Source organism: Juglans microcarpa x Juglans regia, chromosome 2S (genome assembly GCF_004785595.1).
Source record: "Juglans microcarpa x Juglans regia isolate MS1-56 chromosome 2S, Jm3101_v1.0, whole genome shotgun sequence".
Classification (NCBI taxonomy): Eukaryota; Viridiplantae; Streptophyta; class Magnoliopsida; order Fagales; family Juglandaceae; genus Juglans; species Juglans microcarpa x Juglans regia.
In genome coordinates, this window is record NC_054597.1 from 22689222 (window position 1) to 22761310 (window position 72089).

Below are 72089 nucleotides of genomic sequence, written 5' to 3' on the forward strand. Positions count from 1 at the left end.
AAGCATTTTCTATTTCAACCTTTCGTCTTATAATTTGCTTAGATTTTAGTGAAAATATAAAACAAAAGTATTAAAACAACTTTTATAAAAGATGAAAAAGAATATAACCTAAAAAATTATTTAAAAATAATTTTTCACATCTATTTAAATATAACTTATTCAAAATCCCCAATCTACTTTTATAAAATCCAAAAAAAATACATTTCAAATAAAAATTAAAAACTCTCAACATTCTAAAAAATTATTTTAACCAAATGTATTCTTGCATGTTTGGAATGAAGTTGAGGAAAATCATTCACTGTAGGTCAAAATCTACTTAATAGTAGATGAAAAAGTATTGGATGTGCTAAATGCTATAGAGTCCTTCTATATGACATCCATTGTAGTGGTGCACACAATGCACACACTACGTGGATGCATGTGATTTTTTGTTTTTTTTTTAAAAAAAAAAATCAAAACGTGTGTTTGATTCAATTTGAAAATGTGTATTTTCATCTGAGAAATGCTAAACCTCCCGAATTCGGGACTCAAAAAGTGTCCTGAATGATGTTTTTTTTTTTTTTGACTTAGTGATTAAGGAAGTGTTTTTTAATGATGTTGTGAATTTTTTTATTTTTTTAAAAATGTTTATGATAATTAAAAAAATATATGAAAAAAAAAGAGAATAAAATAAAAAAAATATGCTGATCGGGAAGTGAATTCGGGATGTTTTTTCGGTAACTGTAGTATTACTCTTTTCATCCCATTCGAATTCATGCCGTGAAAGCCCTACTCCATTGCAACTCGCGTCTGCTTCCACAACCCAGCACCTCCCGGCGACGTTGTCTCTCTCGTCAGTGCCACCGAGCAGCGCTCCTCCGTCTGCCCAGCGCCTCCACTGTCCCACGAGCTCGTTGAACGGAGCAAACAAGATTTGAATCCCGCGAACCCTCCTTCCTCTCCACGAACCCGCGTCCGTCGGCTTCCTCTTGCCAGCGCCACCTCACGACGACATCTCTATGTTCAGGGCGAACTCGCGAAGCTCGTACGTCTGCCCAGCGCCGCCGCTACCCGCAAGCTGATTGAACGGATGAAACCAGCGACGGGACCGAGTGCTCTGTTTCACCAAATGGTTTGCTAGGTAACTATTGTACTACCATTTTCCCGTACATACATGCTATGTTCTTCATGTGTACATCGAGATGTGATTTTTGTATTTTCTGAGATGGGTATGCTTAATGATTGTGTCGTCTGTGATTTAGGGCATGGAGAAATTTCCAGATCCTAGAAGACACCCAGGTGATTTAATGATTGTGTCGTAAAAGTGTGAGACCCAGATCCTGCAATTTTTATCATGTCAACTCTAGTGTTTTGAGGTTGGTGTTGGTTTTGGTGGGGGTGAGTTTGGTTGGCTTCACAGTTGGGCCATCCATGTTACGGCGCTTGACAGGGAATTCAACTGCTCAAGTTTCATGTCCTTCATGTGTTTGTGATTGTTCTTCAGAGGATTTCCTCTCCATACCCTTAGGTGAGGTTCAGCTTTCATTCCTTATTTTTCTAAATAAAGAAACATTGGTCAATCTGCATATTTAGGTCTGACTCCTCTGTCTGACTCTGGGAATTTAGTATACAATTGTTTTGGATCACGTTCTCTTGTTGGCATAATAACTAATGCTCCTTGGTAGTAATGCCTAAGATGATTCAGTTTGCCGAGTGATTGATGAATTCGGTCTTAGAATTTTATTATTTTTAATTCTTGATTCCAATTAGTCATAGATAGTTTTTTTTTTTTTTTTTTTTTAATCTTGTGTAATAATATTGTTAATTTATTCTCTTGTTAAAATCTGGAGAATGTAGCTATGTTAAAATGATTTCCTATTTAGATAAAAGATGTAATGAAGTCCAGATTAAGATTTACAACTTTTGAGGAACAGATTATTGAGGGGACTGCTTACAGGTTGGTCTGCTAATTGATTTTTAGGAGCTAGTCATCCTTCTTCTTTTAGCCAGCCCTTACTAGGGTCTTTGCTTTGATTAAGCTAGGGGCTGCTTGGGAGAGTGAGATTTCTACCGATCTATCCTGTTTAACTTCTGTGTGACTGTAAGGCAGGAAATGGGGATTGTAATACTAAGATCTCATTTACTTATGGTCTCAGTGGATGATGGTGCAGATTCTACTTGAACTGAAGTTGGTTTTCTATCCTGGGTTTTCTTGAATGAATGAGGGGACATAAACATTTTACAAGTTCAGGAAAAAATATATAGGTGACCACTTGACTTTTAAGTCAGTAAATAACTTGTTAAACTTCATCCCATTTTTTTTTTCTGAGTCTATCTTTTAATTTTATCATATTAGTGGTATCTTATTTTTATTTATTTTAATATGTTAGTTTTTTTCTTTGTCATTCTTGCAGGAATCTTCAACAGCTCATTTACAGGTGAGTTCATGTGTCTTATTTATGTTTTTTGTTGTTAATTGTTATTGTGAGCTCTCCATTGGGATGAGATCAAGTGGCTCTGGCGGTTAGGACCTCTAAAACTTGTTAACAGTTCACTCTTGCATCTAGTGGGATCTTACTTAGTGCTTCCTGGAATAGGGTCTAATGAACCTTTATCCAAAAGGATGATGAAAGTTTTCTTTGATTTGTTTCACGAACATCTGCAGGTGTAGAAAGAGGGGGATTTACACTATACCTAAGTGGAGACAGTAATTTAGAGCTGCTATTGCTTTATTTTTTGGTAGTTTGAAGCATACTATGACTTTAATATTTCCCCTAAACAGAAATGTTTTAGGACAAACTTTACTAAAAATATGGTCATGTAGGTATTTGAATCGATAATAATGTTTTTAAAGTACTGTAATACATACTCGTGATCGTTATCTTCAGAATTTTAGCATGCTAAAGTTCCTATTGTCCAAGTTATCTACGAGGCCCGTAAATATTCAGCTGGTCCAAGTTCCTATTGCACGGGGTAAAGCTGATCTTAACACTTACCCCATCGCATGTTCAGAGGTCTGTATATTCAAAAGCCATTACCGATAGATTTTCGTTGTTCATTAATACTCATTGACACTTACCTACTGCTGTTGCCCGTAAATTTGGACGAGCAAAGGGGTTGAAAACTCTTGGTAAAATATACTAAATGGTGCAGTACATAAATTGAATGGAAATGAGTCAAACAATGATGCTTCTTCTCCTAGTACTTCACCAAAATCTTCAAATCCTGAAGAGCCATCTTTATCCACATTTCCTCCATAGGTACCTTTCTATCTTTCTAATTAGATCATGAATTTTTTAAATCACCTCAGCATTTCACAGGTTCAATCCCAAACGTGACAGAGTTGTAGTACCTTTCTCAAATAAGTGGATTTTTTTGTCGAATTTCATGAATAACCATGTCAACTCTTTAATACCAGTAGATGATTTCTTTTGTGACACAAAATGGGAATGGTGGAAGCATAGGAAACTGTTGTGCCCCTATCATCTGTCAAAGGATTACTCGATTCCTTGCCAATCAAGAGAAGATGTGAGTTGTTGTTTCAATTTGGTGACTGGATTATACAAAAAGGATAGGAAGCATAGGAACATGTTGTGTCCCTATACATTAGCTGACTGTCATTTTGCTACTTAGCTACAAAAAGGAAAGTTGGAGTGAAAATATGTTTTTTATATTTTTTTGTATTCTTCTCTCTGTCCAAAATTGTGCTGCTGGTAAGTTCTTGTGAACTGCAGTGCTTACTGCCAAAGAAAACATGGTGTTCAGGAAACAGCTTGGAGGAAAGCTTGAGAGTTCTTTACAAAGTGATCTGGGGGTGAACGCTGTTGGAGAGCTGTTGCAGTTTTCGGAGGAGAAGCTACAAGAGAATTAAGGGGTGAATGTAAAAGAGTTATGACAATGTTATTACAATTTTACCCCAATGTATTACAATGTTAAGATAGCGTCAAAATTTACTGTATTCACAAAATGTATGTGGCCTTATTGATTCACAATTTGTTCCTTGAAAGCGTGGAATAATGTATTTGGTTTGCATTATTACGAAGGTGACAATCCAGTACAAATACAATAACTTTTGTTTTTCCGTTTTCAGATTCTTTGCTATCTCTCTCACTTTATCTTCCATTTTTTGAAGGGCATACTCGCATTGTAATACATCATCCCACGTCTTTCAGGCCTTATTCTCTTTTAATAACATGTTCTCCTCTATTAACTGAAATATATCCACCCATACGAAGAATTCACACCTTGCATCTCCCTACACACAGTACGAACTCCCAAATTAATAATCTAAAAAGTAAACCCCGCAGCAGCAAATCGATTAGTTTAATATGACAAATATAAATTTGTTTTTATTGTATTATACTAGGCAGGCAAAAAATCTCATTTCAGGATTTTTCTTAGTGTAGGACGTCTTTAGTGGCATTTTCAAACCACACCAACAAGTTAGTGACTCCATCACAAAATCATTAACTAAAGATGATGATTGATTAAAAAAATACTACAATCACCCAAAAATTAACACTTACCCAAGATTAAAAAAAAAAAATAACACAATCATACTCCAATCATTGTCACCAACTAATATCTGTCTACCTTTTTAAAAAGTTTCATATGCCAACCACATAAATAGACATACATTTAAAATGTGCAACTTACTAAATTTGGTTAAAGAGACAAAATTTAAGAAGAAGAAAACATTTATGTTTTGAGTTTTACTCATATCTCATTTCTAGGCTGCTTTCACTGCAATAACAGAAAATTTGGCATTACTAGTCAAACCAGGGGGTTTAACTGATAATAGAAAGCCATACAGTCTAAATCTATGTATTAACTAATGTGAATAAAGTACAACCACATGCATGGTCTATTTCAAAGTAATCAAACCCAACCTAGGTAAGTGAAGAGAACGTGCATTCTATTCTAATGAGCGTTGGAAATATTGGGTGCATTCTATCCTGGCTAGTTTTAGTTTATTATTGAAAGTGGAAATAACTGATTTTGGTTGCTAATTTTACTCTAAAATCAGCCAACACAGTGGGAAAGACCCACCATCAACTTTTGTAATAGCCTAGGTTTACTTTTCTGATTTTGCTTTGAATGGTTGTAATAGTCTAGATTATTTTTCTGTAACTTTCTCTCAATTTACAATTTTTGAAAGAAAAAAATATATATAGAAGAAGAAGAAGAAGAAGGTGAAAAGGAAGGATGTATAGGTTAGGTTAGGTCCACCTTGAATGTTTCAAGAAGGTTTCAAGTTTTGTACGCACTGTTTTCTTCCTCACCGCCACAAGTGAGAAATAAAAACAAGGATGGGGGGATCCATCGTTTTTGCCATTACAAGGGAGAACAAAAGTAATGCCATCCACACACAATTTTGAATAAACCAGACTAGAGTTTCATTGGTGACAATGATTGGAGTAATGCCATCCACACACAGTCATGTATATATCTATATACATGACCAAAACCAAGATATACAACATACCCAAGAAGTTACATTGCACCACCCTCCACTAAAATCTGATTCCTTTTAGCTTTATCTATTCCACCTTCAATAATAAACTAAAACTAGCAAAATATCATTAATTTATAGATCATATAACTAAACCCTAGAGGAAAAAAGAGATGCTGTAAACACAGAGAAAAAAAAGAAATGTATGACTAAACTCTAGAATCACAGAGAAAAAAGGAGTAATATATGGAAAAATTTGAAGAAGATTATTTACAAGAAACGTTACATTATCCCTCCTGCAGATCTGAGGTGTTCACGTCGGTGGATTGAGGGCTTCAATCTGAGTGTGTCGAACTCGCAGAGAAGAAGAAGAAACCTTAGAGAAGAAGAAAAAATCTTAGAGAATAAGAAGAAATCTCAGAGAAGAAATCGTTAGGATCACATGTGAACTCAAAATCACAGAGCATAGGCAGGGGCTTCGGGGGAGGAACTCAAAATCGCAGTGCAGCGTTCCTTCAGAGGAGGAACTCGAAATCGCAGTGCAGAGGCAGGGCTTCAGGGCAGAGGTGGGGATTCGGGGGAGGAACTCGAAATCTCAGTGGAATGGAGCTCTGTGGGGGGAGAAGAAGAAAGAAATGGGAAGAGAGAAGAGGAAGAAAGAAACAGGGAGAAGGAAGAAAGGTCAACGCGGGGGGTTGGGGGAGAGGAACAAAAGAGATGAAATGAAAATTCAAAATACGTGTGCAAAATCTTGGTCGCCCCCATTTCGACACGTAAGGTGTGCAATTTGGATGCATCCAACAGTGACTTCTATTAAGAATTTTTCATTTTTTAAACATTTAAGGGAAAGATGATAAATAATTTTTTTAAAATAATTTTTGTCCTTTCAAAAGATTATTTACTTAGAATAATATTAATGTCTTCTTATTTTGCCTCCTTATTTTTATCTCTAATATATTTATTTATTTTTTTTAATTTTTTTTAATGATTAAGAAAATAATTATTAATGTATTGATATTTTTTTATTTTTTAAAAATATTTAAATATATTTAAAAAATATTTGAAATAAAAAATATAAAAATAATATAAATTATACTAGACAGCACGGCATGTTGAAGGGACAGAATAGCACGACTCTTACTGGTATTAGTCAGGAGAGGAGGCTGGCTGTCAGGACTTTTAACTCAACAACGACTGTTGGAGGGGATCCACTGACAATAGCACTGCTTCTGACTAATGCAGACTGCAGAGTTGGTGTGCCAAAACTGTGTCTGGCTGCACATCGACATCCTCAAGGAGCAAAGCTAGGCGCGCGCACGCACGGATTTTGTTCGTGGTAAAAATATAATCATCAGCTTGTAGCCAGCACACCGTGTGTTGCGGTTAAAAAAAAAAAACAAATATCATTTAGGTGTGCTGTGACTGTAAGTTGATGTATAGAATAGTTCTTTGTTCGTGAGTCTCTTGCCGCTGCGCTTAGCAATTTTGATCCTGAAGACCCCAGTTTATCGGCCTCAACAAACCATGGCCTTCAACAGTAACCTGGGTATTGGGATTTGGAACATTTTCACATAGATCACAGTTGTCAGATATCCAATTGATCATTCATTAGGCTAATCTTTGTATGGAGCAGAACAGAAGCTGCTGGGATATTGAAATCATAATGGGGCAAGTGATCTCACCACTATCCACTCCTTTCTTCTTTTTTTTTTTTTTTTTTTTTTTTAGCATTTTCATTGGTCGGTCCAGACTCGAGTCTAAACAGAGATTGAGCAGGAGAAATCTATGTTGATTCCTACTTAATGCCTTAAAAGTTATTCAGCTCACTGATCCCTAGTATGTTTTGTAAAAGAATAATACTAGATACAATCTCGAAGTATGCAAACATCGCTCACTCTTAATTGTATTATTGTTGTCGTTAAAAGTAAAACGTAGAATCCACCCCCAATCAAACTGCTTATCTCCTCATAATGGGTTGGTAACCTCATGTCAATGCCCAGAAGATAAAACAAGTTCAGACCACTGAGAATTGGCATTTGAAGTAGAAGGAATTGGATATCATACCTAAAGTCTCAATACAACTATTAATACCAGTAATCCCATGAATGTACACAGTACAAGCATGTGAAAATTTTTTATATATACAGATTCCATGATTAGAAAAGCCTTAAGCAAGGACAGCCCCTCTTTGGTTCCATCTGTCCATGTTCTTCTCGCCCTGCCTTTCTCCTTCATAAAAATGGAGTGAGAAAGAGATACGAATAAAAACATAGGAACAACATGAGCTGCCTCACCCCCAACCTTATCCACCTAAACCATTTCATACAGGGAATAAATTGGAGAAATTGCACCTTAAAAATCATAATCTATGTCAGTTACATTCTGGGAAGATGAGCTTTTAACAAGCTGTTCCTGCTCATCGTACCGATCAAGATTCTCACAAGGAGCAGGAAAGATGGTCCCTATCACACGACCCTCGACAAAGGCACACTGGAATATATGCTTCTTCTTGTATGTTAACCCTACTGACATATCTCGGAATGTCACGTTTCTAACTGGAATTTTATCACTCCCGTGGATGCGAACAGGGACACGAACTCCCTGGCCATGAACACTAGTGAAACTTATGTCCTCAAGGACTGGGAAAGCCGTTGGGTCAAACCCCTCATCAGGGTGTTCATTGTAATCTGTTTTGATGACAATTCCAACACGGACGTTGTCAAATGTAAGATTCTTGTACGTTATGTGTCGCACATATCCACCTCTACCAGGGGCAGTCTTGATTCGAACAGCACGCCTTGAGTTCCAGACAAGGAGATTTTCCACAGTGACATTGGATACACCACCGGACATTTCACTGCCAATTGATACGCCAGCACTGTTGCATTTCAGACCAAGGGGGTTCTCAGTTACTATCTGAATCTCAACATGTCAAACTATCACATTCATATTATCAATCAACCAACTACAATAGAATCAAAGATCCAACAACAGTAAAAGCAAAGCAGGAGTTGGTTTAGCAGCTAAAGTTTATTGAAGTTGTATGAACGGCTTCAAATTAAATCAAACCCCAATTTTCACCACGGCAATTTTCAAAATATGAGCTAAATCCTGCTGTATGGCACATGGGTCCAACAGGCTTTAACAGACACCCCCACCCAACAGGCTTCAACAGGCTGCAAGTGTAAAATGCTAATACCGTCTTTGCTCAAACTTGTGGAACTAGTAGCAGATTTATTTCCGTTAGACAATATTCCATGACTTGATGTGATTCTTTGCTTCCTACTTGGAAGCTTGTAAGGCTCACAAAACATATTGCACCAAATTGGCTTACCATTGTAATAAAACCTCAAATGGTTTACGTCAAGATTCTGCAAATTATCATAAAAACTAAACTTCACTCATTTTAGAAAGTATCAATAACTATAGGAGACAAATTGCAGTCGCACCGTGACTCATTGGAAAGTATATTAAGAGAAGAAATCATTTTAATTATTGCATAGCTTTCAATATAATTTGAGAACGAGCTATCATCCAATTACTCGTCTAATAAGAGAAGGAAAAATATAATAAAAGGAGAATATCCTTCTATATCAATGGTTTTATGAAACAGTTTCTCAGTGGAATTCTACTGCAAATTTGATCCGGCTGTGGCAGTAAAAACTTCAAACCACATAGATGAACCATTACAAAAACACAAACAAATTGATTATTGCCAGCTATACTCAAATCATTCTACAAAACTAAGATATATATTTTTTTATGACGAGGAACTCTGGGGACCGTGCAAACTCAGCACATCTTTCCAAAAGATATCAGGAAGTAAAACCATAGCATAAGTTTTAGGGAGAATGTATAAGACAACTATACATGACAGATCAAATTCATTCCTGAATACAATCAAATTTGCAACAGCAGCTTGAAGGCAAACATGAAGAGACACATACATCTAGAAATTTAATCTATTGATATCGCATATATGCAGATGCACAATACCAGTATTTGGATGAAATAAAGTATTATATCATGGTGAAAACATGCAAGTATCACAGTGTAAAAGAGTTTTACCTGACCATAGAGCGAACAACAAGGTTTCGAATGAGTATATTCATTGAAGGCCGTCCATAAGCAATTCCATACTGATCCCAGCCACTTTTTATCGCAATTCCATCATCCCCAACACTTATGTAACAGTCCTCAATCACCATATCCACACATGAATCTGTTTATGCCACAAAGAACTGGAGTGTTAAGCACTACCGTATAACAGGGAAACAGTTGATATATTCATATGCTCGAATCATTAGAGAAAACTAATCGGCTTTACTTTAGATTATATTTGGAGGGGACTTCAAGTGACCTTATGTAACAAGGTAATAAGAATTAAGTTTAAAATATATATATGTACATCTCATGCATACACTATGTTGGGGATTGGAGTGATAGTGAAGAACTAAAGATTGAGGGAAAACATGAAAATAACAATAAGAGTGCAACTTATTGGCATAGTCCTGGCACATTTTGAATTCAATCATTCCCAACTTACATGATTCCTTGATTTCAACCAAATATTCAATACAAGTCCGAAGAAAACACATAACATAATCCCACCACATCAATCATAACCTTGAACCCCAGAGCAATGTCTTCCTTGTCATCGACTTAGCCTCTTCAGAAAATTGAACTAAAATATGAAGGAGCATTTGCCAACATCTAGTCTGATCAGAATTAAATTATATTTTGCACCTTGTGTCTACTTAATATTAATATTGCTCAAGTATCAAATGGCTAATGTTTAGAACTTGAACTGATATGAGAGCCTTCTACAAAAAATGTTAATCCAAAGAATCAATGGTTCTTGAAGATGCCCCACGAGTTCAACAGACATGTCACACATTAATACATTAATATATGCATGTGTGTGTATTCACACATGCATACATATAGTCATAACCTAGCATAAAACACTCACCTGGATCTATTCCATCGGTGTTTGGAGCATCGACTATGGGAGCCAAGATTGTAACGTTTCTGATGGTTACATTCTTGCAGTCATATGGATGAAGCGTCCAGAAAGGAGAATCACGAAAAGTTACATTAGTGATTAGAATGTCACTTGACCACATTATCTGAACAAGCGGACCCCTAGTATGGTTAAGGAGCTTCCGGCGATACTTCTTCCACCATGTTTGACCCTGTCCATTTATGGTTCCATTATGCCCTGCGGTCAGCGACACAATAAATTAGACCAAGTCAGAAACTAAAAATTTCCTCAGCTAGCTACACAGCTTTAATTCCAACCATAATTATGTCGCTGCCAGTCATCCACAAAATTCTCTCAAAACTCATACAAGAGTTTAAAACCAACCAAATCATGGAACTCGTATGGCTAGCAGGCAAAAAGGTATCTATGGTCTGATTGTTTGATGACATTTTAAGCCTCGTGGTAAATGTAACCCATGTTAAACAGTAATCAACCGTTTAATCAATGTTTATAGAGAGGAATGAAAAGAATATTCTTAATGTATGTTTCAGATACAAATAACTTTTTTTTTTATTGGTAAATAGGAATTTTATTGATGATAAAAAGTAGGTACAGCGCAAGTACACAGGAATATACAAATTAACTGGACACATTAAGGGCAGAGCAAAGGGACAAGGGTCCTTATTTGCAGAAAACGTTTAGTGTGTTAAATAACAAAATAATTCGACAATACTTGCATTTGGTATACAGGGCAGTGGACTGACACTTGTATTATATTTTTTCCCCACTCCCTACTTTTTTTGACCAGTTATGCCTTTGTAACAATTATTAGATGATAATTTTACAAAGAAATGTTGCTCCAGTAGGTAAGTAACAAACAGAAGGAATTATTTTTTGTAAACAATTTTGCATGCCACAAGACATACGATGACAAATGACCCATGGAATCATTGATCATGGACAAAGGCAGTTTAGGAACTAGCCATCTCATACTCTATCCTATTACTCTCTTACGAATTCCGCCATAGGACACATTATGTATTAGATAACATTTTGGAATCACCCCTCTGATCACCAGTTTGATTTGAATATATGTTCTAAAAACTACCTTCTGGGATCAACACGTTAGAGGAAAAAGGAAGGGGGGGGTTGTAAGTTGTGATACCCCATATGATAAGGAAAAGGGTAGGTGGTGTATGGGATCCCATATTGCATGGGAAGGAGAAGTTCTCGCTCTTTATAAGGTTCAAATGAGGCTCCAACTGCATCATTGACCAGTCATTTTGAAGTATAGGACATGTGGTTTGGGCCTTCCATCGGGGCGTTACATAAGCCAACTTCGTGACAGATTAATTTTTTTTTGTTACTCCACCAATTAGCTTCTGTTATGAGTAGTTAAGAAGTAAATCCTATCTGTGAAAATTGGGCCATTATAAGTTCCATTTATGATCAATGAGATCTGTAGCCTCCTAGCATTACGTCTATGGTGTCTTCATAATTTAGTGACAAGCAGGTACATAAAAAGTGCTCTCTAACTATAAATTGCAAATTTTAAAATAGGACTCCAGCAAATATGGATACTTGTACGCGTTTTCACTAGAGAACTTGCTCTAGAGGGAATGTAATATTTTAACTTGACTAAAATTAATTTAAATATCAGTACAATCTTGATTTGGAGGAGGTCTTGAACTATATATCTTCCGAAAATCAAGACAGATTTGCATTTACTTTAATTCACCTCTCAAGTCAAAGATCTTTCCCATGAATAGAAAATATAATTTACCTTCAGCTTAGAAAAGAGGGGATAAAAAATCTAACCAGTAATAACAACATCTTTGAGGTGTTGACCATGAATCAAACTCCCATATCGAGGTCCAGGATGCTCTCTCCCATATCCATATGAAGGCAAAGGAGGCATCAGTGGCCAATACTTCTCATCCTATTATACATCACATAAGAGGGCATAAAGTGAAGTATGAAATAATTTGCAAAAGCTAGAGAGAGAGAGAGAGTTCAGTAGTCACAGTAAAAAATATTTTTTTTATTGGTAAACAAAATTTTATTGATCATAAGAATAAGCATGCGCATACAAGCCTGAGTGTGTTAGTTCAGTGATAGTCACAATAAAAAATATAAAGAATTAGATCCCTTCGTGACAGCTAGGATATCATCAAAATCAATGATGGTCTGCAGTTCAGCCATTATGCTTAGCCCTACTCAAAACCCACACAAGGCATATAATCTAAGCCATGTAAAATGCAATCTCTGACATAGGAATTTTTATAAATCCATTGCATATGATGCAAACAAATATTACAAATACATCATCTATGGATACAAAGGGACTTCTAGAAGTCAATGTATTCAACCAACATTATATAAGATCAAATTTTGTTACCAAATGAATGGGATGTCAATTGTGGAAATTCACATAAGTCTAAGCAATTGAGGGAGTAATTTGGATGAATAGTCACAGCTCTCAAGAAGGCTATGTAAGACATCCAAAAAAAGACTTGAAACTTTGAGAAGTAAAAAGAATGACTTAAACCCTATGTGCCACAGTACCCCTCGCTGTAGCAACTGGAGACTGAGATCAGTAAAGAGTAAAAGAAATTCAACGCAATCCGTCTCACAAGCCCTATTTTTGTTAGTAAAGTTGCTTTCTCCCATTTATAAGAGAAAATATAGGAAAGGATAATAAAGACCTTATCAGCTATTGTATGCCAACATGAGGGTGCCAAGGGTAATTGTTTAGAACTATGAAGGAAGTAATTACCCCAGAGCCTAGAGAAAGTCCTGATTGTAAATTAATCAAATTATTGACTTTTCATAAAAACCTTTATGTACATGTTCCAAACGCGCGCCCCTTCCCCTGGGACTATGTGCTTCTTCTACAGGACATACTGGTATGACAAGAAAACTGAATGAGTAACCTAAATCATACCTGTGTGCCCAGGCACTAACACGTCACACCATATTGATCATCTAATGCTTGGTATTGAGGGTTGTTAGTCATGAGCCTCTTTACTAAAATGTACTCCAACACACCATGACACACAATAGCCATCCTTATTCTTCAGGTCGTGGTTGTTAAAAGCCATTATCAATTATTTGCTATAACATAACGTTTTCTGTGGTGATTAGTAAGTATTCCATCTCTCGAGTCTCAAAACTCCAATTATAAGTTTGGCTTCATCACAGACCTACAGAAACAAGGTTTTTCTTAAGGGTCTTAACCCTATTTGAATTGACCGGGTCCATATTAACACTCCTTATTCCAAGGACTTCTCGTTGTTGCTTCATAAGCAGGCAGGTATTCCATCAAAATCTTGTGTATAACCTCAAATAGAAACTCCCACTCAATAGCCATTGGATATATAAATAGAAGAAGGTTTATTTTATCGAACGTTTTTGGACTTCATATCGATTTGTAAGGAATATGAACTCCCGTGATTTATGATAAGTAACCCTTCCATACTCCAATACAATATCCTAGTCCACGGAGGATCCCTAAGGAATTATGCATGGTTTCATACTCTAGGGATTCTAGCAGATCCTTGTCTACAAAATTGTATCCCAGCAGATCTTGTTGAAGCAGGAAATCACTCGGAGTCGCAACTTAACAAAAACCGAATCAACCCAAATCCAATATACAGTTATTGAAGAGCGACCAGGAAAAAAGATTACCTGAATTCCTAGTATTTCAGCATCCTCAGCAAGGAACAAAGTCATATGACTAGTGAGATTAAACGGAGCCGTAAGCCACCGGCCGGGAGGTACATTGAGCTGGGCACCACCTCTCTTTCCCAACTTGGAGATTGCTGAGACCGCCCTCTCGAAGGCCTCGGTGTTCACAGTGACCCCATCTCCGACCCCTCCGAAGTCCGTGAGGTTAAACGCCACCGGCCTCAGCCTCGGCATGGGCCTCACAGGGGACTGCCGGAACACCAAGAACCCGCCCACGAGGTTCCTCTGCCACACGAAAACAGAGGCAAAAGCCGCGATCCAAATCACCATGAAAAGGGTCCTGTGGGAGGACAAGAACGCCGGGAACCACCGCTTCCATTCAAGCCTATGGTAGTTGAACCGCCCTAGTGATAAGGTCTCCATCATCACTCCGTCGAACAAAACAAGGAGTACAAAAAAGAACCGAATCCTGAGAAAGTGAAGCCGAGCCAGTCACGAGCAGGAAAACGGGTGATCCGAAAGGTGGGTGTGGCTGAATTTCATCATATAGAGTTGCGGGTTTTGTTGGTTTTTGATTTATGTGAGGAAGATAAAATGTCAGAATCAGGTTTGTTTAGTCTAATAAATTTCAAATTGATAATGGAGTGCATTTGAAGGTAAGGCTTCTCTGTTCTGTTCGGAGAGGTGTTGATTCGTTGATTTTCTTGGACACTGGATTTCACTGAATGCCGTTTCGGAGAATCCCAAATTTTTATTGCACCCGCGAATCTGATATTGTTTCGGGTTAAATCCGCCTGAATTTCTTTTTTTTTTTTTTTTATTTAGCGCAGAGGAAATCCGTGATGGATGGAAATACATCTTCTTTTTTAGGCGCAGAGGGAATTCCGTGATGGATGGAAATACGGGAACTTTTTAAGAGACCATAAACCCCATGGTCTCTAGCTCGGTTTTTTTTTTTGTAGGCCTCTAGCTCGGTTTGATTGATAAAACTATTTCCTAACTTATTATTATAATTTTTTTAAATTCTCACATAAAATATATAAATAATTTAATTTTTTTAAAATTTTAAAATAAAAATTATATTAAAAAAATATATTTTAATATTATTTTATTTAAATTTTAATAAAACATCTCATTTCATCTTATCTGAATTATATAATCAAACGAGATCTAAAGATCAGAGATAGTCAAACAATAGTGCCATTCCGCCCAAGGCCCATCTACAAATCTGTTAAAATTCACTAACAAATTGATTCAATTCTAAAAAGTAAAATTTCCAGATTATGTTAATAATGATATAAATAACGATGATTAATTATGGCTTTTCTCCTATTATAATATTATTTGTTTTTAATTGGCATCGAGTACGATTAATCTAGTGTTTCAGAGTAAGGGTGGGCAGCGGGAGCTCGCCTCCCACTACCTCGCCCCCGTCCGTCCCGCCCTGCGTGAAGGACCCCTAGTGGGGGCAGGGGATGCGCTAACCAGGGACCCGTCCCTCCACCCTTCCATATTTATAATAAAAAATATTATTTTTTATATTTATATAAATATATTGTATATAAATATATACAATTTGTTAAAAACTTGAATTCAAGTTAATGGATTGCCTTGGCCTTTTAGACTAAATTTTATATAGGAGACCAAGACAATACTGTGGAGGGAGAAAATCCTTTATATTGGGCCTGAGTTGCAGTAAGGGTATGTGGCAGGAGTTGAGCCGAAAATAAGGCCCAGCCATATCAGCTAGTCTGGGCTAGAAAGGTAAATGCCCAGATCAAGGTGCGGGTAGGAGGCTCGGGTCGGGCTATGCTGATCGGACAGAAGATACGAGTAAAGACTAGGAAGGAAGGGACGCGACGTATATTACCAGATGGAAGGGACATGGGACAAAAAGCATGCCGCATTTAATGCGGCCCAGAATAGAGGCCACGTTGCATTCAATGCGGTCTAGAATAGAGACCATGCTGCATTCAATGCGGCCCAGAGCAGAGGGTGTGCAACATTCAATGTGACCCAAGATCTAAGCAATGTACAGTAAGCCTGGGACCTTCGTAGCTCGGCAAGATGACGACATAGGGGCTGCTCGGTAAATTAATCACGTAGAGCATATTATCCCCTGCTATGCAACACCTCACTGTGGTGGGAGCCTTGTCGGTAACTATAAATAAGGGCCAACTAGCAGCGTCTTAGGTAATCAGAAAAATCTATCACCATCATTACACGTTATCATTTGCTTTCATTCTCATCATCCTCTTTACCATACTAAATTAATCATCGGAGGATCAACAGATCCCGAGTCCCCCCCCCCCCCCAGTTGTAGTTACTGTGTAGGTGATCACTCATATACTGGGGATATGAAGTTGCTCAGGCTTGCGAAACACGACATCAACAGTGACGCCGTCTGTGGGGATCTCTGTTGTCCTATAACTAGAATGTCCTTCGTATGTCGGCAACAACCCGCTCGGCATTCACAGCGTGAAAAGATGCAGTCCGAAGTAGTGGAAGAGAGGTTTAAACAACAAAATGAAGCAATACAAAAACTCATGGCAAATATGGAGGCTCTCCGACGAGAGAACATTGCTTTCAAAGAAATGTCGAAGAAACTGAAGCAGACCAACAGAGCCATCATTCTGGGGACCACCCCCAGCCTAATGCAACCACCGTAGAGGAAGAACGACGCATAATCAATCTACAAATCCAGATGGAAGTAGCGAAGCAGATAGGTCAACCCACCACGGTGGATCAATTGCTCACCAACATTGAACTACCATACAACATAGAGATTCTGGCAGTACCAGTACCTCCAAGGTTTAAAGTCCCTCAGATGGAAGCGTATGACAGGACAAAGGACCCGTTGGAGCACCTGGAGACCTTTAAAGCCCACATGACTCTCCACGGCTTCCCCAATGAGATAACATGTAGGGCGTTCCCTCTCACCCTAAAAGGGGGCGGCGCGAGTGTGGTTTGTTTCCTTACGACATGGAACTATAGATAGCTTCAACGAACTAGCACGTCAGTTCTTGACGCAGTTCATGGCCAGCTGAACGAGGAGAAGGCCAGCTGCCTATTTGTTGACTGTTAAGTAGAGGGATGACAAGATCCTTAAGTCATACCTCTCCCACTTTAATAAGGAACAGATGACAACGGATGACCAAGATGAAAAGATCACGTTGGCGGCACTATTAGGAGGAATCTCGCCTCGCAACCCCTTTATGAAGAAAATTGCCCGCAAGACACCATCAACTTTGAAGGAGTTTATGGACCGGGCAGACGGTTACATAAACGGAGAGAATACACTCCAAGCATTAACGACACCCAGGAAGCTTGACTTGGAGAGGACAGACAGGAAAACGACAGAACGACATCAAGGGTCGGACCAAGGAGCCCGCCGAAAAGGGACTTACGAAGTCAAAGGCAAGGGGAAACATGACCCTCGCTTACACTCTAGTTTGACAGTAGAAGCCGAAGAGGACTTGAGTCGACTAAGAGAGCGAAGATAAGGTTTGTTGCGACCCAAATACTGTTCCTTCCACAGGAGTAGCGGACACGACACCCAAGATTGCTATACGAAGTGGGGAAGATCTGATGACTAGGAGACCTGAGCCGACTGATATAACAACGAAAGAAGTAAGCCACAGCTAGAATATTGCCCCTACTCCTGGAAAAACCAAGATTGAAGCCCAGTCCGAAGAGACCAAGACCGAAGCCCCGTCTGAAGAAACCAAGACCGAAGCCCTGTTCGAAGGAGCTAGGACAAAAGCCCCGTTAGGAGGAATCAGGTTCCAGTTCGCAGAAGCTATAGCCCAGCCCGTAAAGACCAGGGCCATGCTCGGGGGAATAATGGAAGCCTTGAAAGAAGAAGAACCACAAAACCCTATAAAGAGAACCCGCGCCAAAGAAACTCGAGAAGGGAAGAACCCCCTATAGGGGAAATCAACACCATAGCTAGAGGATACGCTGGGGGAATGACTTCCTCAGGTTGAAAGGCCCATGTAAGGAAGGCCAGGTACGAAGAAGTATTCTCCACCCAACGACCATACCACAAAGACCCTTCTGGAGAATATCTGGTAACATTCAGTGAAGAAGATGGAGAGGGATTGTCGCGACCTCATGACGATGTGCTGGTAGTAACGACACAAATAACTAACTATCGGACCAAAAGGGTATTGATCGACAATGGCAGTTCCCAGACATCCTTTTCTTGGAAGCTTTTAGTAAAATGAGGATTACACCCAACAGGTTATGACCAGCACCTGCGCCTCTTAAAGGCTTCATAGGGGATACCGTCCAACCAGTTGGAGCAATCGCTCTGTCCGTATTGGTAGGCATGGCTCCTAGTACCACATCTCTCATGGTAGACTTCTTGGTGGTCAAGGCCCCTTCTTCGTACAATGTGATACTCGGACGCTCGTCCTTGAACCAAATGAGGGCTGTAACTTCCACGTATCACCTAAAGGTAAAATTTCCAGCCACATCCAGAGTGGGATATGAAGTCAAAGGCAACAGTAGAGCGGGACCCCAAGGAAGCCGCCGAGCCAACACCTCCTGCTCGAACTGAACCAGGACATGAAGTAAGAAACGAAGAGGCAGCAAGGGAGGCTGAACTTGACGAGGCAGCCTAACCTTCGCCTGCCACAATAACTGTACTGGACTGTGAAGTAAGGATGATGAAGCGCTGAGGCAGGCAGAGCCCGACAAGCCCCTACTCTTGGTACCAATGGATCCTGGGAACCCAGAGTGAACTGTGCGAATGGGATCCAACATGTCCGACGAGCTTAGCCAATCAATGAAGCAACTAATTCTGGAGCACCGCGACGTCTTTGCCTTGTGCCATGATGAAATGCCAGGTATCGATGGATCAGTAATAGAGCACCGGCTCAATGTAAATCCTGAGGCCAAGAGAGTCAAGCAAAAATGTCGCAGGTTCAGTGCGGAGAAATATGTGGCCATTGCTGAGGAGGTGGAACGCCTACTTGCTGTGGGGTTCATTTGGGAAGTTTACTATCCCGAATGGCTTTCAAACGTCGTATTGGTCAAGAAGACGAGTGGGAAATGGAGGATGTGTGTCAACTTCACTGACTTAAACAAAGCCTCTCCTAAAGATAGTTTTCCTCTTCCAAGGATTGACCTAATAGTAGATTCGACGGCCAAACACCCCTTACTCAACTTCATGTACGTGTACTCTGGCTACACTTAGATCAGATGAGTCCCAAGGACGAGGAGAGAACAACGTTTATCACTGATCGAGGACTTTAATGCTATACGGCAATGCCGTTCGGTCTCAAGAACGTGAGAGCAACGTACCAGCGCTTGGTCAACCGAATGTTTAAGAACCAGATTGGGAGAAACATGGAGGTCTACGTAGAAGACCTTCTGGTTAAGAGCAAGAAGGCCGAACAGCACCTTGATGACCTCTATGAAGCTTTCGCAATACTGAGAAAGTACAGAATGAAGCTCAACCCGCAAAAATGCCCCTTTGGAGTCGAATCGGTGAAATTCCTGGGTTTCATGGTCTCTGAACGAGGAATCGAGGCTAATCCCAGAAAGATCAAGGTAATTATGGATATGCCTCCACCAAAGAATATCAACGAAGTCCAGAAGCTGACAGGAAGGGTAGTCGCCCTGGGTCACTTCATCGCGAGGTCAACCGATCGGTGCCTCCCTTTCTTCAGTGTCCTCCAAAAATACGAGAATGGGATGAAGATTGTGGTAGGGCTTTCGACGAACTGAAGGAGTATTTGGCTCACCCACCTCTGCTCAGCCAAACCACACCAGGAGAGGACTTGACTGTTTACCTGGCGATGTGGCCCAATGCGGTGTCCTCCCCGTTAACCCGAGTAGAGGAAGATGTTCAACTCCCAGTTTACAACGTGAACAGAGCCTTTCGAGGGGTAGAAATCGGATATCCCCAAACAGAAATGCTGGCCTTCGCATTAGTGGTCACTGCCAGGCAGTTAAGGCCTTACTTTCAAGCTCATCCCATAAAGGTCCAAACTGATATCCCCCAAAGAAAAATATTGCAGAAACCAGATACTTCGGGTCGGATGACTAACTGGGCGATTGAGCTAAGTGAGTTTGAGGTCGAGTATCTTCCACGAACGGCGATAAAAGGGCAGGTACTAGCAGATTTCGTAGTTGAATTCTCAAACTTCCTAGAGGAAATGGTCTTCATGCCCCAGGGCAAGCCATGGTAGGTCTACGTTGACGGCTCGTCCTGCTGGACAGGGGGCTGAGTGGGAGTGCACATAATAACAGACTCAGTTGAAAAACTTGATTACGTGCTCAAACTTGGATTCAAGGTCACCAATAACAAAACCGAGTATGAGGCACTCTTGTTGGGTCTAACGATTGTCAGGTCTCTAGGTGCAACTAAAGTTGAAGTGAAAGTTGACTCTCAGATAGTAGTGGGGTAGGTAACCAGACAGTTCCTCACGAAGGGAGAAAATCTGAAAAAATATCTTCAACGGGTTGGAGAAGAGCGGGATCTCTTCCAGTATTCTACCATCCATCAGATACTGAGAGGAGAAAACAAAGAGGCAGATCGACTAGACAAAGTGGCCTCAGGGCAAGGAGAAGTCCCATTCCCAGATCACGTGGTAATCCGAACTATTGATATGGCGACAGTAGGAGTTCGGGTGTCAACTATCGAGGTTTTACAACCCCCTGAGTGGGACACGAATATTTTAAAATTCCTTTGAGAGGGAATCCTTCTGGACGATCGAGAGGAAGCCCGCAAAATTAGGAACCGAGAGGCCAGGTTCACTTTGGTGGAGGGAGTTCTATACAAAAGAGGCTATGCCGAACATCTACTAAGATGCATCTCTTCCAAACAGGCTCAGTACGTGTTGGCAGAAATTCATGAAGGAGTTTGTGGGAATCACGCGAGTGGGAGGGCATTGACATTACAAACTACTCGAGCAGGATACTACTGGCCTAACACTCACAAGGATGCCGACGAGTTCACCCGAAAGTGTCTTAAATTTCAGGAAAACACTCCTATACCTCATTGCCCTCCCAAAAAACTCACTTCTGTCACTGCCCCATGGCCCTTCGCCCAATGGGGGTTGAACCTCATTGGCCCCCTCCCTGTGGGCAAAGGAGGAGTAAACTTTGTTGTGGTAGCAGTAGACTATTTTACAAAAATGGATAGAGGCGGAAGCTCTAGCAACAATCACAACTCGGGCGATTACAAATTTCCTTTGGAAATCCATAATCTGCCGTTTCGGGATCCCCCAAAGCTTCATCTCGGATAATGGAAGACAATTTGATTGTTTTGATTATCGAGAAAGGTGCTCGGAGCTCAGAATCAAAGCTAAGTACTCTTCTCCAGGACATCCGCAAGCCAATGGTCAAGTAGAAGCAACCAATAAAACATTACTCAACATCCTAAAGAATAAGTTAGGAGAACAGAAAGGGAAATGGGTTGAAGAACTTCCGAGCACGCTGTGGGCATATCGAACGTCAGTAAGAACTCCAACTGGGGAAAGTCCTTTCTCCTTGGTCTATGGAGCTGAAGCCATGATACCGGCAGAAGTCGTTGTACCCATATATAGAGTGCAACATTACGATCTGAATCAGAATAACGAGCGGCTGAGAGAGAACTTGGACTTCTTGGAAGAGAGAAGGGAGGAAGCTGTATGCTGAATGGTGGCCAACAAACGGAGAGTTGAACTATACTTTAACAAACAAGTCCGACCTCGCAACTTCAAAGTAGGGGATATGGTCCTAAAGCAAGCATGAGTTACAACTCAGGATGAAGGCAAACTAGGCCCCAAGTAGGAAGGGCCATACCTGGTAACAGTGACCAGGAGGCCTGGCTCGTACCAGCTCAAGGACCACGAAGGGAACGAGTTGCCACACCTATGGAACGTGGAGCACCTAAGGAAGTATTTTGTATGAAAAATCAGAGCCAGGCTCAAACAATGTAAGACTATTACTGGTTGAAATTTTACGAACTAATTTTGAATCTTGGATTATTATGTCTCCTTGAAACAACCTAAATCAGATAAGCTCGGTCTCAAGATCGGCCACAAAGTATAAAGCACAGGAACTAATTTTGTATGAAAAATCCGTGCCGGGCTCAACGCAGTCTAAATGACTTGTCGAGTTTCGTGCAAAAAGAAAAAAGGGAATGCGTTGGTGAGGGAGCAGGGCCCTCGGGCTCTGCCAACCTATAAATGCCAATCCACGAAGTATAAAGCACAGGAACTGAGCCATGAGTTCTGACCTGCTAACAGCTATTCTCAATGCAATCTAAATGACTTGCCGAGCTTCATGCAAAAAGAAAAAAAAAGTGAATGCGTTGGTGAGGGAGTAGGGCTCTCGGGCTCTGCTAACCTATAAGTGCCAATCCACGAAGTATAAAGCACAGAAACTGAGCCATGAGCTCTGACCTACTAACGGATATTCTCAACGCAGTCTAAATGACTTGTCGAGCTTCATGCAAAAAGAAAAAAAGGGAACGCGTTGGTGACGGAGCAAGGCCCTCAGACTCTGCCAACCTATAAGTGCCAATCCACAAAGTATAAAGCACAGAAACTGAGCCATGAGCTCTAACTTGCTAACGTTATTCTCGATGCAGTCTAAATGACTTGCCAAGTTTTGTGCAAAAAGAAAAAAAGAGGGAACATGTTGGTGAGGGAGCAGGGCCCTCGAGCTCTGCCAACCTGTAAGTGCAAATCCACAAAGTATAAAGCACAGGAACCGAGCCATGAGCTCTGACCTGCTAATAGCTATTCTCATTGCAGTCTAAATGACTTGCCGACTTTCGTGCAAAAAGAAAAATAAGGGAACGCGTTGGTAAGGGAGTAGGGCCCTTAGGCTCTGCCAACCTATAAGTGCCAATTCACGAAGTATAAAGCACAGGAACCGAGCCATGAATTCTAACCTGCTAACAGCTATTCTCAACGCAGTTTAAATGACTCGCCGAGCTTCATGCAAGGGTGCAGAGACAAATGACCAGGTACATAGAAATTTGTCTTATGAATAAAATCTCCTTTTTGCAGGATACTAGCTCGATCACTTAACTAAGCCCAGAATTAGCAGAAAAAGACAACAAATTTTTTTTTACATCGATCGGAGCAGGACAAGGGGAAGAGCAATGCAAAAAGTCTACAAAAAAAAAAAAAACAAACAAAATCCTTTATATCCCGAACGGGGTTACAAGCAGGGCAACGAAAAAATTTTTACATCAACCAAAGTGGGATAAAGGCAACGAGCAGACAAAACAAAAAAAACTACTACTACAAAAGTAAAATAGCAACAGTACAAAGTCTCCATCAAGTAGAAAGGCGCTGAGTGGAAACCCACCCTAGCCAGGCGGAGTAGGGAGAACGGCTAAAACCTCCCCCTAGGGAAGATGGGCGCCCTGTAGATTTAGCAATGCATATCTTTCTTTCTGTGGGAGAGAGGTCCGGCGGCACCCTACCAAGGATCTCCAAGAGGCGAATTGGGATTCATGGTTGAGCTGAGAGGCGGCAGCATCTCAGGTAACATAAGGTTGGTGGGGAAGCAACTTCTAAGATTTGATTGCTCCCTTGAACCTTTTGTACCTGCCCTCCTCAGTCGTGGATTCCGCGCCACCCTCTTGATCGACCACCGCATAGAACTCGTAGGATGTGGATTCTGGTTCAATGCTCACAGAGGTTGACCCCCGTAAGCAAGAAGGCAAGAACAAGCGAGGCGTCATAAGCAAAAGGGCAGGGACAAGAGATGTGTGAAGTTTGTTTTGTTTGCAACATCCGAACTGCCATAACCAATGGCATCCTGAGCACCGGGACAGAAGGCATCGCCCCTCATAAAGTACGGGAGGGAAGAATGAGGCCATGGGAGGTCGTCAAAGTTTGGAAAGAAGAGAGAAGGCAGGGTTGGATACATTCCTGTGGAAGATAGAAAAGCCCCTTTTTATAGGCAGAAATGACTCTGGGCGTCCCCAGGGCTCCACAACTTATAAGAGCTCCTTAGGCCACCACGTGTTCGTGGGGCTTCTCGGGTTGTCCACGTGTCCCTCATGATGATGCAGCTAATGAGGAGATTGATTACGGGAAGTCCCAACAGGAGTGCAACACGAAGTCCAGGGAGCAGTTAATGAGGAAAACTGATTGCGGGAAACCCCAACCGACAGATAAAATGGGGTTTAAAGGGCGGTTAAGGAAAAGGTTAAATGCAAAGCTTAAGTCATGGGCATAATAATGACAGTTGACATGACTACGCCGACAGAAGTAGAACGACATTCAAATCAAACGAGGAAGGAAGAGGTGTCAGTAAAAGTAGCTCCAAGGTAAACATGACATCGACAATAAGTCAAGGCGCCTACATGCGTGAATATGATACTGCATGACTCGGTAAACAATTGGAAAAATATGGTTGTTACACGGTAAAATTCTCGGGCAGGGCTTACTTTTAAAGAACCACAGAATGCGACGAGTCCGAGAATGAGGAAAACATAATGCGAATTGTCGGCATGCATTTGCCCTTACGCGAAAACATAACGAGAATCTAGGCCAATATGTAGAAGTGTCCTCCAAGCAGGCAACTTCGCAAGGGTATCTGCTTGGTGTGCGACAAAGGCTGCCACACGGTAAACCCCCAAATACAAGCTCGGGAAAAAAAAAAAAGGAAAAGCCACAAAACGGGATAGGTAAAGATCCGAGGGAGGGTCGAAAGCCCAGAGTCAGTCAGGCCCAGGCAGAGCTAGAGGTACATTACTTTGTATAAAGTAATCAGAACTATGTCAAAGGTCCCGTGTGGGGTTGAAAACGATGGAGATGGCACCCGCGCCATTGCTACGACTCTGTGCAAATATGGAAACTTAGCAAAAATCAAGATCGCTACGAAGGACAGCGGCTCGGCAACCACCCTGTGGGGTACCTGCCTATGCAGGAGAGCCTTGCTCGCCACTAGATTTGATGGGATTCGATACCAACTAATTGCGATAAGCAGCGCAAAAATAAATTACAGGTACATGCCAGGATAAAGGGATCATTTTCATTACTGTAGGCGGATTTACAAAAAAAGAAAAAAAAAAAAGGGAATTAAGGAGAGAGCCTCTTGCTCTCGGGAAACCAGATCGGCCAGCTGTTTGGCAGCCTAGGAAATCAACATTGACACAGTTCGTTAGGAAAAAAAAAAAGGGTGGAGGGGGGGGGGGGAAGGAAATGGCTGTGCGGGAGGAACACTTACATTGGCATAAAGGGATTGAACCTTTGGACGTATGACTCGAAAGAAGCTGCCTGGGCCTTTGCTTAGTTGGGCCCGGGACTCTGTGATGTCCTTGGTTCGGAAGAAGGAGATGGCTCGGCATGCACCAACGATATAATGCCCTTCGCGTGTATGGGAGGTGGAGTAATCACCTCCTCACTTAGAACAGAAACCTTAATGGGAGGATCCTGCGGAAGGACAAATTGAGGGCCTGGAAGGCCCTCAGCTTGGGTCGAGCTCTTGCCTTGAACAGCACCCAAGTGGAGGGGGTTGCAAGCAGGGGAATGATCGTTCTTTGCCTCCACTGCCGCGACGCCCTGTTTCTGAGGAATCGGGCTTTCTTAAGTCAAACGCCGGCTTGGCATAAGGTAAACCAGCTAGTCACAAATAAAAGAAGAAAAAAAGAGAAGGGAGAGCCGATACCTGAGCAACCTCAGCCAAAGGAAGAGGTTTTGGGGTCGTTGAGGGGCCTGGCTTGGCAATCGGCACCAACACTGGTGAGAATGATGGGATCTCAGGAGGAATGGGTTTCGTAACCCCTTGGGAACGCGGCTCCATGGCCTCTGGGGAATCTAGCCTCTCATCGGGAGGAAGCTCCACCTCCGAAGGTAGAACGGCAGGAGTGGGGGTCGGGGAGCTACTAGGGTGAGCTGGACCAAAGGGCTCCAAAACTGGAACAGGGGGATAAGGAAAACCCCCTTTGAAAGACGCCTCAAACTCGGCAAGCATCTCCTCAAAGGGGGTTGGCCGCCTGCATAGGGGGTCTTCCTCCTTGAGAAAAGCCTCCTTAAAAGAAGTAAAAATGCCCAGTGCCTGCGTCGATCCCCAAGACTCTGGGCCTTCAAAGGCTAAAGCAAAAAGAGAGGCAACGTCGGCTTTTGCTCCTCCTTCACCTGCAGGACGTGTGTAAGAAGGTTGAACGCCATCATCCATGACTCAAACGAATTCAAGCAAAGGGAAAGAACTTGGGGGTCACGATGGTTTACCTTCAGAAGGGCCGATATCTTGAACGATTCAACGGGATCTCTCTACGGCTCGGTGGGAGATACCCTTGGGAATGGCTCGGCGAGAGCTATCCTTAGGAATGGCTCGGCGGGAACTATCCTTAGGAACGACTCGGTGGGAGTTGTCCCCGGGAGCAACTCGGCCAGAATCGCCTTCAGGGGCAACTCACTGAGAGTCATTTTCCCCCTTACGAACGGCGTCTGGGTTAGTGATACGGCTTGAATCTCCTCGGCAGGAATGGACTGAGTGGGGGTAGGTATCTTCTCCTCCGGGCAGGAACGCTTGGAGCAGTTCCCTTCGAGAGGGGAAGTTGCATGACGTTTCTCCCTTGTTGGGGAAAGTGGACTCGATAAAAAGTCCCGACCCAACACATGGTTGTGGGGCGAGAGAATGAGATAGCGACGAATGAAGTCGTCGTTCAATAATGCGTCGGTCTCGGCTAGGTCAGGGTGAGCCAATACCTAAGATACTACAGAGGCAACTCTAAATTCCACCCTCTCCGATAATGTAATTGCAACAGACTTTGTAGTCGGGAACTCACCATATTCCCTTTCCCCTTTGGGCATTCCCAACCAGTGCCCCTTATAAAGAAGAATAGTCGATGCCATTCCTTTATTGAAGAATAGCGCCTCTCCAAAGTAGTGAAGCATCTTTCGGCATAATAAGACTTGAAGCTACATCAGTTTTTGTCAAGCCGATTGATTCGGTACATGCTAAAAAACTCACGACCCAAAAGGCCACGCAGCTAGCCAGGAGTAAGCTCCAGGCATTAGGGTTGAGATGCGCCTGGGCAAGCTTCAAGAAGTCCAGGATGTCGCGCACTGGACGGCAGAATGGAAAACGCAGCCCAATAGAAAACATATGGGGATAAAGTGCCACCGCTGTCGCCAGGCCTTGCTCGTCCACCATGGTGACGCGAGATGAGGGGACTTCCAGAGTGGTCTCGTTAGGAAGGGAAAACTCCCTGCAGAATGCACGGAGTTCAGTTTTAGTCATGGATGACGTCCATCGATGCCCTGCAAAATAGTTGAAGCGGGCTTCGTTGGCACTCTACTTAGGCATGATGAGAGCATACGGGAGAAACAGAAGAATAGTCAGGAATTCAAGCGAATGGGAAGAGCAAGACGAAGGTAGAAGAGAAGAAAGAAAAGAAGAGACGAAAAACAAATATAAATGGGGACAACAGAGGTGTCTCTTCAAACGATAGCACAGGATTCAAAGAGACACCACGATGGTGGGGAGACGGCGTGATGTTTGCCTACCGCACGCGTACGTAGAACAATCCATTGCCGGGTGATGTTGGTATGCCACAAAGCCACATTCATTAATGAGCCAACACTAATGATTATGGTAAGAAAGAATGGAGTCTTTGAATTTCCAGCCCACAAGTATGCTGAAAATTCATGGGGTACTATGAAGGGAGAAAATCATTTATACTGGGCCCGAGTTGCAGTAAGGGTATGTGGCGGGAGTTGGGCCGAAAATAAGGCCCAGCCATATCACCTAGTCTGGGCCAGAAAGGTAAATGCCCAGATCAAGGTGCTGGTAGGAGGCTCGGGTCGGGCTATCCTGATGGGACAGAAGATAGGAGTAAAGACTTGGAAGGAAGGGACACGGCGTATATCACCAAATGGAAGGGACACGGGACAAAAAGCATACTGCATTTAATGTAGCCCAGAACAAAGGGACGCTGCATTCAATGCGACCCAAAATAGAGACCATGCTGCATTCAATGCGGCCCAGAGCAGAGGGTGTGCAGCATTCAATGTGACCCAAGATCTGAGCAATGTACAGTAAGCCTGGGACCTTCGTAGCTCCGCAAGATGACGACATAGGGGTTGCTCAGTGAATCAATCGCGCGGAGCGTATTATCCCCTACTATGCAACACCCCATTGTGGTGAGAGCCTGAAAAGTAACTATAAATAAGGGCCAACTAACAACGTCTCAGGTAATCAGAAAAATCTATCACCATCATTACACGTTATCATTTGCTTTCGTTCTCATCATCCTCTTTACCATACTAACTTAATCATTGGAGGATCAATGGACCCTGAGATCCCCCCTAAGTTATTGTGCAGGTGATCGCTCGTATATCGGGGATGTGAAGTTGTCCAGGTCTGCGAAACACGACATCAACAAATACAATATTCATTCTTAAGTAATATGAGACTTATTGTGCAATACAATAGTCATTCTTAAACAATGTGAGATTTACTGTTAAGTTTCACATTGTTTAAAAATGATTATTGTATTGTCTTAGCCTCTTATATAAAGGTTGGCCTACCGACAAATCTGTTAAAATTCACTAACAAATTGATTCAATTCTAAAAGGTAAAATTTCCAAATCATGTTAATAATAATATAAATAACGGTGATTTATTATGACTTTTCTCCTATTATAATATTATTTGTTTTTAATTGGATGATTAATCCAGGGTTGTAGAGTAAGGGTGGGCAGTGAGGCCCCACCTCTTGCCCTCGTCCGCCCCGTCCCACGTGAAGGAACCCTAGCTAGAGCGAGGGGTGGGCTAACCCGGGGCCCACCTCGCCACCCTCCCATATTTATAATAAAAAAATATTATTTTTTATATTTATATAAATATATTGTATATAAATATATACAATTTGTTAAAAACTTGAATTCAAGTTAATAGATTGCCTTGGCCTCCTAGGCTAACCTTTATATAGGAGACCAAAATAATACAATAGTCATTTTTAAGTAATATGAGACTTATTGTGTAATACAATAGTCATTCTTAAGCAATGTGAGACTTACTGTTTTAAGTCTCACATTGCTTAAGAATGACTATTGTATTGTCTTGACCTCTTATATAAAAGTTAGCCTATGAGAGTAAGACAATCCAAAATACAACTCTAATGAGTTTATATCTTTTTTTAAAAAAATTATAATTATATTATATTATAATATGGGTCTAAAAAAAATTTTAGACAAAAAAAAAATTATAGATCCAGTGAACCACTGGATTGAGCGGGGGGCAGGGCAAGGTGCGATTTCAACCCTACCCTCTGGTGGTGGGGGCAGGGGTCATGGTGCTGGGTGGGGGTGGGGAGGGGGTGCCTCGCCCCACACCATGCCGGTAGCACCCCTATTGCATAGATTGTTTGCAAGGAATTTTTTGCAAGTGTATTTCCAATAATTAAAGAAAAAACCACCTGGGGGTAGGGTTGAAAACGCTCCCTGGGCATGGTGCTAGGTAGGGGCGGGGAAGGGGTGCACTCTCCCCCACCATGCCGGTAGCACCCTTATTGCAGAGATCGTTTGTAAGGATTTTTTTGCAAGTGTATTTCCAATAATTAAAGAAAAAATTCATTTAGGTTGCGCTTGAATAGTGAGATATTCTTAGGTATTCTATGAATAGTAGTGAAAAAGTAATGATAGAATATTGAATAATTATAAAAAGTAATAAAAAAGTAATAATAAAATAATAATAAAATAATAAATAATAGTGAGGTATTCTGAGAACAGTACCCAAACCAGGCCTCAGTCTCATGACTCTTATAAATTGTTTGTACTTCGAGATTTGCATCTGAAACTTTGAGGGAGTATTCTGCTAAAACTAAAACTCTTACCAATTAAGCCAATTCCCTAGGGTTAAAATAAAATCGAACATTTTTCATTATTTTTTTAATTTGATATATCTTATTAGACTCTGTTGATACATTTTTCTACCATGATTACTCAACAATAAGATTAGATAACACTTTCCTCTCACATTGTAGTTCTTGGTGATGGTGTGCTTGAAATACTCATCCACGACTTGCTTAATGATAAATTACTGAAAATAAGAAATACAAAGATTTGTGTGATTCAGCACTGAGATTAAAACCCACACATCTTGAGTGCAAAATCCATTGTAATAGAGTTTAATACAGGCTATCTATCCTCTATCAACTCTCTACAATCACTCCTTTAAAGTTCCCTTTAAAAAATGGTCCAGGAGTCCTCTAGTTCTTTTCTTCACCTACAATAGTCGATCTTACCCCAAAGGAAGCCGACGCTTTCTCTCAGTTGCCCCTCTCACTCTTCTAACCAATTTCCTTACTTTATGTCAAATTCACTCAACTTTATGTCCTCTACTAGCTTTATATCTAATCAACTCCTTATCATTGTGCATCAACACCTCTAAAATGCGGAGAGTTTAGCCATAACCGGTTTTTGAGAGAGAACGTCTCCTTTCTCTTTAAAACTCTCCCAAAAAATAAAACCTGCTAGAGGGGGGTAGGAGTTTTGGCTCCTTCCCCCTCCCTCTCTCCCTTCACTTCTGCCCAGTTTTTACTTTATGTGTTGTGTTTTTGTTTTGTTTTGTGTTTTTTTAGGTCAAATAAAGGAGAAACGTCGATTTGGGATTGTTGGGCGACCAAAAGCCTACACGTGCCTCACCATGGTGTTCCCCAGTCGCCGATCTTCAAGACTACCAAACGCGGCTCCAAACGAAGCGGTGCGTAGCACACACGTGCGGGTTAAAGGTAAGCGCGTGGCTCTCACGCGCCACTGCGATAAGTTTTTTGTCAACGCCACGCGTGGCATTTCTGGGGCAAGCGACTTTGGGACTTTCAAGATTGACCATTGGGCATACTCCTAGAGTGGCGCGTGTCCTTCACGCACCACTACAACTCCTTTCCTAGTGTTTTTTTCAGTCCAAGTTTTTGTTTTGTTTGTAGACCTAGTTTTCAGTATATTCAATGTATTTGCAGTTTGCTTTGTTTTAGGTAAAAAATAAAAAGAAATAGGCTATTGGACTTGGTCTCCATAGCAAAAGAGTCCCCCTCCTCCTTTAGAGGTTGGTGGGTGATAGTACTCCTCTTCCTTGGGAGGACAGAGTGTGATAGTACCTCTCTTCCTTTGGAAGAGGGGTCGTTTAGTTCTGTTTTTACAGAGTACTTTCTATGTGTTAAGAGAGAGTTTATAGAAGTTAAGACAATACCCACCATAAAGAAATTTGTGGGCGGGGGAGCCCCTAAAAGATGAGTAGTTTGGCTTGTAATCTGAGTTTTCTTTGTATTGATTAGTCATAGCTGTAATTTCGGTTTGATTGAATGAAATGAAGTCTATTTCCATTAAAAAAAAATAAACTCATTATCATTGTTTTCTTTCTCTCTTCATCCTAGCATAGTGGGCTGTAATCATGGGCTTTTGATGGGCTTAACACTTGTACTAATTTTACCCTCAAGAGTCTATGATATTATTTTAAAAATATATATTTAATACATGTTGAGAAGGTAAGTGATATTTATTTTATTTTTGAAAATAAATTTTGGGGGAAGCGGGATGGCCATCACTTCGGCATTGTAGGGCAAGTCTGTGTTGCTAAGTAGCTAGTCCATGGTGGATGACCTTCCTATCTTTTTTGCCATCTCCTCATACTTGCCCATGAGATTGTGCAGTTCGCCACACATTCGCTTGTGTTCCTCGTCTTCAAGTGATACCCTGCCCGTGTTCTGCAACTCCCTTCCATCTGTTCAGCCTTACTTGGTCCGGAACCTCCCTTGAACTTAGTATTTCTTTGTCTTAACGTTTCGTTCTCTCGCTTGAGGGCTTCCACGTCTAATTAAGGTCAGCATTTTCACAAGTTCCTCAATTTCTTTGAACCTTTCTTCCATGCTTGGCGATATAGACTCTTGCTCAAGAGTCACACAAGAGTGCGTTGTGAGCGGCATACAAAAGGCACGCTAACATTGTTACGTCGAAATAATATCAGATCCCACAGATGACGCTAACTGTTAGTGTTTATTTTGTCAACAACGATGCTCCTGTACGATGCTCTAGTATACTTGTTACATGTTATATGGAGTTGGCATTTCAATAAATTTTAAAATTGAACTACCACCTTACTTTTACTTGATAAATATGGCATGATAATTGTAAGATTTGTGATTGTCTATAGAAAGTGGTGCTATGAAATCTCACATTTAGGGCTATGTTCAAATTGAATTTGAGTGAATTTATATTATTCGAGAAAGTTGAGGAATTACAAGCTCGATGTGGATATCTCAAAATTTAGTACAAGCTTGACTTATATAAGAGTCGGGCTCGAAAAATCAGCTCGAACTCGATTGAATTGTCAAAAACTCAACCCAAACTCGGCTCAAAACTCGAGCTTAGCTTGGCTCATCCCAATAATTCTTTTTAATTTCTTATTTCTGTTTAGATTATAAATAAATATATAAAATAATGGATAGGGATATGCTATCAATTCATAATTTATATACAATTTTATATATAATAATATTTTTTATTAAATTTAAACCCATCAAATCAAAAATAAAAATAAAAATAAAAATAAAAATAATATTATTTTATAACATAATTATATAAAAAAATTATTATGCTGCAGTAATTCTATCATTTCACTAAAATAATTAAATGAATGAGACAATAAATATAAATTAAATGAATCAAAATCGTAAGTTTTATTGATTTCTAGTCAAATTATAATCCTACAATATTACAACTTATACTTACAGTTATATTTATTGGCTTATAGCTAATACAAATGGGTGCGCGCACGTGCAAACATAAATGTTAATATATATATATATATATATATGTTTTAAATATATACTGTTACTTTATATTTAACATATTCATGTATACATATACTACCGATATTTGATAACATATTTTTATTAATATATATTTGTGATGACAACATATACGAGTGAAGTTACTAATCAAATTAATTTTTACAAGAGCATGTTTACAAACTTTAAGCGAGTGAAGTTAAGTTCTAGACGAGTTGCATTGTTTAACGCCTCGTTTGGTTACACAAATGAGATAGAATGAGATGCTCGTGAATAATAATGAGATAATTTATTAATATTAATGAAACGATTTGAGTTAAAATTTTTATGGGATTTTAGAAAATGAGAGATAAAAAATTGCATAAAAAAATTATAAAGTTAGAAGATGGTTATAATATAATTTTTTAATATATATATAATTTTTTAATTTAAAAAAGTTGAATTGTTTTGCGTTTTGTTTAAAAGTTTAAAAAATTTGTAATGATTAAGTAATGTAGAGAAGAGCTATGCTTTGAATTTCCTTTGTATATTGAGTTCTGTAATATAAGGATTTTAAATAGAGTATGAAAATAATAGCTATCCTACTTTATAGCCTATATATCGTAAGATTCAAAAATTCAAATAGATTACATATCCAACTATCTTGATTTTGAAAATCCCGTAGGTGAGGACTTTGTTGTGGTGAGTTGAACTCCTGAAACAAAGGAGTGCTTTTCGGTGGCCATATTAATCTGTTCTTTTACACGCCCTTTCAATTGAAAGGGTAAGGAATGAACCCTTAGATTGTCATGCAGAAGCTAAAACCAAAGAGAAGGCAGCGGCTTAGTGAGAGCATCAGCATATTGATCCTTGGTGGATAGAAGGCAGACATGGAGCTGACCACAAAGAACTTGATCACGAACATAATGAAAGTCTATTTCAATATGTTTTGTACGTGCATGGAATAGTAGATTACTCGTGAAATAAGTTGCTCTGATGTTGTCACCAAAGTTTGGAGGGTGCACAATTGAGACATGAATATATGAGAGCACTGATTTGACCCACTGAATTTTAGCAGTTGCATTTGCAAGAGACTTGTGCGGGCAATAATCAGTTGTTGTTTGCAACTCCAGGAGATCAAGATTTTTCCTAGATAGACATAATAAGCACCAATTGAGTGCTTATCATCACAATCTGATGCCCAATTTGCATCACTAAATGTCTGAAGCTGAAGATTTTTATCAAGTTGGATCAGTAGAGCTTGGGAGATAGTTTCCTTTAGGTACTGCAAGATCGTTTGACTGCTGTCCAATGAGGCTCTTTGGGATTATGCATATATTTGCTAACTTTATGGATGGCAAACGCAAGGTCAGGCCTAGTAAAAGAAAGATATTGCAGCCCACCAACAATGCTCCTGTACAGCTGTGGATCATAAAATGATGCACCATCAGATTTTGACAAAGGTTAAGACGTAGACATAGGTGTAACACAAGGCTTGGATTTATCCATGTGGCTGCGAAGAAGAAGATCAAGTATATAACGACGTTGAGATAAATAGAGACCTTTGTCACTTTTGTTTGCTTCTATGCCGAGGAAGAAGCTAAGCTCACCAAGGTCTTTGACTACAAAGTCTTTCTGCAGCAGACTTATCACTCGATTAATTGAAGCAAGATCAACACCTGCTATTATAATGTCGTCGACATATATTAAAAAAATAAATGATAACAGAACCGTGCTGATAAACATAAAGAGAGTGATCTACCTGGCTCATTTTAAATCCAATAGCCTATAATTTGTTAGTTATGCGAGAGAACCACGCCCGTGGTGCTTGACGAAGTCCATATAAAGATTTTTGAAGTTTACACACTTGCCGCGGGTATTGAGGATGAAGAAACCCCGGTGGATGTGCCATATAAACATCCTCATGCAAAAGACCATGCAAAAAAATATTTTGGACATCTATTTGATAAAGATGCCAACCACGGGAGACAGTAAGCAATAATACCAAGGAATCGTTGTAGGCTTCACAACAGGACTGAAAATTTTGACAAAATCAACACCCTCTTGTTGATGAAAGCCTTTAGCTACCAGACGAGCTTTGAAACGTTCAACACCTCCATCAACCTTTCTTTTAATCATGTACACCCATTTACAACCGACAATATTAGCATGAGGAAGAGAGGGAACCAAATTCTAGGTACCATTAGTCATTAATGCATCGAACTCCTTGTTCACAGCCTCTCGCCAACCATGGTGTTTGACGGCATTTGAATAACACATTGGTTCCTGATCAGTATTTGTTATTGTGGCCATGAGTGCTTTGGGAAGAGGATATTTGATGTGTGTGTTCGAGGGTAATTTAGGCTTGTGGATATTATTTTTGCTGCGGGTAGTCATGGAATGAATATTCTGAGGTTGCAGTTGAGGTATGGGGGGTGGAAGGGCAGTTGCTGGAATACCTTCATGCTGATTCAAAATGAAATCCTTGACATGAGGTTTCGAAGCAAGAGCATGATCAGGCTGAGGACCTGTCGATGTGAGCATATCCGGCGAGGGTGGTGCTGCAATTTGAAAATCAGAACTTGTTGATGGAGTTGAACTAGCATGTGAAAGTTTGAGATTAGTAGGAAGGATAACATGAGTTTTATGATTAGGAGGAACATTAGACTATGGTGTTTTATATGGAAAGAGAGACTCATCGAAGACTACATGACGAGAGACAAATACTTTGCCAGTGGAGACATCTAAACATTTATAACCTTGATGACCAACACTATACTCGATAAAAATGCAACTTCTTGATCTAAAATCCATTTTATGTTTATTATATGGGCGTAAATAAGGCCAGCAAGCTCATTCAAACACTTGTAAAAAATGAAAATCTGGTTTGGAATGATTGACCATTTCATAAGGTGATTTATGCTATAAATTAGGAGATGGTAGACGATTTATTATGTAAACAGCTGTCAAGAAGGCATCTTTCCAAAATAATTTTGGTAGATTAGAATGTGCAAGTAAGGTAAGACCGACCTCCACAATTTGGCGGTGGCGTCTTTCAATGACTCCAGCTTGTTGATGTGTATAAGGGCAAGTTATACTGTGAGTCATACATTGAGTTTGTAGATATTGATTCGGGCTGCGGTATTCACCACCCCAGCTGATTTGGAGGGCCTTAATTTTTGTGTTAAATTGACGTTCAACAGCAGCTTGAAATTTAATAAAAACCTGCAATGCATCAGTTTTAAGTTTTAATGGGAAGAGCCATAAGAATTTGGTGGAATCATCTAAAAAACTGATGTAATAACGTGCACCAGTAGTGGATAAAACTGGAGCTGGCCCCCAAACATCCAAATATAATAATTGTAATGGTTTTGAAATTGAAATATGCAAATTTTTGAAGGGTAAAGTGTGGATTTTGGCCAGTTGACATTCAGAACAAACCGAATATGTTTTATTGTTAACAGGAAAGGAAAGTGCCTTATGAATGACAGGAAATGAAGCATGGCCTAGGCACCAATGCCAAACATTGGTAGAGACTTGAACACTAGAGAGAGCTTGCGGCTGAAGACAAGCAAGCAATGTTGAAAAGTTGTAAATGTCGTTACTAAGTGGTCTGCGATGCAGGACGTTCTCCAAGTAATCTTTCACAAAGAAGAAAGAAGCATGAAACTAAAAGAAGACATTATTATCAAGACAAAAATGTTGAATAGAAAGAAGATTTTTTTTTTTTTTTTTTTTAATATCAGGAACGAGTAGGATTTGGTTAAGAACAAAAGATTTTGAAGGAGAGAGGAGATAGTGGAAGTGCCGCTTTGGGCAATTTTCAAACCTACACCATTTGCCACCTGAATATGATCTTGACCGTCATAATCTTCATTTCGAAGATGAATGTTGTTAAGATCATTGGTGAGATGATGGGTAGCTTTTGTATCGGGATGCCACTTAGCATCAACATATGGATGATTCATAGCAACTAAAGCTTGAGATTGGTGATTTTGGGGTTGTTGATCCTGGAAAGATACATCAAAACGATGAAAGCACTTACGTGCATTATGACCTAGTTTCAGGCATACCTTACATATAACTGAGTTACATCCACCTTGATCTCGGTTGTTGAAACGGCCACCATGACCCCTGTTGCGATAGCCACCACGACGACCATGGTTTGAGGTTTGTAGCAGGATGAGACTGAGGTTGATAGTGTTGCTGAGGTTGCTTACTTGCCATATTGACGGAAGCAACAAATTGGATTGTTTGATGATGGTGGTTGATCCATGACTCATTGATATGGAGCAAGGAATTAATATAGCTCCTCCAAGGCCACAGCATCAGATCGAGAGGCAACGGTGGAAGCTAAGGAATCATAATCTTGGCCAAGTTCGGCAAGAATGTAAGTGATAACGTTATCACTGCTGAGTGGTTGGCCATCAAGTGTAAGTTCATCAGCCATGCGCTTGATGGAAAGAAAGTAATCATTGGTGGACATAGCGCCCTTTTGCGCATTAGCAAGCTGAGTGCGAATTTGAATAGCTTTGGCACGGGAAACAAAGGAGAAAGTTCTTTCTAGTGCAAGCCAGACATCACGAGAAGTGGTGTATGTCACGACTTGAGTGAGAACATTCTCAGTAAGAGTAGCATTGATGGTGGCAAGCATTAAGGAATCCTGACAAAGCCACTGATCATATTGAGGATTTGGAATTTTAACAATAGCATCTGAGGTGGGATGAGGGGCATCAATTTATTTGGGATGGGGCTTTACAGTGTTGATGAGTGTACGAAAGTACACTCTAAATACTCTATTATTGGACTAAAATGCTAAAATGTGAATAAAAATCATAAGAATTAATGTGTATTCTTAAATTGAGTTTCTATCTACTTTGGAATACTCCTAAACAGATTTTAATGTTTAATTTCAAGGTTTATAAAAGAGCAAGTCAAATCTCAATCAAATTCAAAAGAAGACTTTCAAGTGGGCAAGACGTTGGAACAATTTAAGAACTTTCAAAGAGTATAAGACTCTTCAAATAAGGATAATGATGAGGTATGAGAGTAATTCGGATCAGAGTCTAAAATTCGATAGGAGACAACCTGGATATACTTTAGTATTTTGATCGTAACTTTCCACTCACATATCGGATTGTTGTGATTTTTAATACGTTGGAAATCTATTTTAAACGGCTACAAATTTGTCTCTAATAAGTATTTCTAAATTCAAACTCCTAAAGCGCGTACATGGCTACTAAGATAAGTCTTAAAATTTAGGCGATGTTTTATGTGGGAATCATGAAAACATTAGGGTTTCTTTCCTACCCTATATAAGCATATCATTAGCATGAAATTGTGGAGGTTTTTAGGAGGGAGACGACTCAGTACTGAAGAACAAAGAGACGAAATTAATTTCCATGGCCGCCATTTGCTTTATTTTTCTCTTGAGATTTTTATTGTCCATTATTTTTATGGGTAACTAAATTCTCAAGTAGGGTTATGGATAAACTTGCACATTAGATGGTATTTTTTATTTATGTATTTGATTTTTAATTACTAAAACTTTTTTGTTTTATCATTCTCAATTCATTGTTGATGCTTTCTTCTCCAAATAATCATAGAATTTATTATGTTTGTAGATTCAATCATTCTTTATCTATTGAATGAATTAGCTTTTTTATTATATTTAGATTAATTATTTATCTATATTAATTTAATTCTTTGCTGCAATATTGCTCCTTGAGTATATTGTCGTCGTTGGATTTTATCAATAGTGATAATAATTTACATATTTTAAAAGTGGTAAATGATTTTTGAAAGGGTTACATTTGATTTAATTTTGGTTTATAAATCTATGCTTTCCGATTGAGAATTTTGGTAATTGAGTTCCCAATTGAGTTATTCAATGAATTAAGAATAATTAAAATACCGGATTTGTGTAAGGGATTCCCGACGCTTTACTGTTTGTCAAGTTTGAGTACTTTTTCAGTTAGTCACTTTGTTTCACTTTAATTTGTATTTAAAATTAATCTTTGACCTCTATTAATCATTTAATATTTTTTTTTAGTTTCTTTGTTCATTATGCTATTCTTTTAATTTGTCTATCTGTAAAATCGACACCTGCAAACTGTGATACAACTACCATATTTTTTTTTAGCGTAATCAAATAGTGCCATCAAGATAGCCAAAAACAGCTTGGCCACGAAAGTATGGTAGGGCTTGAGCTTTCCAAACGAGATAGTTGGAATGATTTAGTTTGACACTGATAGATAGTGATAAATTTGAGAGGGATGGAAAGGTGCGCGGGGTTGCTACAATATTAGAGGTGGATGAGAAGGAGAAGACCATTTGGGATCAGACGTTGGTTTTTGTCGGGCTCTGTGATACCATATAGAGAGGAGCCATGCTTTGAATTTCCTCTGCATATTGAATTGTGTAATACAAGGATTTTAAATTGAGTATGAAAATAACAACTATCCTACTTTACAGCCTATATATCTTAAGATTCAAAAATTCAAATAGATTACATATCCAATTATCTTGATTCTGAAAATCCAGTAAGTGAGGAGTTTGTTGTGGTGAGTTGAACTCCTGAAACATAGGAGTGTTTTTCGATGGTCATATTAATATGTTCTTTTATAGGTAATGATTAGATAAAAAAGTTAAAAATTTAAAATTTAAAATTGAAAAATATTTGTATTTGAATGATTTTTAGATGTTGAGAAGAGATGATATAAGATGAGATAGTTACAAAGTTTTGTGAAATCAAACCAGGCCTAAGAATTAGGCAAAATCTCATATTTACAAATGGATTTATTTAATAAATAACTTGAGTGTGAATTGAATTAAATGTTAAGTAGCTTGTTCAGAAATACCCATGCCCACATTATATTAGAACTCAAAAGTTCTTACTCTTTATAATAATTTGAAAAAACTTCAACTATAATATTATATATAAATATATATGTGTTTATATATATATATATATATATATATTTTTTTTTTAAACATATAAAAGTTGAATGCGACTTGAGCATTTCTTGGATTGTTACAATAGTATGTTTGGACAGACAAAAAATTCTCAAAATTTTTAGAACTTTTCATAATCTCATTATTCCCAAACATCAATCAAACAATTTTTTTTTTTTTCAATTTCAAGTTTACAATTTTTTCATCTAATTATTACCTAATTATTATCCAAACACAAAAACAAATACAACTTTTACAAATTAAAAAAAATAAAAACAATTTTTATAAATTTCAAAATAAAAAATAATATTCAAATAATTTTTTAACTTTACAATATTTTTATTCAACTTTTCCTCTCTCATTTCTCAAAATCTAAAAATAATATTCATTCAAACTATTTTACTATTATTCACAAGATTCTGAAATTGTCAAAGTGTCCAAACATGACGTTAGTGATCGATACGAGATTGAAAAAAAAACTTTTGGATATGGTATAGATAACGAATTATTTTTAACACAAAACGGAAATGGTTCAAGGTTGCTTAATTGACCTTCTAGGTTTACATGTGATAAAGATGTCTTGCAAATACAAATTTGAATGCAAACCATATGTTTATATCGAGATAATGTGAGGAAGATTGCACAACATATATGAGTGGTCGAACTGGTGAGATGTTAGGGTCAGTCCAAGATTAGTCCCTGCGAAAGCAGTAGATGAGATACAATAAAACACAATTTCATTCATAAATAGAAACAAATACAAAGTCACCAATAATTCAAACCCAAGCAGCTGACCAAGTTAGGCAGTAGGTGATTGTATCTCATCTATATATATATATATACATGACAATGCTACTAGTACCGATGGACAACCGATAAAATGAACCGATGCAGTGTAAATGATTTTTTTATTTTTTTCTTCTTTTCTTTTAATGCATAGTTTTAAATATTTTTAAAAAATAATAAAAATATATAAATTCACTAATATTCACTTTATTAATCATTAAGTAAAATTAAAAAATAAAAATAAAATAAAAAATTCAATCGATCATTTATATGTATATAAATGCTAGTTGAACCAATAAAAAATTAGAAGATTCAAGTTTATGTAGATTCAGAGAAACTGAAGAGGAAAAAACATAAGCATTTTAATGTCCTCTCTATTGAGGCAATGCAAGATGATGAAAATGCTGGATCGTCATCATAGAATCAAAATTATCTCAAACAACTTTCATAAAACTATAGGCAATATTTATTTGTAGGACTATATTATAGCTTCTATTAATGCTCTTCTTTTATAATATATCACAACGTGTAATTATTTATAAATTACATGAACATTACATTGTTATTTAATTAATCATAAACATTATGTCCTTATTAATAAAAAATTAATTCTAAAAAAAAAAAGAAATATAAACTAAGCAAACGTGCATTACAAGTTACTTTCACCTAGTGTGTGTGTATATATATATAAACTTGGTCTGCTGCTTGCGTAGATGACTGAAGCCAACATGTTATTGTTTGGTAACAGACAACTCTTCTCAAAACTTTTAATAATTTCCTTTCAAAATATCATTCAAACACAAAATACTTGTAAATTTTAAATTTTTAACTTTTTCATGTAACCACTACTTAATTATTACAACTTTTCAAAGTTTCTAAACAAAATTAAAAAAATAATATAATTTTTTCAAATTTTAAAATAAAAATAAAATTAAAAAAATAATAATATTTAAACAATTTTTTTCCTTTATAATATTTTTATTCAATTTTTTCTTTCTTACTTTTCAAAATTCAATAAAACATCTTAAATTAAAACATTTTATTATTATTCACAAAACTTTTACCATGCATTTCTCATCTCATCTAATTATTAGCACCAATCTTGGAAACCACAATAAACCCATCAATATTAACTTGTAATTGGGGTTTGAAATCAATCCACAACTTGTATTAATATAACAGAATAAATATTAAATATTTTCAGGTGTATGGATATGGTACTCCTGTCCATTTAAAATTTAGATGTCATATTTTTAAAAGTTAAAAATTATGTAAATAATTTTATTAATATAATATCTTATGAAACGGTAAGATTATCATGTCTATATTATAAAATTATCATACTTAGCGTATAGCATTAAGTTGAAGTAAATGAATTATACAATCTTATGGGATTCATGATCTTATTCATTGTTCACTGAAAATTATGTAACCATGAACATTACGTCCTTACTAATAAAAAATGGTGTGTATCATTCTTCTTTGCATTTTCTCTCTTTGATTGGATACGCTAAATGCCGTAAACAGTGTACTTCAATGTTTCTTGTCTCTGTTATATTTGTTTTCGTAGATGAGATAAGATAAGATGAGAGAAGTTGAAAATTGAATAAAATCTTGTTAAAATATATTTTTTTAATATTATTTTTATTTTGAAATTTATAAAAATTGAATTATTTATTTTATTCTGTATGAAGATTTGGAAAAATTGTAATAATTAGATAAAATGAGATGAGTTGAGAAATTTTATAAAAACAAACGAGGATTTCCCTGTCTTGAAACACATTTGTCAAAATTATGGAAATATTTCTCTTTCATTTTTGCTGGTTGTAAACATATATGGTTTCATCCTTGATTTGAGGTGAAGACATTTTCTCAGAAGATTTTAGCATAAATTCTCTTGTTTGGAACATAAGACAAAATATAAAATTCTTATCTCATCTCATCTCATCTCATCATTATACATTTTTTAAATTCTCATACAAAATGTAATAAATAATTCAACTTTTTTAAATCTTAAAATATAATATTTTAAACTTTTAAATAAGACATAAAATTTTTATCTCACACCCAAACCTGCACTTTAAAGAAAAGTACAAGCAGTGATCTACTAAGCAGTAATACAGATCCGAGAGAAAAAGGAGAGAAAAAAAGCAGTAATGGGGATTTTGAGTTGGGCTCCCGGATAGAGATTTTAGTCCCAACCACTCAGGTAAAGCGATTTTGAGCTCTACGCACAAAGGATTGGGTCAGATCACTCAAAGCTGATATTGTCCACAAAGCCCAAACTCTGCACTTTCATCTTCTTTTCCATATCCGAAACACGTGCCAAGTTCAGCTGCCACTGGCTCATCTTCTTTCCCGTTTTGCTTTATAAAACAACCGTTGTGAATTATCCATTTCCCAAGGAGTTGATAAATCCTCAGATTTCTCGGACCACAACGATCGAAGCCTTGCCAAAAAGCCACAGACTTTTACAGTTTTAGAGGCACCCTCTGGCATCCATGGCTTTAGCCATTGCCTCCACTGCATTTTCAAGCCTCCCAACAAGGTACGTACTCATAACTCACATTATTTTTTAGCTCTGGTCATGGCATTCAAACAGATTTTATCCAACGTGTGCATCTTTGTTTCAATTGATTTTGTTTGAAACAGGGAACCGCATCAACGATTTTTCCCGAGAAAACTCTCGACTTGCTCACCTGCAGGGAGGGGTTCCAGTGCGATTAACGCAACAAAAGGTGTGTCAAGTGTATGTGAACCACTTCCTCCGGATAGGCCTTTATGGTTCCCAGGGAGTTCACCACCCGAGTGGCTTGATGGCAGGTGCCCAACTTTCACTGTAATTAAGTAGAGCATGTGCATTAATTTCTAGTATAATTTTCATTGAACATTATCAGTTTAAATTCATTGAAAGCAGTTTGGCATCTTGAAGACATCACTTAACTTTCTTAATTTCCTCTCAAATTCTAGTCTTCCTGGCGATTTTGGCTTCGACCCCCTTGGATTGGGTATGCGTTTCTTCCATTTTTTGTTTTCGAAACCAAAATATTCTCACTTTCCATTTGGGTTTTCTTGAAAATCTCTGATGGATTTATCTTTTTCTCTATAGGGTCTGATCCAGAGTTACTTAAATGGTTTGCACAAGCTGAGCTGATGCATGGCAGGTGGGCAATGCTTGCAGTGGCTGGAATTCTGATTCCAGAATTTCTTGAAAGATTAGGTTACATCGACAACTTCTCATGGTACGATGCTGGTACTCGAGAGTACTTTGCAGACCAAACAACCTTATTTGTAGTGCAATTAATCTTGATGGGTTGGGTGGAGGGCAGAAGATGGGCAGATATGATAAATCCAGGGAGTGTTGACATTGAGCCTAAAGTTCCACACAAGAAAAACCCAAAGCCAGATGTTGGCTACCCAGGTGGGCTATGGTTTGACCCCATGATGTGGGGGAGAGGGTCCCCTGAGCCCGTGATGGTGTTGAGGACTAAGGAAATCAAGAACGGGAGGCTTGCTATGCTTGCTTTTGTGGGGTTCTGGTTCCAAGCCATTTACACAGGAGAGGGCCCCATTGAGAACTTGCTGGCTCACATTGCAGATCCTGGTCACTGCAACATCTTTTCGGTACTGCTTTCTGACTCCACTGTTTTGCAGTCACCTAGGAAATTCATTCTATAATTGCTTAGATTGTGGGGAATTTAAGTGCATGTTTTCAGTGAATGATGACAAATGTTTTATACTTGCAGGCTTTCACATCACATTAGAGTTGAGAATTTGAGAATCGGTTTGTGAAAGACATATATACAAAATTGGTAGCATCAAACAGCCAAAAGCATGCATGCAGTTTCTCTTTTATTCCTGATCTCAGCTGTTACTGGTTTCCAGAAGCGAGCAATTGTATATATCAACAAACCAAGAGTCATCGATCTGAACCGTGATTTGTTTTGTTGCAAATGATGATGCTATAACAAAATTGATTTATTATAGAGAACTGTTAGATATACAAAGAGACTACATAAAAGTAAACTCATAAACTGACGTAGTTTCACATAATGCATTAGATTTAATTTATATTAAAAGTAACTTTACATCAGAATCTGATGTACTGCATAAGCTACATCAGTTTGTAGATTTATTTTTATATAATCTCTTTGTCGTTAAAGTATTTCTTAATTGGTTTATTATAATTTGGTTTTTATTTTGTGACGGACTAAAAGTCGTCACAAAAGATTATTTTGCATGATAGTTTACCCAAACCGTCACAAAAAGGTGGAGGATTTTAATGAGTTCAGACGTTAAGATAGATGTTACATTCAAACTTCACTTTTTGTGATGCTTTAAACAATCTACAAAATGCAATTCAGACAAACATTCAAATTAGATCAAACCAGGTTGTGAAAAGTACTATGTAATTTGTACTACGTACGTTGTTTTAAATGTCACAGCTAGCGTTCAAATGTAAAAATATTTATGATCCAGTTCTTCTAGGTATAGGCAAAATTGCGTACCGATTGCGAACCCACAGGTGACATGGCAAGCAGGCAGGGACATTTGCGTAATTATCAAAATTTAAAAAAAAAGAACAACTCTGCAACTATTTCTTCCTCGTCTCCCCCAAATCTCCCGCTTCCCTCCCTTCCCAAATCGAACAGCCCCTTGCTTTCGCCTGCCCCAAATCTCTTCCTCAACAAAGCCAACTCCCCCAAATCTCTTTCTCTACGCGCGACGGTGAGGTTGGTGTTAAGTACAGTGTACTCTGCACGCCGCGACGGCTTGGACGTGATGATCTCCTCTGCACGTTATCAATCCGTGGAGGTACCGTTGCAGAATCGAAGAATCAACTGAGAGCGACGATCTCCTCTGCCAATGATAGTCTTCTCTTCGATTGATTATTCTCTTCGATTTGTTTGATTCTTCTCTTCGGTATGTTTGACCATCTAGAACTTTTGTTTGTAAAAACACACAAATTTGTAAATGCAGTTCATGTGGCATGTAATGGGTAATATTTGTATCATCATTTTGCATTTACTAAATGGTAAGAGTAAACGGGCTGGGGCTGGGGCCGTGGTCGGGATTGGGGCCGTGGATGGGGTCGTGGCTCCGAAAGGCTGAGTCTGGGGACGGGGGTGTGGCTCCAAAAATAATCAACCTGTTGAGAAGTCTGTTGATGAATTGTATCTTTCTTTGTTGGGTTATATCCTTTTTGTTGGTTGGAGCTGTAGATTGCCAAGTGTTTAAGTGTTAATCAAGCTGTTTGAAGATTTTAAAAAAATTGTTTTCTTAAAAAACTTACTTATTTTAAAAGATTTTAGGGAGTAGGCAAACCTTATTGTGTTATATATTATCAATTTGTTGTAGATGAAATGGTAATTGAGAAGAGAAGGGCGCTTCGGGGCTCAAACCAGAGAAGAGAGAAGGGCGCTTCGGAGCTTAAACCAGAGAAGAAGAATGTGCCTTTACAGGCAGGGGCTCAAAACTCACCGTTTTGTCAATATTTTTAACTTAAATTCAATCCTGCCCAATTCCTTTAGCCCAAACGGTTCGTTTCATTAAACTTATCAAAACTGTACCGTTTCACTTGCCACGTTAGATAGGTGCGCAGATCGCCTGCAACAAGAGTTTTCCTTTACGATTAGACGAACTAGAAAACGTGATTATCGTTTCCCATGCATGTTCAAACGCTTTTTCACCTTTGAACACATGATTTTCATGTCTATGACATTTGAACAAAACTTTTTAAATTCTGAATTTTTTTTCTAGGATTTTAAATAATTAATGTATGTACTTGTAACTTGGTAATATAACATTATGAGTGTTTCTAAATTACATTTGTCATGTATATATTATCACATTCAAACGTCAATTAAGTTAGCATGCGAGCGTCGAACGTTTAGTGTTACATTAAGACTTGTTTTTATTATTTTTAATATTTATCTTAGTTATAACAGAAATGACATGCATTATTGTATGGATATAACTGGTCTGATTCGGTCTGGTTTTAGACATATTTTAGGACCGAATCATTAATCAAGCTGTTTTGAGATTTCAAGAAATGATACTGCACCGGTTACATTCCTAAACCGGTACTTTCAATTTTATCGATTCTGATCTGGTTCTGTCTGATTTTCTGATTATAATCATGTGCCAATATGCCATAAAAAATCTGCTTTAAAAAACTGCTATAAAAAATCTGCTGCTATAAAAATATCATAAAAAAACTTGCTGCTATAAAAGCTACTGCTATGTAAAAATAATCTGGCATAAAAAAATCATTATAAATAAAAAAATCTGCCATAAACAAACCCACACATTAAAAAATCTGCCACAATACATAAAAAAGACTACAAACTACTGTCTAAAATCTGAAAATTTCAGATTACAAATTCCACAAAAAATCTGGAAATTCCATATTACAAGTATCAAGTTCAGATCACAAGTCCATATTACATGTGCAGATTACAAAATAAAATTAAAAATAAAGTATAACAGTCTCATCAAATGTAAAGCCCTGGTCCTAGATGGGGTTAAAGAGTTACTACATTTCATTTAAAATCATATAGTATAGTACATATATAAACTCCAATCTCTCAACTACACATAGATCTCACTGTTTTAACTCGACTACTTTAAATAATAACTAGTAACATCACAAATTCTTAATATAAACGTAAACCTCCCAACATATCACGTTATCAAAACACAACAAATTTACTGAATAAAATTCCTCAATGCTCATATAAACCTTCTATGCTTAATCCACTATACTTAACTTATCTCACCCATACTCCATATTCTTGATCCTTAGCTGTAATATTCAAATCATCTGAAAAATATTGTAGAGATAAAAATGTGAGTTATCAACAACTCAGTAAGCAAAGAACATATAATAGTATGTAAACATGAGCCTTTTCATAGAGTTCATTATGCAGAACAAAACATTTTAGTTTCAGAAATGTAGATCCAAAAACATGTTATCAGAATATCAGAGCGACAGTTCAAAATGTTCAGATTCAAAAATGTCCTTTGGCATAACATGACTGAACATCATCATTTTATCATATCATATCATAACATATCAGAGCATCATACCAGAACAGAGACCATGTTTAACTCTAGTAGTAGGGTTGTGCATTATGCAAAAAGCCAAGTAGAACATAAATCACCATGATAGTAAAACGATTACACTCAGAACAGAGACTACTATTATATCCAGTGACAGGGCTAGAGGTAACTATTATATCCCATGACAGGGTCATATGTCACTATTATATCTCGTGATAGGGCTAAGGGTCACTATTATATCCCGTGACAGAGTTAGAGGTCACTATTATGTTTCGTGATGGGGCCAAAGGTTATAATTATCACCTATGACAAGGCCATATATTAAGGCAAAACAGAATCAAAAGCATCGAAATATGACCAGAAACATAATTAGATACAGAATCAGAAAGTCATGCCAAAGGTTTTCAAATGCCACATCATATCACAACAGAGTACCGAAACAAATTCAGATAATTTCACATATTCAAAAACAAATTCAGAACATCTTCACATCTCATGCACAAAGTTTCATAAATTTTGTATTCGTTCTTTCTGTATAGTTCAGAAACAGAATGTCAAAAATTTGCTAATGTCTACACCAGTCATGACAAAAACACTTTTAACTTTTATACAGATTTCATGAGTAATGTTGAACAAATAACTGAGGTTGTTTCCACATTTCTTTTCAAAACATATCATGCACATTTTTTATAAAATCAACATCATTTCATTTTCTTTTTATGCAAAGTCTAGCATATGAATCCTGCTTATCTGGACTTTTTAACTTTTCTAAATTTTTTCACAACAGTGCTGGACGAATATCAATTGTCACCTAAACAATTAGACACGTAACTTATGTAAATCTCCAAGTAAACACGTATTTTGATATTTAAGCCTAAAAATACAAAAATAACATATTTTTCCTTAAACTTCAAAGATTCTCGTAACCCTAAATATCATAATTTTTCCAAATCCATCAATATCCACTTAATATACTTAATCTAATTTCATCTCAAACACCAGTCTATTTAAGAAATCGAAACCCAACCCACTTAAAATAGTGAAAAGTAGTTGTAATAAAATATTACCCGGCCCAAAATAATTTAGAGCCCGAGCCCAACCCAAAAACATTTAACTTCAAAATAACTTAACATAACATACTCACAAATAAAAAGGAGCCCAGTAGAAAACAAGCCCATGTGGCCCATAGTACAGACAACCCACCTTTAAAATCCTCATGTTTGGTTTTACAAATGATAGTAGGTTTGGTGAAAGAGCGACATAACTTTTAACATTATCTCGAGGATTGGAATGGACAGAGAAATAAAAAACATATTATCTTATTGATAGATTAATTCTTTTTGTTCTGACTCTTCCAATATATATCTACAACAACTAGTGATGAACATGCATTTTCAGATATGAAAATTGTAAAAACAAGACTTCACAATAAAATTAAAGATGAGTTTCTAGTAAATAACTTAGTTGTCTATATTGAAATAGAAATCGCTAAGAACTTTGATTTAGATTCAATACTATATAATTTTGTTTTCATGAAAGAGAGTAAGTTACAGTTTTGGATGCTTTGTATCTTTTTTTTGTTTGATATTTTTGTACGTGTAATTTTATATTGTTTCAATGATATATTGTACGTTCTTGGCACATGATATACTTTTTGTGATACATAAGTTGTATTAGACCTAATTTATTTCAATTGTAGATTTTACTATTATATTTTTCTATATAGTTACAATACTTGAATGCACTTGTATAAACTTTCAAATGCCAATGTTTACATGCGAATATGTATACATGGAAATAACATTCTAACTTTATGTCTTTGATATTTGAACTTAAAGGACATTAATTAGATGTAATATTTTTCTTGAACTGAAAAATATATTGAACGTCATTCTTATATGTTTGAACATATTTATTTCTCATGTTTGAAGAATGACATTCCAATATATATTTTTACCTTTGAACATTTATTTGGTGACAGAAACTAAACATCATAAGAAGTTATTGATGTTGATTTTGATTTTGATTTTACTATCATATTTTTCTATATTCTAAGTGCCTATAATCTTGATTTTGCTAACTATTGATGTTGCATAGATATTAATTAAATTTAAGAGTAAAACTAGATACAGTCTTAAAATGTGTAAGTCTTACGTACTTTATTAATCTAAAAACGTGGGGTACTCTACTATTGAATTTTTGTTTTTTCAGATAAATATTAAATTTATCTATTTTTAAAGGGAATGCGTGAGATTTGAACATTTTAGAATGTCGAATAACATTTATCTAAATTTATTAGAGCTGACATGACGTATATATATGTCTAATTTCTTTACATTTATCCATCCACCTATAGGTTAACACAATACTACCATCCAAATCAAAGGTCAGTCTAATTGAGTTTGATGAAAAATATATCCGTAGTTGTAGAATGTGCAAATGTCACGTAAATTTTTTTAAAGAATGAATAAATATGAGATCCATATGTAATTTTTTTTTAATAATAAATCTTACTCTTTTTTCAAAATAATTATACAGCGCTTACATATTCAACAACGTCTGCATGTATCAATAGATTCAATATATACTCTTTGTGACGCCCCGATCCTGAAGGTCCAGAGAGTTAGCTCTTAATATTAATATCAACTTCAATAACACAACTATAAAATCCAGAAAACTCCATAAAATGTTAATCCATTTACTCAAACCAAATATCTATGTTCCTTCATAAGGACAATACATAAATTCTTAATTAAATCAAAATAACTGAAAATAACCAAATTACTAACTAAGACTCTCAAATAAAAACTTGTACCCTCGGGTATTTATTCCTCAGCGAATATCAAACCTCTATAATACTGCCTACTCTTGCTCTCCAGTAGAACCATCAATATTATCTGAAAAATGATTGGAGATAAGGGGTGAGTTATCAACAACTCAGTAAGCAGAAGACATACACTAGTGTGTAAACATGAACATTTACAGAGTTCAGAATGCAGAACAAAATATTTTCTTTCAGAATGCAGAATCAGAATAATGTTTTCAAAATGCAACATCAGAACATGTTATCAAAAATATTAGAGCGAAAGTTCAAAAATATTCATAATCAAAATCTCTTTGGCATAGCATAAATTGAAACATCACATCTTATCTTATCATATCAGAACGAATACTATGTTTAACCTCCGTGGTAGGGTTGTGCAAATCCCGGTAGCTAACCGAGTAGAAACAGAATGTGAATCTTCCCCTTATTCATTCTCGGAGCCCCAAGTGTGCACATAGGAAAGACCACGCAGAAAACTACTCTGTTTCTAAAGTGGGTGCATCAGAAACAGAAAAGTTGGTACCAACCCGAACAGAAGCCACAGTTTTACACCCGTGGTAAGGTCAGAACGAAACAGAAACAGAAACAGAATGTTATGCCAGAGATTTTTAGAAATCGCATCATATCATATCAAAGTACAGAAAATCTTCAGAACAGAACAAAATCACACAACATAATTTATGCATAAAATTTCATATTCACTCTCTTTTCAAAGTTTAGAAACAGAATCTCAAAAATAAGCTCATGTCTACACCAGTCATGACAGAAAATAATTTCTTCTTAAACAGAATATCATGAGTAATGCAGAACAAATAATTAAGGTAGTTCAAATTTCTTTTCATAATCAAATATGTATATTTTCCAAAAATAACCTCAGCTCATTTTATTTTAATGCAAAGTCTAGCATAGGAACCCCGCTTACCTGGACTTCTTAGCTTTTTCAAAATTTTCCTCAAAAAATGTCGAACAATAATTAAACGTCACCTATAAAATAACCACGTAATTATCGTAAATTTCCAATTAATCACGTATTTCAATATTTAATCCTAAGCTTCTAAAATAACCTATTTAATTCCTTAAAACCTAGAATTCTCAAAATTCCCAAAATACCATCAATATCCACTTAATCGAATTCGTACCGAATAAGAATTTAATCGAGCAAGTATTAAGATAATTATAGAACTCAATAAAAATTAATATTCAAAATATCTAAAATACCAACAACATTTTATAAATAAATAGAATACATTGTCTACTAAAATTTCCATAAAATAGGTCATGAAAAACTCATACCTTAAGAAAAATAGGTTTACTTCTATTAATTAACAATATTATCAAAACACATTATAATACTTAGTGAGACTTAAAGTAAAACCCATTTAAATATAAACCCAAAAATAAAAAAAAACTTCTCACCCGAAAGCATTAGGTTAAAACTACCTTCCATATATATATATATATATATTAGGTTAGAACTAGTAAGTACCCAAGTTAAAACTTTACTTATATATATATATACGTACATATATATATATATATACACATAAATACACCTTAGGAAATAAAACTAGTGATGAATATAAACACAAAAATAATAGTAGTGCAGCGGCGACAGGGACTCACCGAGTAGGTATCGTGCGACTGCGCAGTGCGCGATGGAAGGTGGTGCACTTGGTGGCTATGCACTGGACAAGAAAGAGAGAGAGATGCACGGTGAGAGAGGGACAAAGTCATGATATAAAGAGTGAAACACGGCGTGCATAGAGGTGTTACCGAGAGTGTTACGCGCCGCAACGGCCTGGGTGGCTATCGACGGTGGCACAGCTAGGCGTGGCTGAGATGTTGGACTATGGGTTCCCCTTTGCGTTGCGGAGGAGACGTCTGAAAGGGTTGGTCAAAGTGCAAAACTTGTCGTGCTTGGAGGAGCAACCAATTGCTCTGTTTTCGGAAGCTAAAACAGAGTATGCCGTGTGTGTTTCTCCTTCAACGGCTGGGCGACGGTTGTTGGCTTTCCATGGTGGTGAGGACGGCTGGAGGGTGGTGTGCTGTTTGCACAGAGGAGTTTTTGTCCACGACTTCGAGTGGTAGGGCAGCGGCGTCACGAGAAGGAAAGAAATAGTGTTGCGTTATGGCTTGGCCAGCGGTTGGGGTGCTGCACGGCTTGGGGTGCGTTTACATGAGCAAGGCGGAGGAGTGTTCTGCAGTGGCTATCTTATGGTGTTGGTGGTTTGCGGTGGAGGTTTATGGTGGCAAGGTTGATGAGCATAGAGCCGAGAACGCGGAGAGGCAGTGAAAGAGAGGGAGTGAAGCGTGGGTTGCGTCGATTACGTATGAGGGTAGTGAACGTAATAGAGCAGTTTCTCTAAGCATGGCCAATGTGTGCGTATAAATATGATGCGAAAACCCTAGAGATAAGAGAGACGTGTGTGTGGAGAGAGCTGAAAATAGAGTCGTGTGTGTGTATGCATGTCGTGGACGAAAAGAATACTTACAGGTGAAAAAGAAATATAATCGGAAAGAAAGAAAAAAGAAAAAAAATTAACGTGTGAAAAAAATAAAATAATATAAAATAAACTAAAAATAAATAAATAAAATTTAACTTGATTGGGTCCTGATGTTACGCTCTTCCATGGTACTGTTTATAATCCATATCGTTTGACTCGCGCTGAAGTGAGAGTACTTTAATGTTGCACTTCAATAACGAGAAATGCCTCGAATGAATCTGACTTGGTCAACATAAGTTGCGCACACCTCTCTCTCCCCCACGCCCCCAACTCTCTCTCAACCCCACAGGCCACATGCCTCTTCTCAATTGTCTATTATCCAAATATTTGAATGCCCTATTCTTAGACTCACGTAAATCTGGCACTTCCATCACTAATTCTCTCTCAAAGCAACATACACCCCACGACCCCAACATGAGACCTTCCTGCCAAACCCAAAAAAGCAAACAAATTGAAGGCTTAGAGAACCACAAAGTCTCTCCGAACAGCGGCTCATTCCTCTCCGGAGTTATCCCATTGCCGGCTCAGCAATGGTCGCTGTTCGGTTTCTCTTCTTTTTCATCTTCTGCTTCCTTCCCCTTTCTCTTTCACTCTCGGAAACTGAGGCTCTCCTCAAACTCAAGCAATCATTCATCCATGGAGACGCGCTAAGATCATGGGTTCCGAACTTCTCTCCATGCTCGGGCAAGTGGGCGGGAGTCATTTGCTTTGATGGAACAATCACCGGCCTCCATCTCACCGGCTTAGGTCTCGGAGGAAACATAGACGTTGACGCTTTAGTTGAACTTCACGGGCTTCGAACTATCAGCTTTGTGAACAACTCCTTTTCTGGTCCAATTCCAGACTTTCACAGGCTTGGCGCTTTGAAATCTCTCTTATTAACCGGCAATCAATTCTCTGGTAATATCCCTAAAGATTACTTTTCCCATATTACTTCATTGAAGAAAGTCTGGCTTTCCTATAATCGCTTAAATGGAACGATACCTGAGTCAGTAACAGAACTATCCCACCTCATAGAACTCCACCTTGAGAATAATGAGTTCACAGGCCGTATACCACCTATTAATATATCCTCGTTGAAACAACTTGATATGTCAAACAACATGCTGGAAGGTGAAATCCCTAAGAGCTTGTCGATCTTTGCCACGGATACGTTTGCAGGAAATGGAGGACTTTGTGGGAAGCCATTGGACAAGGTTTGCACAGAGAAAGAAAACGGAACGTCGACATCTGAAAACAAGCACGGCAACAATACCATCCTAGTGCTTATGTTCCTTGGCACTATACTATTTCTCTTCATGTTCTTTGCATTTGGTACTTACGCGAAGGATAGAAAGTACGAAGACTTTGAAGTCCTAGGTAGTGGATCAGTAGTAACGTCGAATGCTCAAATGGTTGAGATGCGCATGGCAAGTTCTAATCGCAGTGGGGCAATGGATTACTCGAGCCGAAAAGGTGATACGAAGAAAGGTTCATCTCGTGGAAATAATGGAATGACTGATCTTATAATGCTGAATGTTGACAATGGTACATTTGGGTTGCCTGATTTGATGAAGGCATCTGCAGAAGTGCTCGGCAATGGTGGTTTGGGTTCCGCGTATAAAGCCGTAATGGCCAACGGGTTGTCAGTGGTCGTGAAGAGAATGAGAGAGGTGAATACGTTGCAAAGAGAGGGATTTGATGCTGAGATGAAACGATTTGGAAGACTAAGGCATCAGAATATCTTAACTCCTCTAGCTTATCATTTTCGAAGAGAGGAGAAGCTGTTGGTGTCCGAATTCATTCCTAAAGGCAGCTTGCTATATGTCTTACACGGTATGAGCTACATTAACTACCAATATCTTCTATTTAATATTCTATGGAAGTTTCGGTTTATCCTTATTTTTCAAGCTGCGAGTATGATACCAAAAAAAGGGGGGAAGATTTGAATAAGAAGCTTCCTTTATATAAGACAAAGTTGCCAAACTTTATATTGTGTTATACCTTGAGGTTTATATATCCATTCACTACAAAAAAAAAGAGCACTTGCGATGGATTATTTGTGATGAGAATGGCTATTTACGGAAAACACACATTCATTTTGACAGAAAATAGTCATTTTTACATGAAATAACTAGCTATAAATAAGTAATTTTTTTATAGCGATTCCATTTAAATTTCTAATGCATAATTATATATCCTTTAGGTGATCGTGGAACGAGTCATGCCGACCTCAATTGGCCAACGCGTTTGAAGATTATCCAGGGCATTGCTCGTGGAATGGGCTTCCTCCACACGGTGTTTCCTTCGTATGATTTGCCCCATGGGAATCTCAAGTCTAGCAATGTTTTTCTACGAGATGATTATGAGCCACTTCTAAATGACTACTGCTTTAATTCGCTAGCCACTCCGCCCATCGCCGCCCAAGCATTGTTTGCCTATAAATCCCCTGATTACATACAATTCCAAAGAGTCTCTCCAAAGTCTGATGTCTATTGTCTTGGAATAATCATTCTTGAAGTTCTTACAGGAAAGTTCCCCTCTCATTATCTTAGCAATGGAAAGGGTGGTACTGATGTTGTGCAATTGGTTTTGACGGCGATATCTGAAGAAAGAGTGCATGAAGTGCTAGATCCGGAGATAGTGAGCAATACAAGTTCAATCAACCATATGGTGCAACTCCTCAATATTGGGGTTACTTGCATTGAAAGTAATCCAAAACAACGCCTCAATATGGGGGAAGCCATTAGGAGGATAGAAGAGATACAAACGTAACGCATGCCAGATTGCTGGTGCTGCTAGTTCAATCAATACAGGGCTTAGATCAGTAGGTAAGTGGTAGAAAAGGTTGTGATCATCAGCATATAATTTCAATCCCATGCTTCAACATTCGTGATTATCAATATCTTGTGATGAGCATATATATTTCCTCAAGATCGAGAAAGCTGCTTCGAAAGACCAGTGAGGGTAATGGACATGGACCATTATATATATCTGCCATTGGCACTTCATTATACTATTGCTAGTTACAAAAAAACTGCTTATTCATGGCTAGGTATTTCTTGCAAATTAAAATGACTATTTTCTACTAAAATAAATTGTTTTCATAGCAAATAGTCATTCTTGTAGTAAATAATCCGTCACAAATACTCTTTTTTCTTGTAGCAGTTGTTGATGATTTTGCATGGAGTTTCACAATAAGAATCCATGTACACTAAAATTTTAGTTTAGGAAAATGAAACAGAATTTGGAAGTGCTCATATGCTGAGACCTTTTGTCATGTTTTTGCCTTTTGAAGCGAGCACGATGTCAACTCCTATACTGTAATCTTATGAGCACTTCTATTTTACGTGTGATTCATTCTCTTATGAAAACCCATGATTTTTGAAATAGTTGTATTATATAGTACTACTTTCTCATCCCACTTCCATCACACCATTCTGACATGGCATTGTCCATCAAACATTAGTTGATCAATTATGTTTTTTTCCCCCCCTAAAGAACACATTTAAGGATGGATTGATAAATTTTTTAAAACTTAACCTATTTATATTGATAGATATAAAGTTCTAGTGTTGGTTTTTATTTTATTTTATTTTATTTTATTTTTTTAAAATATCCGATGCTATATGTCCCCATATAAAAATTTCATCCTCACAATTTTCTATTTCATAATTTCAAAATAAATCATTAGACCAATTATGAAATATGATATCATATTTCATTATTTCATGAAAATTTCAGTTCTGTTGTTAATTTTGCTGGTAAGGCCACACTATTAGCCACTCGGTCTACCAAATCAAGGAGCTCGAGAAGTTCCAATATGTATAACTTAGTTTTCTTTTTTCAGCCAACCATGTATACAAGTCCTTTCATTGGGATCACTTTCAAGAACACCCAGTAATACAGGTGTGCAACCGGGCCAGATTTTTTTTTCTGTCTGGTCTGGAATCCGAAAATCCAGATTGGATCCAGGCGAATAAGATGAAACTGGATCGGGTATGGACCCGGTTATGAATCCGGTTATGTAACCGATTATCTATAATCAGATCTTATTTAAAAAAAAACACAAAAAAATTCTAGTTTTTTAAAATTTTAAAATAAAAATAATATACAAAAATTATATTCTAAATAGATTATTTTGATTTGTATGGAGCACATAAGGATCGACTGAACTTAAGCTTTGATATATCATTCCATAATTATATTATTCTAATTACAAAACTAGGAGTTATTTTAAGATTTTTTTCTTCTCTTTTGGATTCAAAAGCAAAAAAGAAAATGTCTTTTCATTGTACATTGAATGCAAGGGACAAGATCAACATTAATATAAAAATCATGCATGCATAGTACATACGTACTACAATAATATTAATGGATGTAGAAGATCAACATTAATGACATCTTGATTATATTGTTGTGATTTATTATTATTTATTTTGTTTTTTGTAAATTGATGTTTTAAATTGTGATGTAAACAACAATGTAATATGTAGTATGCATGTATTGTGTGTGTAGATGTATTATTATTTATGTTGTATAAAAAAAAACATAAAGGCCTGTAAAAAAAAAAAAAGCCTTTTGAATTGTTAAAATGATTTTAAAAAACCTTTTAAAAACTATTTAAAATATTTTTTAAGAAACTTTGGGTATTAAACACGAATTCGAATTTTTTTTAAAAAAAATAGTATTATGAAAACATTTTTAAAAGTTTTGAAAAGTTTTTTTTTTTTTAAAACAAAAAAAAGGTAATAAACCCGTATATTGGGTTACAATCCGGATATCTTGGTTTACATCTAGTTATCACTCGAACTTTTTTCAGGCTTATCCGGATGGATAATTGCTCGGTTTTTAAAACCTGGATCCGGATCTGGATCTATACCCCTACATACCCGGCAGGTTCCTATTTGCAATTATAGCCACTACTACTTGGATCTCACTTTGGGGTTTAGGTTCATTAATGAAGAGGAGTCAAGTATGAAATTCAACAGAATCATGGCTAACAGGAACAATCATACTTTAGAAAAAATCAAATAAAGTCTATGGGTTTTTCATCTTTATTGGTTTGCTCCTCGGATTTTCAAATTTAATTTTCAATAAAAATCTTCTATTAGCTAGATTATTGGATGGAAATCTAGTATCGCATGCCATGTGTTGGCATGTGGTTTAAAGCTTACATAAAATAAAAGAGATAAAAAGTAAAGTAAAACATTGAAAAATTTAAAAAATTTAAAATTTAAAATAAAACAAACCATGCACCCTTGAGCTGAATACAAAACCCAAGTGTAGCCTTAGTTCTACATCCCAATTAATTATCACAACTTGGGTTGCCTTACCCAACAATGCTTGGGGATTGGCCCAGACCATGCCGCCTAGGTTACCCAACTATCACTAGCGACGATCTTGAGAGATGAGAAATATGATGAACTATATTTATAATTAAACAACATTAATGTGATAAAAGTAATCAATTACAATCATAGCTTTTAGAAATGAGAGGATAAAAGAAATGTTACAAAAGTATTCAATGGTAATCATGACTTTTTTTTTTCTTTATTTATTATTATAGGAAATAGACTTCATTCATTCATGAAAGTGAAGTTATATCTGTGACCTGATATATACAAGGAAAATCCCAGATTACAAGCCAATTACTCACAGTTATGGCTCCACCAGTATACAATTTCCTTTGTGACTGGTGTGGTCTTAACTTTTATAACTCTCTACAGACAACCATTTGAGAGACTACACTCTGCCTAAAGCAGAAATTTCAAATTCCACCTTTAGAGAAGGAGAGGACTTTCACTCTATAGAAAAAATGTCCAAGAGACTATTTCTTTTTTATTTTTACTTAAATAAAAGGAAATAACAATAAATATAAAGATAGATATAAAAATGACGGATTACAACTGTAGATCCAAATTTTCAACTTGAAGAAAATCAAAATACAAGAATCAAAGAGACTGTGGTGGTGCGTGAGGGACACACGCCAGTTTGAAGAAACTGAGGTCCCTGGTCCCAAAAAGGCCACACGTGGCGGCGATAGAAGCTTCTGGTGTGGTGGAGCGTGGATCTCATATGCTGCTATTACCCGCGAGTGTGACTCATGTGCTGCTCCGTTTGACGAAAGCCTTCGGCCATCCGAAGGATCGGCAGCTTGGGAATCCTGTGGAGGGGCGTGTGGTGGTCACTGAGTTTTGGAAAGCAACATATCGACATTTCACCATACTTTGGATGGGAAAAAAAAAATAAAAACTGGAAAATATGATGCTTGGGGGATTGGCCCAAACCATGCCGCCTAGGTTACCCAAGTACCGTCAGTAGCGATGATCATGAAAGATGAGAAATATGATGAACTATAATTATAATTAAACAACATTATAATGTGATAAAAGTAATCAATTACAATCATAGCTTTTAGAAATGAGAGAATAAAAGAAATGTTACAAAAGTATTCAATGGTAATCATAACTTATATTAAGTAATAAACAATCCTAAAAGATGGAAAATGTAATCAGCAATAGTCATAACTATCAATATTAAATCAATTACATCAAATGGAACAAACAATCAACAATAGTTGCAACCTTAAGTAAAAAAAAGTAGAAAGGAATCCACAAAAATGTCAACAACCAATAATAAAATACTCATGCAAAATGGAGAAAGGATTGGGTAATTATGGGAGAAGGGATCGATGTAGTTGATTGGTATTACAAAGTGTTTGACATAATTACTTAGATCGGTCGTGCATGTAATGGATCTTTTTTTTTTTTTTTTTTTTTTCTGAAGAATTAATATTGGCCACCCGCAGTTAGAAAAATGGATTGTTTATGGTTCAACGACATTATCATGACCAACGGATTATAATTGGTAAGTTCCTCTTCTTTTCTTCTTCCCTCATTGATGGCCTATTTTTTTGTTTTCTTCCTCTATAAGTGACTCCACATCCAAGGACCTTTTAGAGTGTTGGATCATTCCTTGGTTTAGGGTTTCTAAAGATATTCTCTAAGGCATATGAGGGTGAAAGATAATCCGGATGAGGTTTCTCTCCATATGGCTAAGTACTTTTGGATACCAAATGGTATTGACTCATCTTGTTGTTGTTCTAGGTATTTTCCTCTCGTCTTTCTTCTTAGGGTATTTGTGTTCCCCTTTCGGTTTGGTCTTTTCCTCCTCTTATCGGAAGTCATCATTATTCTGCGCGTAGTAAGACAGATGAATTGGTCATATGATATATATATATATATATATATATATATATATTTATATATATATATTTATATATATATATATTGGCTAAGGACATATTGATCTTCTTAGGAAAACACTATTTCCATCTACCGAATTTTTTTTTACTTAATGATTAAGTAAGTGTTTTTAAATGAATATGTGATTTTTTTTTTAAAAAAATATCTAAACATTTTGAAAAATGGTGAAAGAAAAAGTAAAAAAAATAAAAAAAAGTGTTTTGAGTGTTCGGTAAAGAATTTCGGTAAAAATTGTCTATGGAAGTAGCAACGTCCTTCTTTTTATTATTAAAAGTGCTTGTGAGTACAAATTCAACATGTAGAGTTAGGGTTTTGTCTTTTCCTTGGAGGGAGAGAGAGAGAGAGAGAGAGAGAGAGAGAGAGAGAGAGAGAATGGGTATGTTTCAGGGTCTCAGAAAAGGCAGGGTGTGGAAGTGAAAACATATGAGTTAGATAATTGAGAATTCTGGTTCCAAGTGATACCAGATGATGAGTGTGTATTATTTATTTATAGGACTTTAAAGATAAGATATATACTAGTGCAAAACAAAAAGAGATAAGCTTGATACAAAGTAATTCAAATATACAACTAAGTCTATCTATTATCTATATCTTCTGAATCATTAGATTGGATAGATTTGATCTGTTGAGTTTGAATATCATGGTTAACAGCCCCTTGCAAGCCAATGGTGAGAGATCGAACCATGAGCTTGTCATGTAACAAACTAAATCTGGATGAAGTTAAGCCTTTTGTGAAGATATCTGATGGTTGGGAAGTAGTGGAGATGTATCTTGCAATGATGTCACGATTGAAAATCTTCTCTTGTATGAAGTGGTAGTCCACCTCTATATGTTTTGTCCTAGCATGGAAGACAGGGTTGGAGGGCAGTGAGAGTGCACTTATGCTGTCTACCTAGAGACATGGAGGTGAATGAAGAGGAAGACCAAGCTATTTGAAGAGCATTCGAACCCAGTAGAGTTCAGTAACAACAAGTGCCATGGACCTGTATTCAGCCTCCGTGCTGGATCTAGCAATCACTGGTTATTTCTTGGCTATCAAAGAAATGAGGCATGGACCTACAAAGATGCAGTACCCGATAGTGGATTTACGATTATCTGGGCTTCTTGCCCAATCTGAGTCACATAAGCCATGAAGAGCTAAAGACCCTTTGCTGTAATGGAGACCAAAGTCAAGCGTACCCTTTAGATATCGAAGGACTCTCTTGGCTGCAATGAGATGGACAGAGGTGGGGCAGTGTAGGAACTGGCATAATTGGTTGACACTGTAAGCAATATCTGGTCGAGTTGAGGTGTAGTATTGCAAAGCTCCAACAATATGACGATAGACTGAAGGATCAGGAAGCGGATCACCAGGATGCTTTGATAATTTTCCACCTGAGGTGCATGGTGTTGCTACTGGCTTAGCACCAACCATGTTGGTATCATGAAGGAGGTCCAAGATGTACTTGCCTTGATGCATATGAAGAGATTCTGAGTTTCTGTGAACCTGAATACCTAGAAAGTATGATAGTGCTCCCAAATCTTTAACTGCAAACTCGCTGCTGAGTTGATGTAGAAGAGCTGAAACTGCAAACATAGAATTGCTAACAACCAAAATATCATCAACATATATTAATATGAAGATGGTAACAGAGGGTCTATGGAGATAAAATAAAGAGGTGTCAACATTAGAGCCAGTAAAACCAAGTTCAAGTAGACATTGTGAGAGGCGATGGAACCAATCTTGAGGAGCTTGTTTCAAGCCATAAAGAGACTTTTGTAGCCTGCATACATGAGTGGGATATTGGCTGTCCTCAAACCCTTTGGGTTGTTCTATATATACTTCCTCTTCTAGGTAGCCATATAAGAAGGCATAAGAGATGTCTAGCTGTTGGATTACCCAGTTATGATGAGCTGCCAAAGCAAGCACAAGCCGAATTGTAGCAGGTTTTATAACAGGACTAAAAGTCTCATGAAAGTCAATTCCATATTCTTGCTCAAAGCCTTTAGACACTAGCCTGGCTTTGAATCTCTCAATAGTTCCATTTGCCCTTTGTTTTAACTTGAAAACCCATTTGTTGAGAATAATGTGCTTATCAGGAAGTCTTGGACACAAGATCCAAGTCTTATTTTGAAGAAGGGCATTAAATTCATGTTGCATAGCTGCCTACCAGTTAGCATCCTTAGATGCCTGTTGGTAAGTGTGTGGTTCATTTGTAAGAAGGGTGGATGAAAGGGCTGAGATAGGGTGTTTTGTGGAGTAATAGAGATGATAGTTAGGGAATTGTTTGGGTTTGAGAGAGTTGGTCTGCTTCTTGTAATGATTTGCCGAGGTGGGAAAGGAGTAAGGGAATTGGATAATGGTTCAGATGGTTGTAGAGATGGAGAGGGAAGGGGAGAGGGGAGGTTGCTGTTTGGGAAACGTAAGGTTGGGAGCTACAGAAATAGTATTAGTAGGAGAGGAGAAAGGACGAGAATCTAAGGATAATGAAGAAATAGAACATACCTGGTGTGATGGGAGCATCAGAGTCCAATGAAGTATCCTCCAAGGCTTGAGTGGTAGTAAGCAAGGGAGTAGAAAATATGAGAGGGGCGGCTGGAATGGTATTATTAAGAGAAGATGTAGGCTGTATATGGGCAGCAAGAAACTTGGTTTCATCAAACACTACATGGCGAGAAATGTATATTCGACCAGTTTGAATATCAAGACATCTATAACCTTTGTGGTTTGTAGCATATCCAAGAAAGATACATTGCTAACTTCTAAAGGAAAGTTTATGAGAAGAGTATCGTCGAAAGAGAGGGAAGCAGGCACAACCAAACTTTTTGAGGAGTGAGTAATCAAGTTGTTTTTGAAAAAGGCAAAAGTAAGGGGAAGTATTATGAAGGATAGATGTAGGCATTCGATTAACAAGGTAAGTTGCTGTAAAAAAAGCATCAACCCAATGTTCAGAGGGTAAATGAGATTGAGCTAGGAGAGTTAGGCCAGTTTCTGTGAGATGTCTATGTTTTCTTTCAGATATTTCATTTTGCTTAGAGGTATGTGGGCATGTGAGGCGATGGAGGATGCCATGGGTATCTAAGAATGTTTTAAAAGCATGAGAGAGATATTCTCCTCCATTGTCTGTTTGAAGTTGCTTAATTTTATAGGAGAAGAGATTCTGAACCAGACATTTAAATTTGATGAAACAAAGCGCAACATCTGATTTCTGTTTAAGAGGAAACATACATGAAAATTGAGAAAAGTCATCAATAAATAAAACATAATATTTACAGCCACTGATTGACATTACAGAAGAGGTCCATACATCAGAGTGAATAAGTTCAAGAGGATGGCTAGACTTATGAAGGGAATCTGAAAATGGGAGTTTATGGCTTTTTGCCATTTGACAAAATTCACAAAGATGATGTAGTTTGTTTGAACCAGAAACAAAAATAAGGGAATCATGAGTTAGGTGGCGAATGATAGACTCTGAAGGATGGCCTAGTCTAGAATGCCAAGTTTGAACAGGTGTTGTAATGCCTAGGAAAGCAGTGAATGTAGAACTGAGAGCTACATGTGGCTTCTTTTTATTTGATTGAATGTGCTGAAGGTAAATGGGATATAGGCCTGCTTCACTCGGGCCTTGAAGGAGGACTTTGTTGGTCTGCATGTCCTTCACAACAAAAGAAGATGCAATAAGTACAAAGTAGCAATTGTTATCTTGACATAGGCGCTGAATAGACAATAGATTAGAGGAAGCATTTGGACAATGTAAGATGTTGGATAACATAAATGATTGATTGTTTGTTTTGATGAGAGAGGAACTAGTATGATTAATAAACAAACCTCCACCATTACCAACAGTTACTTGAGCAGAGCCTTGATATGGTTGCTGTTGTAGAGTCAAATTTTCCAGTGCAGAGGTGACATGATTATTAGCACCACTATCAAGGAACCAAGGTTGTTCATCTTCCTGCATTACATGTGTATGTGCAGCCATGGCAGCCAATTGAGGGGGGGGGGGTGTCTCCCTTGGTATGAGTAGTCCATTCGATGATAACAATGAAGGATTTGCCTTTGAGGCCTTAAAACCATATGCAAGCAACCACGAGCTAAGTTGTGCAAACTAAGCTCTTGGTGCTTGTTTGAGATCGTATAAAGCCTTGTGCAATTTGCACACATAGGTGGGATGTAGTGGATCAATAAATCCATGGGGTTGCTGCATTGGTGGTAAGGTTGTATTATTTATATTCATGTTTATTTTTTCTCATTATAATTGTTATAACATGTCATGCTATGTCATCAATTATCTGTTACATGAATGCCACATCATCATGTCTGTTACATATTTATCTGTACATGCCACAAATGCCATGTCATTATGTTTGTTATATGTTTACTTTTTACATGTTATGAATACCACATCATTATGTATGTTACATGTTTATCTGTACATGTCTTGAATGTCACATCATCATTTTTGTTACATGTTTATCTATACATGACACGAATGTCATGTCATTATGTTTGTTAGATGTTTAATTGTTATATGCCATGAATGCCATATCATCATGTCTGTTGCATGTTTATCTGTACATGCCACGTCATTATGTCTTATACATGTTCTTCTACTACATGCCACATCATCATGCCTGCAACATGTTTATCTGTTACACGCCATAGATACATGTAGAGAGTCACACAAGTCCATTATGGAATATATTCTTAGTCCATCATGCATAGGATACTCATGGGGTTACCATATTCTTAGTCAGTCACATAAGGTACTTTTAACGTAATCATTTTTATTGTTAGTGTACTCTATTAAAATACCCATGGCATAATCATTCTAATTGTTAGAGTACTTCTATTAAAATACCCATGGTGTAATCATTTTGATTGTTAGGGTATTTCCATTAAAACCATTAGGAGTTGCTACGGGCATAATCATTCTGATTGTCTTAGCATATCTGATCGAATACGTTGGGTGTAATCATTCTGGTTGTTTAAATATTCCTTACAAAATAATTGGCGAAATCATTATAATTGTCAGGGTATTCTATTTAAACACATATACGTTAATAAGGTTGCATATTCATGTCAAGTCATGTTATTTCCATATCAAGTCATGTTACTTTCAAGTCATGCAATGTTCAAATCAAATCACTTTATTTTATGTCAATTCACGTTTTTTTCAAGTCAAGATCATGTCATACTATTCTTCATGTGATTTCATGTAACGCCTCGGTCCCGGATGGGTCAGAGAGTTACCTCTTAACATATCTAATTATACAAATGTAAACTCCAATTCTTCATTTACTCATATACCTCATTGCTTTAAACCATCTACTCCAAAATAAATAAGAGAGATTACAAAGAAATCTCAAAAGTCAACTTCCCCAAAGTACTAAGTCAACAGAGAAAAACCAAACTATTCCATAAAATTCTCCAATAACAAGTACCCTCTTTGTATATAATAGACTATGCTCACAAAGCCTTACCCATGCTTCATATTCTTGAACCTCCGCTAAAGTATCCAAAATATCTGAAAAAAATGTTGTGGAGATAAGGGGTGAGTTATCAACAACTCAGTAAGTAGAGGACATATGCTAGTGTGCAAACATGAGCATTTACAAAGTACAGTATGCAAAACAAAATATTTTTCAGAGTTATTATGCAGAACAAAACATGTTTTCAAAAGTAACAGAGCGATGGTTTTAAGACAAGTAAAACCCAGAGTACGTTGGCATAACATAACCTGAGCATTATCATCACATCAAAACAGAGCATCTCACAGAGCAGAGACCATTGTTTTACCCCCGTGGTAGGGTTGTGCTAACCCCGGTGGCCAAATCAGGCAGAGACAAAGGTGAAATCTTTCTCTTATTCTTCTCGGAGCCCCGAGTGTGCATACAGGAAAGACCACAATAAAACCACTTTATTTTCAAAGTGGGTGCACTCAGAGACAGAGAAGTTGGTACCAACCCAAACAGAGCAGAGCATAACAGAGCAAAGTAGAAACAGAGTCAGATACAAAAATCAGTACACTATGCCAAAGGTTTTCAGATGTTATATCAAAATAATACAGAGTACCAAAACAGAATTAGATCGTTTACACACACTGAAAACAAAAGCCAGAACATTTTTCTAAATAAATGCACAATTTTTCAGATTCTCAATATCGCTCTTTTTTCAGATTTCAGAGACCATATGACAGAATTTAGCTCATGTCTACACAATGCATGTCAGAAAATATTTTTTCTTTTTCACACAGATTTCATGAATAATGCAAATAAGCGACCGAGGTTAATCTTTGTTTTCCCAAGTTCCCATTACATCACAAAATATGCAAGTTTTCATAAAGTCAACCTTAGTCTTATTAACTTGTATAAAACTTAGCATAGGAACCCCACTTACATGAACTTCTTAACTTTTCAGAATTTCTCCACAGTAGTACTGAACGAAAATCAATCATCACCTATAAAATAGTCACGTACTCCCATAAATATCCGAGATTAACACAATTTTTCAATACTTACATTTGAAATGCTAAGTAACCTATTTTCATAAAAATTTAAATTCCGCGAAATCCTAAAAATATCCTAAATTTAATATTTGACTAAAGTATTAAATTCTAACTGACCTATTATTGAAAAATCAAATTATCAAATTTAATACTAAATAACATAATTATACCAAAATTCCTTTTTAAGTTATACAAAAATAATTATTTAATAAACTAGAACATAATAAAATTACAACATTATCACTTACCTTTGAAAGAAAACTTTACTTAAAATAAATTTAACCTACCAAAATAATTTCTGTAAAAATGGAAAACTTAGAGTTTACAAATACATATTAAAAGTTTTAAACACAATAATGCAACTTGTAACTCAAAGGTAATACCGTAATTTTATCTATTTAGAAGACCAACTATGCAATTGCTTCAGTAATACCTTATCATTTGAAAACATGATAAATGGCATAACAGTAATAATTCCTATTCTAATAGGTTACAGAATTACCCAATATATATATATATATATATATATATATATATATAACTCTTTAAGTCAACAAACATGAGAAACAGATGAATTGAAGTGCGGTGGCGTGGACTTACAACTGAAACCGAGATATGCGTGGAGGGGCAAGGTGCGATGGGCTAGGCTGGAGGAACTGTGGTGGCGAGGTGGGAGTGCAGAGGAGGGTGTGCTGCGGCGAGGCTGCCACGCTAGGCGGCGAGAGCTAGAGAGGCAGAGAGAGATGAGCGGGAGGGAGTGTTCATGGTGAGAGAGAGAGACGGAGGAGCAATGGAACGTTTGGCGATGGCTCACCGTGAGGGACAAGGCGGAACCAAGGCCACTCGAGACTGACGGGAAGGTGAAGATCGGCGGATTATGTGGCTAGCCCGATAATTTATTCCGTCATACGGTGGCTCAACCGAGTTTGTGGTGTTGCCCTGTTTTTGGGAGGAGAAACAAAGGACAACGGTTGGTTGGGCAGAATGGCAGCGGCTATTGGTGTGTGCATGCAATGGTTGGGCTTGACTAGGGTGGTGAACATGGGAGGCTTGCATGGTGGTGGTGGTGGTGTGTACGAGGCAGTGGCTCGCTGGTCCATCTGTGGGAGCCACAGGTTGGCGTGATGGTGGCCGTGCGGGATGGTTGGCGATGCCGCAGCAGTGAGTGATGGCCCGGGCTACAGTGTCTGCATGGAGATTTGCAGTGAACGGGAGAGACTTTGAGAGAGAGAACTGAGAGTATGTGAGACACGAATAGATAGAGTTTGTTGGGAGAGAACTTAAAAGGGAGAAAAATAATTACAGAGGCATGGGGGAGGTGGTACATGAGGTGGAGAGGGATTCGGAGGTGTGAAAACAAAAACTGAACAAAAAGAGATAAAGAGGAGTAACCGTCGGGTCAAGAAAAATAACAATTTGAAAGGGAGAAAGCCTACCCAAAACGACGTCGATTTTTCATGAAGGTTAGGCTTCCATCTGGTCTGGGCTTGGGTTTCACGGTGGAACCGGGCGTTACATGTCATGCATATTCAAGCTCATATCATGAAGCATACATGTCATTTATTGTCATCCATGCCTATTCATATAGTTGGTAGCTTAGGAGCCTTACTTGTTAGAGATTTTGTAAATCTCACTGTGGTAGTCCCAACTACTATTCTCGCTAGAATGATAGACGATGTGTCAGGTAGTAGAAGAAAAGCACACGACTGCTAGGAGGATGTTGAATAAGTAGAGGAGGATCCTCGGGAGGATGAGAGAGTTAAGACCCTAGTTTTTGGGATGTCCTTTCGAGTTGATAGTTGAGCTACATGAGTAGCTTAGCACTTAGATTAGACTCATGTATATTTGTAACTAAGGAGTTACACTTTCAGTACTATGCTTTTTTACTACAGAGTAGTTGGAACCATGTTATAAGTTTTGGAGATGTGAACATTATGATATCATGACTATGTTTTGGGATACAATATTTTTGGTACATTGCGAATAGTGCATATTGTTAGATATATGCTAGGTGCATTGCATCATTAACTTTCATGAATGAGGGTATACAACCTTATATTGCATGTCCCAACATTTTAAAGATCCATCAAACCCCAAGTCAAGCTTGGGGCGTCAGAATTATTGTCCACCATCCTCAACAGCTCGACTCTCTTCATTTTCTTCTATTCTTTCTTCTCTATCCCATAAAGTGATCACTCAGCCAACCCCGCCATGAACCACCTTCAATTAATTACATTATGACTAATGGTAGTTACCATTGCAATGTGTCTAGAGCATCTCTCCTCCATCGTGACAACTGCAAATAGAAGGACAACAAGTAGCAAGCAGCAACTATCATCCTTTAATTTTGGTATAAATTGCTATCTCTTTACCTCGAGAATTATTGTGTTTGTGAAGCTGATATGGTGTAATTGTGATGTGGTTGTATGCCATGTGAAGTGGTGAGAATATTGTGCATTTTGTTATGTGGTTGTGTGTAGTGTCGGGATGAGTTATGTAGTTATGACATACCGTGTGAAGTGATATGTTGGTTAGGGTTGTTGTTGGTATGTCTGAAGGAAGGGTATTATACTTGTAGTTTGGATCTCATGGTGAAGTGAGATTAATTTGTAAGGCTTGTTGAGTGATGCTTTGGAGGTTAAAGTGAAGCACGGGAGCTAAATTTATGATTTAGAAATGAAGTTGGACTTTTAGGTTCATAGTTTAAGCTTTGGATTTATGAGAAGAAAAATGATGAATGCAACCAGCTTGGGAACCGGTGCGGAATCGTGTCCTACATGGTAGATTAATGAAATGAACCGTTTCATTTGAAATAATGCTGCGATTTGTTTTAGTTTGGCCTCCCCATAGCTTTTCCCAGACGCAGAGTTCATCTCCCACGAAGCTTTTCCCTCCCTCCTTCCCCTTCCCCTTCTCCTTCTCCTTCTCCTTCTGATCTCCACATACCCTTCCTCCTCTGATCTTCTCCATCTCCATCTGCTTTGAAACTGATCTCCATCTTCGTTAGATTTGTCTCCTCTGATCTTCTCCATCTCCGCATCTCCTTTGATTTTCTGGATCTCCGTATCTCTTCTAACTCAATGTTTTTGTTTTTTAGAAACCTCAGACATTAAGTCTGGTATAAAGGTATTCCATTTAAAACTAACCCCCAAAATTTTTAGCTAGACCTACTTTTAATCTTGGTTTAATTCAATTAATTAATTTCTTTCAGACCAATGCTCTGATTTCAGTTAGAGAAGGTGTTGTTCAGTTAGGAGCCATTCACAAGGTCTCTCTCTCTCTCTCTCTCTCTCTTGGTTTTCAAATTTTAACGAGTCAATCCAACAATGTCCTTCAAACTCGTTCCTTCTATTTTTTTTTCTTTTTTTATGTTATTGGTATAATATTCAAGGTGATTGAAGACCTGAGCTACGTTGTTTCACTAAGAAAGAAATCCAGCTACATGGAAAGCATCCCAGGCGGTCTTTTACCCCATCCATCTTCCTTCACATTCCCCTTCAACGGATGGATACGACACCCCAGAAGCATGGTAGTTCCAAGGCACTACTCTTGCATCCCCAACTGAATTCTATGATCACCAATACAACTAGCCTTTGAAAATAACACCTTCCATGAGCAGCCTTCAAGCCCTTCTCTCCAAGCTTCCCTCAGTTGTGCCGCCAACCACAACGCCACAGTCACACGAGTTTTTATATCATCATCTCAGAAGACATTAGAATTTATTGAAATGGAAAAAGTAGCGAAGGAGGAGATCGATGAAGAGATATATAGGCCTGAACTCAAAGTGGGTGAGAGCAGTAGTTCAATGGTAGCCAATCATCATCAAAAGCATTTCCATCAGAACCAAGATTAGAAAGTGAAAACATGTGTCGGACCCAACAACAACAATGGATTTTAGGACTCACTATCGATACGACAACTGGGTTTTTATTAGATTGTATGAGAATTGAGTGCTTGATGCATGTCTAACATTAGGGGTTCCTGATCTACTAGGTTAAGCTTTAGCTTTATGCAAGTTTGAATCTTCTCGTTTCGTCTATTCTGTGATTTTTTTTTTTAAATATATCGGCTGACGTTAGTCTATTCCCCAACGGTTGCGGGCGACGGTTGCCTATAACATTGTTGTTATGAAAATGATAGTAGCTTGTAAGTGAAGTGGAAGGGGTGTTATGAATACCTAGAAATGTAAGTTTGTACAATTATGAATGTTAAGAAGAAGTATGCAAGTGGATAGTTGAAGGAGGGTAATTGGATAATGATGGGTCTAAGTGAAGGAGGTTTAAGTAAAGAATCAATTGAAGGCCGTTAAAAAAAAAGTTTAGTAATTAATTTCCATCTCATTTTCTAAAACTATATCTTAAAGTCCCACACAAGGACAGGCAATACAATATAGATAATAACATTAAAATATAGATAATAAATGTCATCACAAAAGTTACTAAAACATGGCAACAATATAAATAACTATCCATTGTAACATGGGTCTTGCCACATGGATAATGTTATAGAATCTCTTATAATATCTCTTTGCTAGCATTTTTATCATTTTGATCATCTCTTGAATCATGTGTCTCGTTTTCATGATGATATTGTAGTAAAATCAACTCATCGAGTTTGGCAACAAGTCTTTGATTGATTTGTATCATACTAAGTTCATGTCGGTTTGCATGTTAGTTGAATACATATTAAGTAGGCTACGTATATAGTGCTTCCTATGGTTGATTTTGTAGGAAGATGACGTACCCTGCTGCATGACACATTAATTTTATTAATGTTATATCTCTAGCATAAAAACGAATTAAAAAAACTTTAGAACGATAATTAAGGCCATAAAATTCGTATTAGGATTGGACGCTAAAAACTCAGGAATGAGAATGAAATGATCTATGTAAAAAATTAGCTAAAGATCACATGATCGAATAGTACTGGGCCCAAACTTTCCATGTTTCGTCTAGGATATTTGGTAGATGTTAACCGCCAACATAAATCTCATGTCGTGTACATTAAACATTTATAGATATTGTCATTTCGGCGGGCTAGTACTGCATGTCGCGTAAGACGTGGAGGTAACACGGTATGACCTTCAATCGCATGCAAGACAGGTTAATTTGTCACATCCAAACCCAAGCCTTGTGGCCAAATTTGCTCATTTCCAAACTAATTTGTTCCCAGACAGCGTTTGAAAATGGCTACTTATAAGCCTCTAGCTAGCTTATTTCCCTTGAACCCTTTAGGATAACCAAAAATCTTAAAGCAGATCCCTCCTGCGCGCTTTTGAATTTGGATGTTAAACTGAATTAAGTTAAGATGATAAAATAACGTTAGAATATTATCTTTTAATATTATTATTATTTTGTGAAATGAAAAAGTTGAATTGTTTATTATATTTTGT

At 37.7% G+C, this 72089-nt stretch overlaps 4 protein-coding genes across 4 annotated transcripts; 3 read left to right on the top strand and 1 right to left on the bottom strand.

Moving 5' to 3' along the window:
* Nucleotides 1–7496: 7496 nt before the first annotated feature.
* Nucleotides 7497–14936, bottom strand: LOC121252577 (probable polygalacturonase). Its single transcript, XM_041152287.1, has 5 exons — nt 14103–14936; nt 12234–12354; nt 10404–10652; nt 9500–9653; nt 7497–8309 (listed from the first exon to the last, which is right to left on the bottom strand). Exons 1-5 carry the CDS (start codon nt 14526–14528, stop codon nt 7784–7786), a joined length of 1476 nt encoding a protein of 491 aa, XP_041008221.1. The 5' UTR covers nt 14529–14936; the 3' UTR covers nt 7497–7783.
* A 4970-nt stretch (nt 14937–19906) lies between these two features.
* On the top strand, nt 19907–21749 carry LOC121253475. Its single transcript, XM_041153486.1, has 3 exons — nt 19907–20221; nt 20405–20514; nt 21395–21749. The coding sequence occupies exons 1-3, from the start codon at nt 19907–19909 to the stop codon at nt 21747–21749; spliced, it is 780 nt and encodes a 259-aa protein (XP_041009420.1).
* A 21103-nt stretch (nt 21750–42852) lies between these two features.
* LOC121253621 (photosystem I chlorophyll a/b-binding protein 6, chloroplastic) lies at nt 42853–44558 on the top strand. The gene is made up of 5 exons (XM_041153611.1): nt 42853–43120; nt 43225–43395; nt 43543–43580; nt 43682–44196; nt 44319–44558. The coding sequence occupies exons 1-5, from the start codon at nt 43074–43076 to the stop codon at nt 44334–44336; spliced, it is 789 nt and encodes a 262-aa protein (XP_041009545.1). The 5' UTR covers nt 42853–43073; the 3' UTR covers nt 44337–44558.
* Nucleotides 44559–53376: 8818 nt separating this feature from the next.
* On the top strand, nt 53377–56001 carry LOC121252824 (pollen receptor-like kinase 3). The gene is made up of 2 exons (XM_041152646.1): nt 53377–54777; nt 55148–56001. Exons 1-2 carry the CDS (start codon nt 53493–53495, stop codon nt 55714–55716), a joined length of 1854 nt encoding a protein of 617 aa, XP_041008580.1. The 5' UTR covers nt 53377–53492; the 3' UTR covers nt 55717–56001.
* Nucleotides 56002–72089: the final 16088 nt, after the last annotated feature.

Excerpts from the sequence above, each read along its gene's own strand:
- LOC121252577 (XM_041152287.1), bottom strand. The coding sequence starts at position 14,528 with ATGATGGAGACCTTATCACTAGGGCGGTTCAACTACCATAGGCTTGAA. Across the intron at positions 9,654-10,403 it reads CACCGATGGAATAGATCCAG|ATTCATGTGTGGATATGGTG; the intron begins GTGAGTGTTTTA and ends TGGCATAAACAG. Across the intron at positions 8,310-9,499 it reads GTTGTTCGCTCTATGGTCAG|TGCTGGCGTATCAATTGGCA; the intron begins GTAAAACTCTTT and ends GAAATGCAACAG.
- LOC121253475 (XM_041153486.1), top strand. The coding sequence starts at position 19,907 with ATGTGGCCCAATGCGGTGTCCTCCCCGTTAACCCGAGTAGAGGAAGAT. Across the intron at positions 20,222-20,404 it reads GAACGGCGATAAAAGGGCAG|GTCACCAATAACAAAACCGA; the intron begins GTACTAGCAGAT and ends CTTGGATTCAAG. Across the intron at positions 20,515-21,394 it reads GACTCTCAGATAGTAGTGGG|GTGCTCGGAGCTCAGAATCA; the intron begins GTAGGTAACCAG and ends TTATCGAGAAAG.
- LOC121252824 (XM_041152646.1), top strand. The coding sequence starts at position 53,493 with ATGGTCGCTGTTCGGTTTCTCTTCTTTTTCATCTTCTGCTTCCTTCCC. Across the intron at positions 54,778-55,147 it reads CTTGCTATATGTCTTACACG|GTGATCGTGGAACGAGTCAT; the intron begins GTATGAGCTACA and ends TATATCCTTTAG.
- LOC121253621 (XM_041153611.1), top strand. The coding sequence starts at position 43,074 with ATGGCTTTAGCCATTGCCTCCACTGCATTTTCAAGCCTCCCAACAAG. Across the intron at positions 43,396-43,542 it reads CCCGAGTGGCTTGATGGCAG|TCTTCCTGGCGATTTTGGCT; the intron begins GTGCCCAACTTT and ends CTCAAATTCTAG. Across the intron at positions 43,581-43,681 it reads CTTCGACCCCCTTGGATTGG|GGTCTGATCCAGAGTTACTT; the intron begins GTATGCGTTTCT and ends TTTTCTCTATAG.